Source organism: Carassius gibelio, chromosome A3, assembly GCF_023724105.1.
Source record: "Carassius gibelio isolate Cgi1373 ecotype wild population from Czech Republic chromosome A3, carGib1.2-hapl.c, whole genome shotgun sequence".
Taxonomy (NCBI): domain Eukaryota; kingdom Metazoa; phylum Chordata; class Actinopteri; order Cypriniformes; family Cyprinidae; genus Carassius; species Carassius gibelio.
Genome location: NC_068373.1, coordinates 8,261,779 through 8,317,459, shown reverse-complemented (window position 1 = coordinate 8,317,459; position 55,681 = coordinate 8,261,779). Strand labels below are relative to the sequence as shown.

General features: G+C 37.4%; 4 protein-coding genes across 4 annotated transcripts; 1 reads left to right on the top strand and 3 right to left on the bottom strand.

Moving 5' to 3' along the window:
* Positions 1-18,928: 18,928 nt before the first annotated feature.
* On the bottom strand, positions 18,929-26,562 carry LOC127940806 (immunoglobulin lambda-1 light chain). Its single transcript, XM_052536164.1, has 4 exons — positions 26,412-26,562; positions 26,013-26,335; positions 20,320-20,353; positions 18,929-19,460 (listed from the first exon to the last, which is right to left on the bottom strand). The coding sequence occupies exons 1-4, from the start codon at positions 26,449-26,451 to the stop codon at positions 19,138-19,140; spliced, it is 720 nt and encodes a 239-aa protein (XP_052392124.1). The 5' UTR covers positions 26,452-26,562; the 3' UTR covers positions 18,929-19,137.
* A 3,261-nt stretch (positions 26,563-29,823) lies between these two features.
* LOC127940764 (protein SCO1 homolog, mitochondrial) lies at positions 29,824-34,497 on the bottom strand. Its single transcript, XM_052536161.1, has 7 exons — positions 34,182-34,497; positions 31,688-31,801; positions 31,235-31,325; positions 30,925-31,122; positions 30,738-30,830; positions 30,534-30,649; positions 29,824-30,183 (listed from the first exon to the last, which is right to left on the bottom strand). The coding sequence occupies exons 1-7, from the start codon at positions 34,350-34,352 to the stop codon at positions 30,049-30,051; spliced, it is 918 nt and encodes a 305-aa protein (XP_052392121.1). The 5' UTR covers positions 34,353-34,497; the 3' UTR covers positions 29,824-30,048.
* Positions 34,498-34,881: 384 nt separating this feature from the next.
* LOC127940583 (transducin beta-like protein 3) lies at positions 34,882-50,442 on the top strand. The gene is made up of 23 exons (XM_052536149.1): positions 34,882-35,064; positions 35,210-35,261; positions 35,358-35,453; positions 36,092-36,139; positions 36,213-36,354; positions 36,675-36,759; positions 36,851-37,021; positions 37,099-37,174; positions 37,327-37,423; positions 38,272-38,483; positions 38,554-38,695; positions 39,918-39,976; positions 40,093-40,199; positions 41,903-42,038; positions 42,883-43,113; positions 45,125-45,195; positions 45,368-45,524; positions 46,717-46,775; positions 47,635-47,738; positions 48,190-48,261; positions 48,343-48,501; positions 48,605-48,698; positions 49,824-50,442. Exons 1-23 carry the CDS (start codon positions 35,033-35,035, stop codon positions 50,143-50,145), a joined length of 2,724 nt encoding a protein of 907 aa, XP_052392109.1. The 5' UTR covers positions 34,882-35,032; the 3' UTR covers positions 50,146-50,442.
* Positions 50,443-51,165: 723 nt separating this feature from the next.
* LOC127940699 (NADPH oxidase organizer 1-like) lies at positions 51,166-54,447 on the bottom strand. The gene is made up of 8 exons (XM_052536157.1): positions 54,312-54,447; positions 53,848-53,928; positions 53,622-53,694; positions 53,328-53,511; positions 53,035-53,219; positions 52,830-52,940; positions 52,495-52,612; positions 51,166-52,226 (listed from the first exon to the last, which is right to left on the bottom strand). Exons 1-8 carry the CDS (start codon positions 54,375-54,377, stop codon positions 51,659-51,661), a joined length of 1,386 nt encoding a protein of 461 aa, XP_052392117.1. The 5' UTR covers positions 54,378-54,447; the 3' UTR covers positions 51,166-51,658.
* Between the last annotated feature and the right edge of the window lie 1,234 nt (positions 54,448-55,681).

Here is a 55,681-nt window from a genome sequence, read left to right as displayed (position 1 = left end):
CTACTGTGCAAAAGTCTTAGACACTTTAGTATTTTCACTTAAAAGAATGGTGTTCGGACAGTTATTTATATATTTTGCTGTAGTGTGTCAGTATAAAATATCAGTTTACATTTCCAAACATTAATTTTCCCGTTGTCAGACTGCTTGTGCATTCAAAATCGCACTAGATTATTATTAAAATTAATGGCAAACTGATATTTCCTATTGACACACTACAGCAAAAGATATAAATAACTGTCTTAAAACCCTTTTTGGGGAGAAAATACTAATTTTTCCATAAGACTTTTGCACAGTACTGTATTTTAAAAACGACACTGTTGCTACTTTATAAAGACTGAGCATACAGTAATTCACAGAACTGATTTAAGACAGTGACAGACAGCACTCATGTTAACTTTTATATCAGAGTGAGTGACAGAGATACAGTAGAAAAACTATGTGTGGTTTTGTATTAAATAATGACCCAGATTGTGAAATACATTTATTAGCCTTCGATTAAGGGAAGCACAATTTGCACAACAAGCTATGGATTTATTTTAAATATTTGTAATGTTCTTTAAAGTTGTCCATAGTTTTTTTTTGTGGTTCTTTTTTTTAAAGTATTGGTTCAGGCACCGTTTAGGAGCCGGTACCGTTTTAAAAGTATTGAAAAGGCACTGGACCCTACTTAAAAGTTATTATTTCTCACTACTGGCTCATTTACCAAATGAGTGCTTTTTCTTCGTCCTCCACAAATTAAGCTACTGTAGGTAGTTCGGTAGCGAGACGTTTTAATAAATTAGCGTTTTCGATTGACGATGCGATTGACAATGTTGTGATAAGTAGGCTATACCAACTTTGAAACTCGTTACCCCCCGAACACTGGACATAGCAGACGTATGTACCGAATACAAGAAGCTATCAATCAAGAAGGTATCAGGATTATGATTTCTTTTTCAGTTTTAGTTTTTGATTAATCACTTGGATTAATCATTCATTTTGACAGCACTATAATGTTTACTGTAAATAGACAACCATAACAGTGTAATTGTTACTAAGCCTGCACCAATGTTCTTGTCCATTGCCCTCACAGATTTCTGCAGCTAAGCTTGGATGTACATTTACATTCCATTAAAGGTTATTGATGACATGCCTCTGAAGTTTGACTTTTTGCACCATAACAATACTTACTGGCAACTAGTCATCATATCTCTAGTCCTTTAATGTATTTGCATTGTACTAAAGTGCGTTCATTTTAAATGGGCATATATGCGGCTGAGGAAGACCTGAAGGTCGAAACGTTGCTTGATTAAATTCCTCTGGAGCAGAAGTTTTCAGTGTTCAGACTTCACTTCTTTATTTGTCTATATCATTTAGTTGTCTTGCACCTGCGTCCTAATTGGATGTTTGGGATGTGCACACCATTTTTGTATTTTCATATATGCGGATGAAACAGGAAGCCTAGTGCATCCCAAATTTTTCAACATGAAAATTTTAATATAACATTATAGTCATTATGGCCTATTGCCTTTAGAAAAATGTTTTTTGAGGCGGTGGGGTAGTACACAATAGGCCCTTGTGGTGCGGCCTAAGCTTTTGTTCTTAATGGCATTTTTTTCCCCTTACATTACTTTTACTTTTATACTTTAAGTAGTTTTTTAAACCAGTACTTTTACACTTTTACTTGAGTAAAAAGCTTGAGTTGATACTTCAACTTCTACAAAAGTCTTTTTAAACCCTAGTATCTATACTTCTACTTGAGTAATGAATGCCAGTACTTTTGACACCACTGGCAATTAGTCACACACAAACATCAATAATCAGAATATGAACCTCAACAATGGTGACAAAAACAAAAAACATGGTGCAATGCATGCTGGGTATTATTATAGTACAAAACTAATCTATGGCTTCCAGCATGCTCTGCTGCATTTTATTTTTATTATGGTGACCATTGTTGAGGTTCATATGCTGATTATTGATGTCCGTGTGTGACTAATTGACACCATAGAAGACCAAACTGTTAGGAAAGTCCTTTATATTAATTATCATAGAACCACTGCTTCTTAGAATCAATTTTACTATATTATCTAACTAATTACACAACACCCAATTCATCAGACGTCACACTCTGAACAGTTCAACAAATGATGATTATCATCAATGGGTTAAGTAAAAATGCTAATGGAATTTCTTCTGGGCTTTTGAGATACAACAAACATGTTTCAGAAACATGTGATTATAACAGCCAGAGAAAACCCAAAGACTGAAGTCAAGGGTCAAGAGCCCAACTAAAGCAAACAGTGATCTCTAACATGGTTTTATATATATATATATATATATATATATATATATATATATATATATATATATATGAGCAATATCTCATAGTCGTGTGATATCGCACTATATTATAATGTTTGTGTTTCTAGGCAGAGTGCTGTCGTTAATAACAGCCATGATGATATAGAGCAATATCACACAGCCATAAGTGTGATATTACAATTATACAACAGTTTGACAGCACAAGTTTGTAAATAAATAAGAAACAACCACAGAGAATCTTAAAAAACTATTTCCTTCCTTTAGTGAAAGTTTAACAGCTGGGCCCAAGTCACTTTAATACTATAGTTACAAAGGATTGTTGAGTTATTAGATGAAAGCTTATTGTGTCACTGTATTAAAAGCTCACTGTATTATGTAATTATGTAAATTAATGAAAGCCTTTTGTAGCGAATCAATGTGTTTGTGTAAGAAAAATATCTATATTAAAAACTTTTATTATTATTATTATTATTTTTTAATTATCTAATTTGTCAAAGTGTGTTTTTTTGCTGTTTGCATCTGAAGCAATTGCTCGATGATGCCTTCATGTTGTGTCCTGAAACAATTCATAGTGCCAGATGTAATGCTAAAACCAGAGTGGTTGGAGACAGCTGGGGCTGTGATGAATCAACTGGCCATCTTTAAGCACAGAGCAGAACACCAAATCATGGAATAAAGGCAAAAAGACATCAAGGGCTATAAAGCGAATAGCTCAGCCGATCATGTGTTTGAAAGCAGGACTCAGTGAGGACCACTGTGAACTGATCCCTCTATTGATGCAAAGCATGAAAGAGACTCTACACCCACTCTCTCCACCCTCCATATTTCTCTCTGTTTGAACCTCTCTCCTTACAGTGCATCCGTCCCTCCATCCATCTGCCTCATACTACATCTGTGAAGAAAGCATGGAAAGTGGAGGTTTCTCTCCATAAAGCAACCTCTGTTCTGTGCCTGTCTGTCACAAGTTAAGCAAAAGATTTTTCTACCTAACAGTGATTTAAGGATGCCAAATGAGAAAATTACTTTAGACAAAGTCTTTCTTCAACTTTGTAACAAAATGTCATGGTTGTTTATGCAGGGTTTTTTATTTAATTTTTTGATGACAAAGCATAAAGAATAAGCTATAGTGATGCTTAAAAACCCATGTATACAGTGAAGTGCTATTTTACATTATTTATACATTATTAAAATTATACATTTCAGTTTTCATTTTAGTTTTAGTTTAATGTGCTGTCATTTTGTCATTTGACGTGTCATTTGTCAATATATTTTTTCTTTTTTTTGTGGGAAGGTAGGCTGTTGTCTCTTTGTAAATATTAATGTATTTAACATTTAAATAAATTTTTATGAATATTAAATAATATCATTTATTAATAATTTACTAATTAAAAAATAAATATATATAAAATATAATAGAAATTATTATAAAAATAATTATAATTTCAGTTCAGTGTCATTTTTATTAATTTACAGTTAATGTGCTTATACACAAATTTATTTCAGTTAGTAAGTGAATTCATTTTAATTTATTTGACATTTTATAATATTTTATTTCAGTTTTATTCCCATTAACAAATGGATAATAACCCTGATGCAGTGTGACTATAAGATATTGAAGAGTCAACATTTTTAATATATATAATAAATTTACAGATATAAATAAGATTTTACTAAATTAAGCTTTTCAAATATTTACATTACAGTATCTGTAATTTATACAAAAAAAATTTCCTATAAACAAATGGGCCAATAGTATATTGTATATAGTATAATTTGCAAAACTCAAAGAGTTTTGCACTGGAGAAAGCAGAATGAATAACTTTGGTGAATGTGAATATTACATGGATTTTTGGATATTCACATGGATATTATTTTATTACATTATAAATAATAATAATAACAATCACACATTAAACATATTTTATTAATGTGTTAAGTGTTAAGTATTAACTTAGTATAAAAGTCATATAAAAAAATATGTTTTATAAAATATTTTAAAATGTCAAATTATGTGTGGTGAAAAGATTATGTTTCCTTTCAAAGTTAAAGTCAGAACAATATTCCAAAATTGGCACACAGATTTGCTAATTATGTTTGAATGGGTGCGTGTACTGATTATGTTCGGTTTCTGCAAGGGACGGCGTTTCCAAAATCAACAAATAGTGCAATTTTATCCACATCCTAGCGTTGTGGTTTCAAGTGATCGACAGGCACTAAGCCAAACACTTTATTAAAGCACCAGTCATAATATGATGTTGCCACTGATATATGACCTCAATTGACCAACTGGTTTTTAAGATCTGGAGTCAATGGCATTTAAATGAAACCAGTTTTTAAAAAGATTATCTAAATTCATAAGCTGAGCTCTATTCATTAGGGGCTACTTACTGAACATACGAGAGAATTTGCCTTGGCTCAAATCCTAACATCTGAAGAGTCCTGCTAGTCCAGAAAGCTAATGAACAGGACTTTAAACAAACCAGACTCGTTTGACATGTGGTCTCCTTCAAGACAAGAGAGGGATTTAAATAGACAAGGGGGAAGGTCGACAGCAGGGGCTTGAGAATAAAAACACAGAGACGTAATGGCCAGGTCTGATATTTGAAACATTTATTCTGTGTTTTGACGACACTTCATTAAAGAACGTGCAGAAATGACTTCCACGTTCTATTTGTGTTGTTTTAGCACCCAATTCACTAAACGATTTATGTAAATTAGGCTAAGCTGAAAAAATACAAACCCAATTACGTGATATTTAGCCCCTCGATTGCTAATTTTACTGGGGGACCCCCCCGAAACGTGGTTAGTTTGGGATAGTTTTGAGTAGCAATTGGGCAGGTTTTGTTGTGTGAAACCTGGCAACCCTGTCTGTCAAGCATGTGCCGTCCTGTTATTACTGCTAACATAGTGGACTTATAAATAAGAATACATTAGCATAATCTTTATTAAAGATAAAATAATCACTTCATCCGATGTTTAAGTGAATAAAATAGCCTTGGCAGCTTACTTACTGGAGATCCATAACTATTGACTTTGTTCTCTCTCACAGGACTTGTGTGTGTGTGTGTGTGGAGATGTAAAAGAGGAAAGCAGGCATTTGGAGTCGGCCCAAAGCACTGTGAGGCAAGGGAGGGGGCGTCTTAAAACGTTTGTCCTGTTTGCGTTACTTACACAATTAATAATGTATAAAGCATTGTTATTGACAATGCACAGCATTGTTTTTAATTATATTTTTAGGGGGAAAACCCCATTATATGGACTTCCAATGTTGATTTGATACTAGTTTAGTATATGTATGCTACCGTTTAGAGCTGCTAATGAAGCTTCAGGAGCTGAAACCTGATTACAGTAAGGGGCGCTAAATATTTCGGACACTATAAGTGGTAGGTTACAACAGACTGTGCCAGCTGACCAATCAGAGCAGCCTGAGCTTTTTGGAAAGGGAGCAATTACATGACACCATTTTCAAATTAAAGCGGAAAACATTTTATGCAGTTTGGCCGTTCATTTACAGGACAACCATGTTTCGGGGATCTGAAAATGCTAACATTTGCAGATGGGTTTCAAAGTGCAAGTTTCTGAAAACAGTACTATTATTGCCTATAAAAATGTACATTTGCAAAGACAGCTGGCAATATACAGCATTTTCATTTTGACAATGTTGTTGTCTGTTTGCGAGAAACACAAACTTTACATTTAAATTCCACTTTAACTTTAAATCACGAAAATGTATTCTAGCAGACGCTACAAAATAAAATTATGAACTCATAAATGAGCATATCATTGGCACTTTAAAATCTTCACTCTTCACCATTAAATGTAAATTAAATGCATGTTAACATAATGTTTTGAGTGAGAGTTATTTTTGTCTATATCTAATTTGTCATGACAATGCAACATCTAAAACCCTAAAACAATTGTACCAAAGACAATAATTCATTCTACAGTATATTATAAATGCATCACTGAAACCTCGATTTTAACTCTAATCAAATAGTCAAAAGCTCTCACCATATCAAGCATTTCCCAGAGATACGAAAATAAGTCCCCGTAATTAAGAAAACACAGTCCTGTGCGCATCTTAGCTCAGTTCAAGTGACTCAGGAGAAGCAGCCAAACTTCTCACACATGCAACTTCTCACTCCTTCATGCTTCAGATGACCCATATATCACAGGGTCAGACATGGAAAGAGTGAACTATCATGTCGCACATCTATTTTCACATTTCCCAAAATGGGGTCAGATGAAAAATGCCTTGCCCTGCTTTCTGGGAGTTCCAGATGCAAGAGACCTAAAAGAGCCTAGTGCGGTGATTTGGCTGTTTTCTGAGGGTTGAGCAGCACTTTCTTAAGCAACAAGGCCTGTTTTGTACTGTTAAACTCTCCTTTTCTACTGAATCAAATTGACCCTTGTGTGCAGTGCCTGCTGCCCATGTGGTCCCTCACTTCCTGCTTTAATGACACTCTCAGACCGAGCTAGAAGTGCTCTACTGTTCTTGTGACTGACAAGACGGATCACTAAAAGCGGAGGAAGAGATGGAGACAGAATGCTGTCTTGAGACTGCAGCCTAAATGGGGAATTTTGAAGTACAGTTTTCCTGTACAATCTCAAGTCCACGGGCTGGCAGGAAATCAGACACATCTTTGGATGTAAAAGAAGTCTAGAGGAAATAAATGTAACAACTATCTTTGTAATAAGGTGACCACAAACCACTAAAAAGAACTTTCTCATGCTTCCTTCCTGAAATAACATGTTGGAGCAGGCCACACAACTAAGTTAAGACAAATATGCTGTGCAATTGAAGACCAAGTATTTCTTACAAGTTGTTACTTCTAACAATCTTAAATCTAGAGGTTTTCCTCCCTGAATGCATAGTGCATGTGAATCAAAATGACTAAAGGCCTATCGTTTCCTCTACTTGCTCTATAAATACTTGATTTGTTACAGTAATGAATATAAATGTTAAAGACCATTAAGATGACGATAAAAACCTCTTTTTGAGGACATCCAGAGAAGGTCTTGTTTGGAAGAATTATTCATACAGAAAATAAATATTTTCATTTTTGGTGTAGGATTATGATTTGGGTTTATAGTTAGTATAATTAGCTTTATGCAAAAACAATGGAAGATGCCTATGGTATGTGTTCATTTAAAGTGTGTGTGTATGTGTGTGTGTGTGTGTTATCGCTCCAGGCAGGCTGTTACTGTGAAAGGTTTACTGGAAACCACATCTGTTAAATGTTTGCTATTTACTTTCTATCTACACTAAATATAAAACCAAACGGTATATGGACATGATATATAACACTGCCTAATGATAGATGTAGATAACAGAAAATTTAAAATATATTCTTACCCACATATGAAAGATTGTTCTTAATACACTCCGTTGCAATTGTAAATGTGAAAAGCATTAATGAAAAATTATTTAAACAAATGTTTTTTTCAAAAACTTGATTCCCTGCAATTTTATGCATGCAGTGTTATTTTAGTATTTATTATATACTATTATAGCACTATTATAGTACATTTTTTAAATATTATATAATTATTATATGACATTATATGATTTTAGAAATTTCTAAAATATTTTTATATTTAGATTTTTAAGTTAAAATATTCAATTGTAGTTTAAGATTTAATAATCATGCTCTGTGTTTTGTCGTTGTTTTTCTTCTATTTCTAGTTTATTTGTATCACTTTTTTCATTTTAGTTTTAGTAAATTTAGTTCATCAGTACTTTTAAAATTATTACAGTATGTTAATTTATGCCAAGGCAACATTTCACATTTTTATTTTAGCTAATATTTTTCAACTAATATTTGTATTTTATCTTATTTCAGTTTTACTGTAATTTAAATATGATTCATTTAAATATTTTTTAATAATGCGCAGCATGATTAGCTCGCATTCTTCCTCTTCTATTTTTGAGTTTAGTGCCTACATCTTAAAAGCCAATCAATACCCAATGTACAAAACCAAATCTTCAAATCTAATTCAAAATGTGTTGCTATTTCTGTTTCATGACTACTTTAATAACCCTCTAAAAATTGGACACCAGTAAAACATCTGCTATAATGAACTACCTTTGATTTATATGTTGCATGCAGCAAATACATTTTTTGTGTGTGAGTACATAGATATTTCTGAACTGGGATCAATGGAGAAAGATGGTATTCGCTGCCAGATGGTGAAGTTACGACATCGACCAGCAGGGACTCACTGGCCCATACTAACCAGTCAAACCTTGACCCTTGGTGTGCTCACAATGCATTCACATTAATTCCTGGTCTTAATGGAGATGAAGGATAGCTGCAAAAACCTTTGGTGCATGACACATCAGCAACTTCTCTTTAGTTAAACAAACCTATCTGTGAGCAGAAGACACCCACTGACTGTGTGGGCACTGTGCACTGTAAACCACATCATTAAAGACTAAGAGCAGTGTCAACAAACACTGTACAGACACTGTACAGATCAGCCACACATATGCAGAATTACAGCAGTGCCCTTATAATACAAACACTGTGTAGGGTTCAAACAGCAGCTGTGAAGACTGAAGACACATGCAGTTTATGAGGAGACAGGAGAAGCACGTGCAGTGATCAAAAAGTTCACTTTCACAAAGCAGGGCATGTTGTCACAACTTGGTGTTTACTAACACTGATTTGAAAATCCATTTCTGGGAACCAAATAAGAACTTTAAAAAGAAACGTTAAAGAAACGTTAGGGCAACGTTCTCCAAACCTCCCAAATAACGGATGATTCGCTTATGTTGTTAAACTTACTGACTGAGCATCTGGAGCTATACTATAAAATGCGAGACTGTTGTTCATTGACTTCATTTCTGCTTTTAACACTATACAACGTCATATTCTAGCCAGAGGATTGCTGGAGTATTACAAGGACTTTTTAACTAACAGAAGGGTAAAAGCAAAAGTGAATGGTAGCTTCTACCACATGTAGCTACTCATATAAAGGCAACATTTGGGATGCATAAAGGTAACATTTGAAACTATATGGTAAGCTAATATTCTACATTCTTGAGGTTTTATGAGCATTATTTATCCTACATTTTGTTATATGTCTAAAGGAGTTAAGGAAAATAACACAAAACAGTTAGTAATATTTAACTCATCTACAGTAATACTGACATTTTTTCTTTTTATTCTGTGCAGAAGATGTGTACTAGCGCCCTCTACCGTATAATAATGAAAACACAGATTCTAGGAGTATAGCTCAAAAAAGTAAACTAAAAGCATACTTTCCTATTTTTAGTTTAAAAGAAGCACACTTGAATAAACTTCTTTTTCGGAAGGGTTTACATCAACACAAGCAACACAAAGGCCAAGGGAAGGAGTACTTGTGATAATTGAAGACAATTATGATTGTTTGCTAGGTGTTTCAGTTGCTTTTATAATAATTTGTAAGTCATGATGTACATTAAGTATGAGGGATTAGGTATTATGGACTCTGAATATTAAGGTTATGCTGTATGTCTAGTGGACTTGCATGCATTTTAAGTAATCAAATTGATCAAATAATCCCCAGAAGTTAATTATTAAATAAACATCATGCAAATAGTTTTCCAGAGACAGGTGTGTCAGTTTAAAACATAAAATAATTTTTAAATATAAAATAATGAAAGTGGGTTAAAATGATTGTGTAAAAGCATTAGATTGTGTTCATTTTTGTGATCGTAACAAGCTGTTTTGAAATAAAGGTCCTAAAAGAGGGTTTTTGAGGTGAAAACCACTTTTGGTTCCACAAAGAACCTTTTAGTGAACGGTTCTTCAAATATATATTATTTTTCTTAGTGTGAAGAACATTTAAATAATCTAAAAAATTAAAGAACTTCACTGTCACTTGCCACCCTGTTGTAGGCCAAAGTGGGTGTAAACAAATAATGATAAATAATAATTTCAATATATATTTTTTATCTAAATGTTTAGCAGAAGTGCTTTTTATTAATGATATTTCAAACGCATGCAAAAATAACATTTACTACGTTAAGTAATGCATTTACTTAAAAGATAAAAGGAGAAAAAAAAGCTCTGTCAGTTGCGCCCTCTAGCGAGAAGTCAGTGGACATCAATGGAGAAGCAAACCTAAAGGCACAAATGCATACAAATCTATTTAAAATATATATTTTTAATTCATGAATCTGAAATACTGCTCATCCCTGAGCACATATATTTATTATTGTTTAATTTATGATATTTAATGAATCCTCATGAATCAGTTATTAAATCACAAATAAATAAATAAACCTTGTGAATTACTATTAATGAAACAATATATTCTGCTTCTTATATGAGGTGAATGATGGTAAAAAGAAAAATCTTAATATTCAGTTCATACTTTTCAAATATGGAAATTTGGTATACCTTGTGACATAAGAGACATGTGATTAAATTATGTAGCTAAAGATCACAGACAGTATGTGGTGGTTTGAATGTAAAATGTCTTATTCTATTGTAGTGGGCACCATGCATTAGGTGCTTAAACATATTTGCATTGTATATTTCATGTCCTTTCTAATGTATGTGACAAGAATGTGCATTGATTTATTTCTTTGTTTATATTTTAGGTTTGGTTGTTCATATGGCAACAGTAAGCTTCTCTTTCAGTTACATTGTAATGAATGTGTTCCTGTGGATGCAACAAATCCTGTAAATCTTGGCACTGACAAATGGTCACGGCAAGTCTGAGAATACACGCCTGTCATGAGAAGTCAAGCGATTAATTAGCCTGAAACAAAAGCCTTACTGTATCCGTTTCTTCCACCAAGATTCGTCAAAGCAGCCCCTGCTGCAAAATCATCTTACTGAGACATTACTCTGAAGTAAACGCTGCCACGGTTTTAATTAACACTTTCATAATTAACGGTGAGAACAGCCACACCACTGATTAAAGCTGTGTGAATTAGACGATGATGGCAGAAAGCTGCTCTCAAGCACTATCGTCTTCTCATGAGCTCCATTTCAGTGCAGAAAGGGTAAAACAGTCACGTCAAAGAGGGGATTCTGTGAAGACACAGCAAACAATCCTCTGTCACTCATCAGTTTAGGGTTTCAGTGTGTGGGCAGTCTGCTGCAGTTGGGTCATTTGCTTCAATTGTGTGTGTCAAGTGAGTCAGCTTAAAGCTGATTGGTTGCTATTGTTCATATTACATATTTTGTTCAGTCAGGATTTTCATAAAAGCAGTGGTCCTCAGCCGGGGCCTCATCTTACTTCCAAAATGTCTTAAAAACAAGATCGTGATATTTATTTTTTTAATTGGCCCACTCAATGTTTAATGGTCTTTAAAATAATAATAATAATAATAAATCCCACCCATTCACTCCAGAAGATCTATTATAATTTTTTCCAAATTTATTCCCATAAAGAAATGAACTCTTCTACATCTTGGATGGCCTGAGGGTGAGCACATGTTCAACAAATGTTCATGTTTTGGGGTGAATGCCTTAAAAAAGGAAGAACTTCTAAAACCTGAACAACTTTAGTCAGCTGAAACAGAAGCAAATCTTAGTTCATGTGCAAATTATGTTTGAAATGTAATATTTCACACCCAGAATTATTCAAAAGCCATTAAATATTCTTTAGCTTTGTAATGTATCGCTCATATCAATAATCAAAAAATGAGCGTGACAAAGAATAAATGGTGAAACCTCTAAAAATCTTAATTTTCTGTGACTGTTCATGTTTATTAACTTTACATTCCTATACTGTATAAGCTAATGTATTTGTAAAAGTTGAAAAAGAGGCACTCAAATGGTTATTTTATGTTTACATGTCAGTTACATGGGTCCTTGTCTAAGTTGGCGTTTCTTTGCCTGACGTGAACAAGATGCAGTGTTTTTCAGACTTTATACCCAGCGAATACTCTTTGTGACTATCTGCTCTCTTTACCCTGTGATATACCTGATGTATTCATTCCCTTTCATCCATCAATACATATGCATCTGCAAAACACCATGAAACATTTGTTATTCTTATTCACATGAAAACCAGAACAAGTTGGTGTCGAACAGACGATCATGTTTACAGTAGTTGGTTATTTTTATTATTCTAATTTATGATAAGAAAAAAAGCTGTAGAGAAGTTGCTTCTTTTTGGACACTTCATACAAGTTGGGACACATATAAAGGCAACATTTGGGATGCATAAAGGTAACATGTTAAACTATATGGTAAGCTAATATTCTACATTCTTGAGATTTTATGAGGAAGCAATGTATCCTACATTTGTGTTATAGGCCTAAAGGAGTTAAGGAAAATAACACAAAACAGTTGTAGTAATATTTAACTCATCTACAGTAATACTGACATTTAGTTTTTTCCTGGTCAGAACATTTCTAAGGTATTCCAAAGAGAAAGCTCGTACAGAAACACATCAGCAGCTGTTTCTTTTACAACAAAATGTAAAATGTTTTGCTGCTAGTATCCATTGAAGCTGTGTGTACGGTATACTGTCCATGTCCAGAAAGGTAATAAAAACATCATCAAAGTAGCCCATGTGACATCACAGGGTCCGTTAGAATTTCTTGAAGCATCGAAAATACATTTTGGTCCAAAAATAACAAAAATTACGACTTTATTCAGCATTGTCTTCTCTTCCGGTTCTGGTCTCAGCCTGATTGAAAACGTCTCAGGTTACTTGTGCAACCATGGTTCCCTGAGTAGGGAACGAGACACTGCATCCTCTAGGGGTCGCTATGGGGAATGTGACAGGCCAAGTCTTAGTATGATGCTATTCTCTTGGTCGTATCCCTTTAAAGGAATCTATTGTTGATTCCAAGCCTTGAGCTCTAACCCTAAGCCTTTGACCATAAGGGATGATGTCACAGACAGCCGTCTAACATCCCAGGGGAAACTGCCATGGAAATGCTAGAGTTGGTTCTTAGTGCTCATCATGGTTCTGGCCTGCACTCCCCTCAGCATCATGGCGTGGGTATACCATTCCCCATAGCGCCCCCTAGAGGACGCAGTTCTCAGGTTACTTATGTAACCATGATTCCCTGAGTAGGGAACGAGACACTGCGTCTTCTAGCTTCCTGCCGTGCTTCGGATGCCAGCTTCAGATGAAGAAGTGGATGACATGTTCTCCAGCCGCCTATTTATACTATAGTCGCACTGGCAGTGACGTCATGGGCTGTCGCCGGCCAACATGTTGTGTGTGTTTTTCAGTGTATGCTTCAGACACGGGTCACGACGAGGCATTCCCCATAGCGGCCCCTAGAGGATGCAGTTTGAAGTTCCCTTGAAATGGAACAAACTCTAGAGCGGTTTGGTTATAGTGAGTAATAAGTCTGACCGAGCAGACCTATGAACCAAGCTGTATCATGATTCATAATGGAAAAACTTTCATGTAAAAAGCAACAGTGCCTGATTCTGCGGGTGAACATTAGTTATTGCAGTTGAAAAACAAGAGGACCTCTTTTTCTTTTAGCAGTATAGCAGTTAGAATAATTAGTCATCTACATGCTGTATATAAGTTATTGTTTTCTTATAGCCCTTTCCTCAGCATTCCTTGGCTCCTTAGCGGAGTAACACTTTACCCTGGAGCTGGGAAATGTCAGCCTCAAACTTTGTCTTGGTGTGTGTAGAAGGCTGGAGTTCTGGAAAAAAATGGAGGTAGACGGTACTTTTTAAAAGACTTGTGTACTTTTGTTTTTAAAGCTATGATTCTAAACTGCGGTTCCTAACCTTGGCATAATGGATGAATTATTTTAGTTTTACCTCTAATGTTTCTAAATGTTTTACCTGCTTCTGCAGAGGCAAAGTAATCATACAGGTGAGCCAACAGCTTGAATGATGACTTCTGGAACAACTGAACAACAGACTCATTTAATGGGTCCTTGTTTTTGGTGCCAGCATATAGTGCACTATGGAGAAGTACAGTGTAGCCTCAGTCTTTCCTTTGGCTGGCTTGGGCTTTTGGAAAGCATTGTTCTTGCCCAGGTGCTGATAATGCAGCTAGTTCTTGAAGGAGGTGTCAGTTGTCTGTGGAAACATACAATCCTCTTCAAGGATGGAAAAGATTCCCATTGGCTGGTAGTCATGAGACCGCTATTCAGTCATTTATGAGGTAACTAAGTTTACAACTTCCAAGAAGTTCAATGTTTCAAACTGATGGAAACCAGAGAAGTTGAAACAATCATCTTTTAAAAAAATGTATATATAACTTGTTTCTCTGTGATGCTGCATTCATGTTAATAGATGTGTGTGTGTGTGTGTGTGTGTGTGTGTGTGTGTGTGTGTACATTTGCAATTGTAAAAACTAAACATTTGATGGTACCCATTGACTTCCCTAGTATGAAACAACATATTATGGAAGTCACTGGCTACCGTCAACTGTGTGGTTCCAGACATTCTTCAAAAGTGGAGGGTGGAGGGGGAGTAAATGATGACAGAATTTAGATTATTGGGTTTAACTATCCATTTAAGGCTTGTAAAGTAAATAAACAAAACTTTAATTCTACATATTACATTTATACATTTAAACTGCATTTTGGTGATATTTATGTAACCATTTGAGTTGAAGAAGGCCAACCTCAGCAGATTAGTCCTAAAAAATGACGGGTTTATTTTTTACACTCAGATAAATGATCAGTATTTAGTTGGTCATGTGATCTTAACCAACCACCATGAGTGGGAGCATAATTATATAGAATATATAATGTATGTTTTTAAAGGCTACTGACTTGGCTGAGTGCTATTCTCTGCTTTTTCCATGATGATGGCCTACCTTCTCAATAAACTCAGTACAGACAGCCAGATCCATTCCAAAGTCAATGAACTCCCGGTCTATTTTCTCCTTCTTGTACTTTTTCAAACATTAAACCTGTTGGTTGAAGAACTGTTGTAATTGTATCACTGGAGAAGTTGATGCACAACTGCTCCTGGCTATTGAACTAATTCAGATTATAATAATTTTTTATAATCAAAGCTTCCCACAGCTGAGACAGTCTGAGTCATTAATTACCAAATTCAGTACGTGTTGCTCACATCGAAGATTTCAGATCCATTCATGTCAAGGACTCCAATGAAGACAACGAGGCTGCTTGGCATCTAACATCTGGTTGATTCAGATGACCATCCACAAGAACATCTTCTAGTAGGCAGACATCGCTAAGTCCATCAATGAATTCACAGACTATGAATGCAGCTGTGGCATGCAGTAGACATCTGGTTCCTCACTAAAGCTAAGCAGACCGTTTGTGAAAATGTAGCATGCTGCTCCAGCTAGTTTTAGTTCAGCCAGCAGGCGGTGACCATTCCCTGGCTTGTATTTGTGCAAAAGTCCTAGTGTAATGACCATAGACTGTGTAAACACAGTAATATAATGATGCAGACTTTAGACTATAACAAAGGAGCATTCTTTAGATGAGACCTCAAACTGGCCTTCTGATATTCTGTCATGAATTCCTCACCTCAATTACGAGTCTGACTTTGTTTTCGTTTTAAAGCTGTTAGCACATTCTGATGGCTGGTAGGCCGTTGCACACAATTAGCTTGCTGCTGGAGCTAGTTTTAGTCCGGCCAGCATGAGGAGCTCATTCCCTGGTTTGACCCTGTTGGAATTTGCAACTTAAGTTCAAAAAGTGCTAATTAATTTCTTAAACAAAACACAAAAATATGACATCATTGCACCACTTCATAATGTGTGAATGCTATGATTCGATCAAGCATATAGGAATATCATCCGGTCAGAATGGTGTTTACATTTATCCACATCAAGAACCTTCTGTAGACAGATGATGGATCTGCTCTATTTCCCACATGCAGTGTTTAAATAAAAGATTAAAATCTGACAAACTGAGGATCACAAGCAGCACATGAACACAATGGCTATTCAGAGGCGTTTAAATTAGTCCCTGGCCAGTGCTGAATAATTCAGTTTAAAGCACCAATGAAATGTAAATTTGCTGTGCAGTGTAGACAGACAGATTTATTTATTGTTAACAACAATATAAAACTTAAATTCACCAGGAAAATCAGCTTATAAAGGTTTTCCTTGATTATGAACATTTCCCTAATGGTGTTCTGATGAACTAGACCCACCTGCAAGCATATTCTGATGCATTTTAATCATTTATGACACACAATGTCAGACACAGAGAAAATATGAACACAGAGATTCATTGAAATGATCTTAATAGCTCTGGTCTGACCATTTTTCAGAACTGAGGCATTACTAATATAAATCATCCATGCTGTGAAACGATCTTTGAGGTTAAACAGCACCGAGGGCTCGTTGAGGTGGGTCATCATGGCCATGTCCTCAACTTTATCATACTTGGGTGAATTCATTAGGTGACATTCATCAACCTTCGCTATCACAGTCTGCAGACTTCAAATGTCACTGAATTCTCCAGCGGTCACTACAGTTTCACTATGACTTCTTGTGTTTTGAATGAATGTTTAAAGACTCTTCGATCTAAACTGATGTCACGGTGCCTCACCTCGCCAGCCTCAGTCTGGACTGGAGTCTTGCCTCCTTCTCTATTTTGAATAACGCCTTTAATATACAGCTCTTTGGCATCAGGAACAAAACAGACTGTCTTGGCATCAAAAGGCCGATTCTGAGCCTTAATCTGCTCCTTCTCGGGTTTGCAGTGATAGAGTGCAAATATTTAATAAAAAGATTTTTATTAACCAACAACAAATTATATACAGAATGAAAGAAATGGTATAACTGAGATGCAGAAACCTCATCACTGTTTGTCAAGGTGAATAAATCTCTTGAAATATCAAATTTGACCTTTTACGACAGGTTACTTCAGCTTGTAAACTGTTTTGTGGTTTGCCTCATCTGTAGCGTCAAAGCCATGAAATTTGTTAGAAAAATATTTATGTATGTATGCATGTATGAGTGAACTGAAGTGACGTGAAGTAACATGTGGCCAAGTATGGTGACCCATAGAAATTGTGCTCTGCATTTAACCCATCCAAGTGCACACACACAGCAGTGAACACACACACACACACACACACACTGGGAACACACACCCAGAGGAGAGAAGGTGGATGAGAGTGCTAGTAATTCACTCCCCACACCGACAATTCCTGACGGACCTGAAACCCACAACCTTCAGGTTACAAGTCAGACTCTCTAACCACTAGACCTGTAAAATAAAATAAAGTCAAGGCTGCCATCTGCTGGTGAACTGTAGTCATTACAAACTTGACGGTCTGGAATAGGTCAACCTTGGAAAACCAAATTAGGGTTCTTTGGAACAACAGCAGAACCGTATATATATATATATATATGTAATATTCCATAATGAACCATGCTTAAAGGTGCTATACAGAATATGGAGCTCAAATTAAAAGAGGAAAAATTTTATTCAGAGGCCCTAACTTTGCAAAAATGTTGTGCTGTCAGTGTTGTTTATATGTTCAAAAAGTGAGATTCTGGTGGCTTGTAATGAACATCAGTAAAATCTTTAAAACAGTAAAACAGACTACTTGTATAAAATACATATAAGATTTGTAGATTTGTAGTTTGTAGATGTAGATTGTAGATTGTGTGTGTGTGTGTGTGTGTGTGTGTGTGTGTGTGTGTGTGTGTGTGTGTGTGTGTGTGTGTGTGTGTGTGTGTGTGAAATGCAATGCAGTGATGACTGAGAGATGAACTAATAAATGTTCCACAAAAGCTTGATGTATCAGATACGAAACATTTTAACATGATTTTTATAAACATTTTATGGATTATATAGATAATTAGAGATGATACAGTAGGTTTTATTAGGTTAATCATCCATAAAGAGCACAGGGAAAATACATGGCTATACACAGTGTATACTTTAAAACATGTCACATCGAAATAAAATAAAATATATTATTTAAATAAAAATTCTTTACGATTTTAATTAAAATTATATTTCTCTATACACCATGTCTATGTTAATGGTTTTGCAAAGCATAGTAACATATTATGAAAGAACTTTCTTATGGTGCTGAAAACACATGCATGCTTAAAACGCAGCACTCAGTTTACTGAATACAATAAGATGTTTCTGCTCTGTCTCTCCATCCACAAAGAGTTCTTGATCTGAAAGGAATTAAAGAGCCCTGATGTTGTTTAAGAAGAAATGGAAAAGGTTGTTTTTGTCTATGGACACTGAGCAGCTGTGTGAATCATTATCATGAAAAGATCAAATAATGTTCAGAATTACACCACTGGAATTATATGATGATCTTTGTCTCACATTTTCATTTGAATATTTGAATCAAAACTGGATCTGAAACTGACCATCATCATATATTTTTAGAACTGAAATTAAGCATCTGTTAGAACTCATTTACATCAAGCTGATTATGAGAGCAGGTGTTTCCTGTGTGTCAGGACTGAACTTCCTGTCCTGGAGAAAATCTCCACAGATCACTGCATCAGATAAAAGACATACCCCAGTAAACCTTTCTGATTCACATGATGCCAAGTGATTCATACTACATTCATCTCTTCTGTATTCTTCAGAAATAATCTTTACTTGCATTAAATTTTCTGCTTTCGTTGTTCATTCTTTCATTGATTGTATAAATGAAAATTCCCTTCATTTTGAAAGTAACTATAAAATGGTTTCATGCTTCATTTCTTTTCAAAATCAATAAGAAAACTGTTTTTAACATGCAGTTTATTAAGCAGGTTGTAAATCATTTTGCATTAGCATTAAAGCCAAAACATTTTGTGCAAAAATGACACAGTACTAGCTACTAAGCTGCATTCTGCTATTTTTAATAGTTTCATGATTTCTTTTACCCCACGCCAGGAAATATTCTTCCACGCTAACATAGAAAATCAAACAGCACATCAAATTCTTTGCGTTCAGTCGCTGCAGTCAGATTTCTTGATGCTTTTTCTGGTGGTTTTGGAGGCAGCAGATGCTTCACATGTCAGCTGTGTGTCTTTGTCCCACTCTGAGCTCTCAAGGGTTAAATAACTGCTCATCTTGAATTTCTTATCAGGCTGCTGTTCAGCAGATCCAGTGAAGACGCCTTCAGTAACTGAGTTCCCGTTCACAAGCCAGCGCACATCAGCAAAAGCCCCAGACATGTGATTGATCAGACACACCAGAGTGAGTTTACTGGAGCTCAGCTCTTCTCTGAACGGACGGAGGATGTTCAGCACAGGAGCAGCAGCAGCAGCATCTAAACACAAATCATCATCAACATCTGCAAACACACCTTCATCTCAGCCAGACCTCTCAAATATTAAAGTCTGACTGTACATTTCATACGCGCTAAAATTTCACACATCAGCATGTACACAACTGATCTTCTCTTTACATAATTAATTGACATAATTATTTGTTCAAAGGCAGAAAATGATTGTAATTTTAATATGCACATCTCAACGTCTTTGACAAAAAGATGCATGTTGTATTTTTGTTTTAGGTTAAAATGTTCATGAATATATCTGGCACTGTGTATATTTTAGCTGACTCTTTTTATGCCATTTTAAACATTGCTGTCTTCACTAGCTCATTTTAAATATTCCTGCTGTTTGGCTAATGTTTTTATGTTTAATAAGCAAGTTTAATAATTCTAATATAATTAACAAAACCATTTGAGATGTAATACAGCATTTCACAAAACAGGTCAACTTCTCACATGCTGTTTCACTAATACAGAAATTATTTTAAAAAGCTTTTTTTTTTTAAAGCTATCAAATTAAACACAAAGCTGATGCTCTTTAAATCACATCTGGAGAAGAATCTGCTCACTACTACTACTATGAATAATAATAATAATAATAATAATAGCTGAATATAACATACAACTAGAAAACAGATGAAAGTTAAAGCTGTAGTGAAAGTCTTTCCACTATATTTCAAGATTATGTGGTTACTGGAGGTTCTGGATAACACTATCTGTGACTGAATTCCCACATTTAATTGTAAATGAACTACAGTGTAAACAAAAAAAGATATATTTATATAACTACAAGAAGTATACTTAATGTAATACAGTAAGAAAAAAATGGAATAACATTGGAAAGATGACTTACCATTCACAATGAGTTTTGTTCCTTGTCCGAATACCACAGTGATACATTTCATATGTTCAGCCGAACAAAAACCTCCTCAGTCTGTGAAGAGACACAAACAGAAGTGAAACACTCACTGTGTGCTTTACACATTTCATTCATGGCGAGATGATACCGATTCAAACACAAACACTGTTTTAGTCTGCATGCTTGTTGTGTTTGACTTCTGTGTATTAAAGAGTTAAAGGAAACGTTCCTTACAAACCCACAGGAATTTCTGTCTTCTGAGGAGCACAAAAGGAGAAATTTAGCAGAATATCCAAGCTGCTCTTTTGACTATGTGACCATGGACCACAAAACCAGTCTTAAGTGTACATTTTTTGAAATTAATGAAATAAATAAGCTTTCGATTGATGTATGATTTGTTAGTATTGGACAATGTTTGGCAGAGATACCACTATTTGAAAATCTGGAATCTGAGGGTGCAAAAAATCTAAATATTGAGAAAATCGCCTTTAAAGATGTCCAAATGAAGTTCTTAGTGACGCATATTACTAATTAAAAAATAAGTTTTGATATATTTAGAGTATGAAATTTACTAAATATCTTCTTGGAACATGATCTTTACCTAATACAATAAAGATTTTTGGCATAAAAGAAAAATCTCTCATTTTGACCCATACAATGCTTTTTTGACTATTGCTAAAAGAATACACCAAGACATTTTGTGCTCCAGGGTCACATATCTGTGAGTGGCAAAAATATGTGAATCTCTAGGATTGGGAGTTAATTTGAAGGTGAAATTAGAGTCCTGTTTTTCAGTTGTTTTCAATCAGTGAAATTGTTATCAAGTGTCAGTGTGTGTCCAGTTTTATTTAAAGAACAGGGATTTATCAAAGTCTGATCGTGTTTGTGGAAGTGTATCGTGGCATGAACAAACGAGATCTCTGAGAGTTAGTGTTACTCATCAGGCTAGAAAAGGTTACAAAACTATGTCTAAAGAGTTTGGACTCCGCAAATCCACAGTCAGATAAATTGTGTTCAAATGGAGGAAATTCGAGATCACCCTTCCCAGGGGTGACTGACCAACAAAGATCACTCCAAAAGCAAGATGTGTAATAGTCTGGAAGGTCGCAAAGAAACCCAGGGTAACTTCCAAACAACTAAAACTCTGTCACATCACCATCAGGAGCACACTGATCAACACTAGTGTGCATGGCAGAGCTGCAAGGAGAAAGCCACTGCTCTCCAAAAAGAACATTGCTGCAAACTGCAGTTTGCTAAAGATCTTGTGGACAAGCCGGAGGGCTATGGAGAAATGTTTTGTGGACAGATGAGAACAAAATAGAACATTTTGGTTTAAATGAGAAACGTTATGTTTGAAGAAAAGAACACACTGCATTCTAGTTTAAGAAACTTATCCCATCTGTGAAACATGGTGGTGGTAGTATCATGATTTGGGCATGTTTTGGTGAACAGTTTGCCATTATTGATGGAACAATGAATTATAATTATGTCAGGACATCTGTCAGTGAACTAATTCTCAAAAGAAAGTGGCTCATGCAGCAAGACAATGACCCCAAACACACAAGTTGTACCACCAAAGAATGGTTAAAGAAGAACAAAGCAAATCTTTTGTAATGTTCAAGTCAAAGTCTTAATCTAATTGTGGAAGGATCTGAAGCAAGCAGTTCAAGGGAGGAAACCCGCCACCATCGCAGAGTTGAAGCGGTTCTGTACTGAGAAATGGTCTAAACCTCCTTCAAGATGTTGTGCAGGACTGATCAGCAGTTACAAGAAATGTTACCTGCAGGTATTGCTGCAAAAGGGGGTTGCACCAAATAATGAAAGCAAAAATTCACATACTTTGCCACTCACAAATATGTAACACTGGATAATTTTTCTCAATAAAATATATATATATATATATATATATATATATATATATATATATATATATTGTCACGGGAGGAGCACAAGACAGACACAGTGGGCGTGGCGTCAGGCCTCGGAGAGGCTTTTATTAACAGAAATCATAAAACAAAGGGAATAAAAGTGGCCAAAGGGGGAAAGTGTCCAAAATAACAGGGAATCTGGTGTCCTCGTTGTGCTGCGGGGTTTGTGTGGGTCGGGCAGTGTTCACCGAGGAAGGGTCCAGGCAAGGGGCGGAGTCCGGCGGCCGCACGCGATCCCCTCCTAGGTCCGGGGCGCGAGGGGCGGCGGCTTCTCCTACTGGCCGCGTCTCTCTCGTTGGCCGCGGCGCTGGTAGGGGATGGACGGCCCGGCATCCTGGCCCGTCGGCCGTGTAAACGGGTGCGGTTCTCCTCCGGATCGCGGGTCCGGCAGCTCACGTCTTGGTGGCGCGGGAGTCCCTCAACGCTCCCTTCCTGGACCCACGAGGACACCAGCGTGCATGCACGGGGAAGAGACCGGTCTCCTGAGGAGAGGCGCGTTGGGCTTTTAAACAGCGGCGGTAATGAGGCTCCACTTCCTTCAGGTGTGCCCCATCACACGCCGCCAGCCCTGACTCGTCCAGCGCCCCTCCTCTCACACACCCACTCCAGTCGGGAGCCTGGTGAAGGGCGGCGATTTAGGACGGGGTGCCGGTGATAATCAGGGAGGAGGCAGCTGACTCGTCACATTCCCCCTCCCAAGCGACATCCCCGTCACCAGGGCGCCACCCACACGGGAGTGCTACCATCCTCAACCAGACTCCAAACGGTCGGAGTGGGCAGGGATTCCTCTCCGGGCGGTCCTCCCTCTCGCAGCGCGCCGGAACAGGGACAGAGAAACCGGGTTTTAGTGACAGCCTCAACCAACCACAGGGCAAAATGACGATAACAGAAGTCACTTACCCTTTTGTGGCTGGGAGGCTGTCCCCGGTTTTCCTCCGTCCCAGTCCGGGTTCTCATGAACGTTTGCAAGCGAGAGGGAGTGACGTCACCAGACGTTTCCCAACTGCGCTGTCTAGGCTCCGCCTTGCCCGCATTCTCCACCAGTGTCACGGGAGGAGCACAAGACAGACACAGTGGGCGTGGCGTCAGGCCTCGGAGAGGCTTTTATTAACAGAAATCATAAAACACAGGGAATAAAAGTGGCCAAAAGGGGAAAGTGTCCAAAATAACAGGGAATCTGGTGTCCTCGTTGTGCTGCGGGGTTCGTGTGGGTCGGGCAGTGTTCATGGAGGAAGGGTCCAGGTAAGGGGCGGAGTCCGGCGGCCGCACGCGCTCCCCTCCTTGGTCCGGGGCGCGAGGGGCGGCGGCTTCCTCTAGCGGCCGCATCTCTCTCGTCGGCCGCGGCGCTGGTAGGGGATGGACGGCCCGGCATCCTGGCCCGTCGGCCGTGTAAACGGGTGCGGTTCTCCTCCGGATCGCGGGTCCGGCAGCTCACGTCTTGGTGGCGCGGGAGTCCCTCAACGCACCCTTCCTGGACCCACGAGGACACCAGCGTGCATGCACGGGGAAGAGACCGGTCTCCCGAGGAGAGGCGCGTTGGGCTTTTAAACAGCGGCGGGGATGAGGCTCCATTCACATCAGGTGTGCCCCATCACACGCCGCCAGCCCTGACTCGTCCAGCGCCCCTCCTCTCACACACCCACTCCAGTCGGGAGCCTGGTGAAGGGCGGCGATTTAGGACGGGGTGCCGGTGATAATCAGGGAGGAGGCAGCTGACTCGTCACAATATATATATATATATATATACTCACCGGCCACTTTATACATACACCTGTTCAATTGCTTGGTAACACAAATTGCTAATCAGCTAATCACATGGCAGCAACTCAATGCATGAAGACGACTTGCTGAAGTTCAAACCGAGCATCAGAAAAGAGAAGGAAAGGGGATTTAAGTGACTTTAAACGTGGATTGGTTGTTGGTGACAGATGGGCTGGTCTGAGTATTTACAAAAACTGCTGATCTACTGGGATTTTCACACACAACCATCTCTAGAGTTTACAGAGAATGCTCCGAAAAGAGAAACTATCCAGTGAGCGGCAGATGTGTGGAAGAAAATGCCTTGGTGAAGTCAGAGGTCAGAGGAGAATGGACAGACTGGTTCGAGATGATGATAGAAAGGCAACAGTAACTCAAATAACAACTTGTTACAACCGAGATAAACAGAATACCATCTCTGAACACACAACACGTCAAACCCTGAAGCAGATGAGCTACAGCAGCAGAAGAAGAACACATCTAGTGTCGCTCCTGTCAGATAAGAACAGGAAACAGAGGATATAATTCACACAGGATCACCAGAATTGGACAATAGAAGATTGGAGAAACATTGTCTGGTCTGATGAGTCTTGATTTCAGACATTCAGATGTTAGGGTCAGAATTTGGTGTAAATAACATGAAAGCATGGATCCATCCTGCCTTGTCTCAATGGTTCAGGCTGGTGCTGGTGTAATGGTGTGGGGGATATTTTCTCGGCACACTTTGGGTCCCTTAGTATCAATTGAGAATCGTTTAAACACCACAGTCTACCTGAGTATTGTTTCAGACCATCTCCATCCCTTTATAACTACAGTGAACCCATCTTCTGATGACTACTTCCAGCAGGATAATGCACCATGTCACAGAGCTCAAATCATCTCAGACTGGTTTCTTGAACATGACAGAGTTCACTTTACTCAGATGGCCTCACAGGCACCAAGCATTCCTGCTATATGACAATGACAAATCTGCAATAAGTCATGAATGAATTATTTTCAAAGCATGAAGTCCTGAATATGTATTGGCACATATAAAAATATACAGAAATGAAGACAAAAACTGAACTACATTTTTACTTAGTTTACTGAAACATTTCACATTCGTGAGTTAATATATGGTTTAACATAAACCACATATTCATAAATGTTTTACTCACTATTGTTGTTACACGTTTCATGTTTTAAAAAAAAAAAATATATGTGTGATGGTATATAAGAGATTATGCTAATGAATTTTGGACAGTTGGCAGTCTTGTTTAAGTTGTGGCAAAATGGTGGGTGCTGACATTTTGAAAATATAAAAATAAATAAAACAAACAGGAGTGTGCCTCCTTTGAGGACAGGAAGATAAATTAGTTTACCATTAACTACTGAGACTGGATGGGCCGACCAAATTGTGAAAAGAGAGTCATCATGGAGAAGAGCTTTGATCTAATGATAGGATGTAACACATGAAAAGGAAGATTGTGTACACCTAATAGTTAAAATACATTTTCAAAAATAGTGCAGAATGTCATATTTGTCATGCTCATGTAAGATAATGTCATCTACACTCAAATCTCATTACACATTTTCCATTGCTGCATTATCCTTTAAATTGCTTACCCACTGTTTTTGCTTTTTATTTTTTATTCTATAGCTCTGGTTGGTTCACAGTAAGACTTGATAAATTGGTGAAGTGATCTGTATTTCAAAATATAATCAACACTTTGATATAACGTCTGTCAGCCAATCAGAGTCAAGCATTTAACAATGCTGTGCTATAATATACAATACACGATGAATAAATCCACATTGTGAAAACAGCATGTTATGATTTACTAGAAACAGAAATCTATTAAATAATCATTACTTAATTTCAGCACTACTCACTTTCATAACTGCTGGAAATACCTGAAATGTGACGCTGAAAACGCTTCATGTTTTTCATCTGTGGTCTAGAAGCAGAAGTGAATGTGAGCAGTGAGGAGGTTTTTGTCATGCTGTGAATCACTGTGATACGTACTCACTAACAGAGTCGTCCCATGTGTTACAGTAATAGACTGCAGAATCATCCACATCCACATTACTGATGATCAGACTATAATCTGATTTAGATGAATGTGTTGATGTGAATTTAGGAGCAGAGAAACCAGATCCATATTCAACTGACCTCCAGCTATGATAAAATCTTAACATATACTGAGGAATTCCTGCTGGAGTCTGTTTGTACCATCTAGCAGCAGAACCAGTTACTGTCCCCAGATTACAGTCCAGTTTAGCCGTCTCTCCTTTACTGACTGTGATTACTGGACTCTGAGTCACTACAGTCACTCCACTGACACCTGCAGAATAAACACAACCTTTACATGAGATTGTGTGTCAGAACACTTTAAATCATCAGATCTGATGAACACTTACAGGTCAGAAGAGTGAAGAAAGCGCAGAATATTGAGATCATCTTGATTTGGTGGATGTGACGTGTGAAGATGAGCAGTGCTGAAGAATAATGCTGAGATCAGACCAGAGAGAGAGACTTTAAGAGAGTAAAGAGAAAGACCCGCCCCCCTCACACAACACACACTCAACACATCTGACACACACACACACACTCACTCACTCACTTCAGAATCTATTCATCTTGCTAAAGTGGATCTTTCTACGTGCAATGATAATATAAATTAATTTATTCACGTTGAATAGGAAATATTTTACTAAATATCACTGTAATCATCTTTTAACTGTTCTTGTCTTGTCATATTTTGTGAAGCTTTGTTGTAAATGAGTATAAATCATTAGATGTTTTTGATATCTGTCTGCTCTGTGAAGCAAAGGGAAACCTCAAAATTTACATACAGCTTTTTCCAAATCATTTACATAAAACAATTTTGGGTCAACAGGTGTCTCCTGTGTAAGAAAGAATTGGTGCTCTGAGTGTCTTCTTCATAATGAATTTGATTTACATCATTTACAAAAATAAATCATGAATGTATGTGCTGAATGATGTAAAGTTGATGTGATTTGTAATGAGATATGATGGTACGACACACAATTCATTAAAAAGTATTACAGAAAAAAAACATACTTTCTTATTTTATAAAGTAATTTTATAAAGCAGATTTCTTCTTTAGTCCAAAATACTCAAGAAACTCAGGTCCCACAAGGTACGATACTTATGATGGTGTGATCTACATGTGATTACAGGAAAATACACATTCGCTGTGAGATATTTTAATATCTCAGTCACGTTCAAAGCCACTGTGCACTGCATTACTCTACAAACTGTAAGGTCCACTCGGCCCAAGGAAGGTATCCGGTGCTGGATGAAGGTTTCCTGCGTGTTCTGTCTTTCAGCGCGTAGAGTTATTCATTTTAGGTTAAACTCAAATCTGACTCCATTTTATTATTTAATCTGACTCCATTTTAGTATGATCTCGAAGTTAGGTTGAAATGTAAATTGGTTGTATGCCTTTTTAATTCATATTCTTCTGACATTTGATTATTCTAGTTAACTCTATTTTTATATTAACTCATTCATTCAGGTGCTCATGTTGCTAACAAGGATACAACGTAATCTACTAGTCAATAATTACAGAGTAAGACAGAATAGAATCAAAATGTAACAATTTATTAACAGTCAGGTAGATATGTATTTTGCCAATTACATATCCAATTGAAACACATCAAATCCTATCAATACAAAACATCAAATTCTCAAAGATGAATCTAAAAGTAAAATATGCATACCTGACCTTAGAAAATACATAGTATGAAGTGAAGAGACACACAACACACTACGGGCTTTCTGGCTACAGAAATCACCCTGATCTTCTTGCTGCAATCGTTTAAATACCTCAGACCAAGACAAACATCCCCCGAGATGGAGAGAGGAACTAACAATTGGAATTTGCATTACCTCAGGTCCCAAGCCTGGGTGGTTTTACAACTCAATGGGAATAGCGGGTAATTTACATGGAGGACCCTAGGTAAGGGCACTCCCATCACAGTAATCAAGATATCTCCTGACTCTTCAGATCTGTATTATCTTCTAATCTACTTTTGTGAGAATGAGACCATTGTACCAGTTGCACTGAGACATTTCCAATGTTACTATACATGAGTGTTAGATCACTTGCATTGATATTTTCATGTAATCATTTTGAGCAGACTGAGTAGAAGGAAGAATGGGTGAAGGGATTTAAAATGAAACAAATGGCCAGAAGCGGAGGAGGTCTCCTGCTCCTCCACTCTGTGGGGTGTCTCGAAGATCCCCGTGTATGTTTGTATTGTCTGTTTCTCAGGAGATCAAAGTATCTCAGGTTCTTTTGTCCTTACAAAACATACACCAGTTATCTCTTTACATCAGTATTACTGCCCCACTGCATCTGTGATGATTGGCAACCATACGGTATTGTACTGCGCCAAAGAAATTGCTTCAAACTGTCAATTTTGACTTAATGGGTAAGCTTAGCATGGATGGTGGAAAGAGATGGACGGGATAAAAACAAAGCAGATATTTTGAAATGAATGAGAGAAACTGAAGAGCTGGAAAAGTCAAGAAATGAAACTGGGACTGTTAAACCGTCTATGTCAGTGATCCTCAAATCTGGCTCGCGAGATCCACTTTCCTGCGAAGTTTAGCTCTAACCCTAATCAAACACGCATGAGTTTCCTAATCAGTGTCTTCAGGATCATTATAAAATCACAGGCAGGTGTGTTTAATTAGAGTCGGAGCTAAACTCTGCAGGAAACTGGATCTTGCGAGCCAGATTTGAGGATCACTGGTCTATGTGGTCTGTTCACCTTGAGAGCCCATGAGGGTGAACTTCCTTGGCTCTGTTAAAGCAGCTAGCACTCAGATAACACCAACTGCTTGAACCAATTTATGCATAAGTCAGTATAAATGTGTGTAACAATAAAATCTCCATATTCATCGGGAAGAAGGAGGCGGGAACCAGCCGACAATCAAACAAAGACTTTAATTCAGAATAAACACAAAACAGCGCACCAGCCCCTCACGGACGACTGGTGCGCGCAAATAAAAATCACAACTAAGACCCAGGCCTGGTCCTCTCTCGTCCTTCACTATCGTCGCTCCAGTTTTATATCCTTCCATCTCCTCTGTGGGACTCGAGACCGGCGGTGGGGCGCAGGTGTCGCGGATTTCCCAATCACTCTACCGGCCCTGCCCCACTCTTCACAATGTGTTATTGCAATTAATAATGGCACAATAATTTTGGCACTGAGCATTAATGACTTGTTTAAGACTTGAAGTTAAAGAATTGAGACTTGTACATGTACAGCTTTGTTAACTAATTTGATCAATGCTTCTGCAATGCACCCCCTTGGACTAATAAGGATCTATCTGCATTCTGAGCAGTTTTGAGATATTGAACTTCAAAGTTTTTGAATTGCATATAGCAAAAATGAAATGGGGAACAAGTTTGAGGTCCAAAACATATTCTAAATGTACAATATCAAAACCCTTTTAAATGGGGATTTTTGGAACAAGTCGAATGCAGTTGTTTGTCCTTCATTGTTTGTGATTGATGGAAGACTTGTTGACTTCAGTCACACTTCAGTCTAGTGTTGACTAGTGTAAAACAATGGTGAAACATGCTTTTGTGTGGTAAAAAGATGCAGTGAAAGTGAATGGTCTGTCAATCATCGGTCAGATGCAAACATTTTGCCTGCAAATGGTTCATTTGAAGCCTTCACCCAGGTAATAAATGTAAATTATAAAATGTATATACCTTTTTTCAATTTATTTAATGATATAATTTGTGATGCAACATGTAATACACTATTCATCAACACAGTGCATTACAAAATATCAATCAAAACATACTTTATTGAAGTTGAATCCTTTGAATTTCATTATTGTATTTGGAAATGAATAACAAAGATCAATAAAAGTTACTGTGTTGGGAAAATGGGGAATGCTTAGAAAAAATTAATAAGAGTTGCACCTCATAAATAAACCCCATTTCACAGAGCAATGACGATGCTGTGAGACAGAAATAAGCACTCGGTCGTTGTTGAAGCAGTGCCCTTTGACTTATTTCCCATGTTTGTACTTCCTCATGTGGGATGCAATGGATGATGAGATCTCAGCAGATTTCTTGTTCTGTCCAAAATACTCAAGAAACTGGCCATCAGGTCCCACCAGGTACATTATGATGGTGTGATCAACCTGCAATTACAGGACAGTTCTATACATGCATGTGGAGAACAGGCTTGTGAGATTATTAGAAATTAATTAAACGTATAGTTCACACAAAAAAGAAAAAATCTGTCATTATTTACTTTGGTATATGTTGGTAACCGAACAGCTGAAAGTACTCATTGGCTTCCATGGTGTTTTTTTTTCCCATACTATGGACTTCAATGGCTACCATCAGCTGTTTGGTTACAAACATCCTTTAAAATATCTTTTGGGTGAGTAAAAGATGACAGAATTTTTCTTTTTGGGTAAACTATCCCAAAAACAACCTTCTTCTGTCAGGTTGTTACATTACTTTACATTCTGTGGAATATGCTCACAATGTAGTCGTTGTCTTCATCTTTAGGGCCCTGGCTGTAGTACACTCTGTAGGCTCTGGACACTTGCTCAATCTGGGCAGTTGTGCCCGTCAGACCGATCAGCTTGGGGGAAAACTCTGCACATGAGATGTTGAAACTGTAAATGACGAGGAATCATATCACAGCATTCGGTGAGTGTAGAGTGATAAAGATGACCGCGCTCACCTTTGACATATTCTGCCAGTGCTTCTGGTGTGTCTCTATCAGGATCAATGGTGATGAGAATCGGTGTTATGTCTGGAAGAGTTTTAATTCTATCTGTGACGGAAAAGTAACAGGTTTTTAATCTGATGTTATAATAATTATATTAACATTAATAAATAATTTAAAAGAAAATGAAATGCCACATTACCAATCTCATCAACAGCCTCAATCATTTTCTCCAGTTCATCAGGACAAATGTCTGGACAGTGTGTGAACCCGAAATAGATCAGCAGCCACTGGCCGAGGAAATCCTCACTCTTTGTGGGTTTTTTGTTGTGGTTAATGAGTGAGAATGGACCTCCAAGAGACGCTTTCCCCATCGACTTTGTTCTTTCTTTCTCAATCACTACAACACCAAAAACACTTTCATGATAATAACTCCTTCTTTATGACGTGGAGCGTTTGCATATGATAAGTGTGCCCAAACAATCACTTATGCATGCTGTTCATGTCCTTACTTTCCTCTTTTTCTCTCTTGAAGTATTTCATCCCTAGAAGAAGACCTCCTCCCAACGCAAATGTGATCGCAAGAGATTTCCATGTAACTGGCTGTGGAACAGAGAAATGTGGAACAAATTTGTGAAACGCCTAATTTACTGAGCATCAAATCAGTGTATCAGAATGATTTCTGAAGGATCATGTGACACTGAAGTCTGGAAGTCTGGAATGATGCTCAAAATTCAGGTTTGCATCACAGGAATAAATTACACTTTAAAATGTATTCAAATATATGAAATCACAACACTATTGGCAATATTTGACATGCATAATGCTGCATTTGTTTGATTACACTAATTTATTATTTTTATGGACTCTTTTATCTAAACCCCTGGGGAACCAATAACCTTTCAGTCATCAATCCTGATCTTCCAGCAGAGAGTTGCAGTGCTAGTGCTGTAAATGAAGCTTACACCGCTCTTCTTGTTGCTGGATTGGTCTCTTTTAGATGAGGGTGGTGGAGGCAGAGTGGACAGTGTCCGAATGTTCAGAAGGGACACACGTGGTGCTGTCCTACACGTCCTAAACTGAAGAAGAAGGTCACACAGAATCAATGGAGACGCTGGAGGAGCAGACACAGCTACATATAAACATCATTTATAAAAGGGACACACTTTTGACCAATGGTTTTCAAATGAGGGCCCACTAGGGGGCCTCATCACACTTTTAAGGGGCCTACAGGATGATGTTAAATGGTTGAATTTAATAAAAAAATAAAATTAACATAGAAAACAAAAAGCTTTCCTTGGAATTATAGCAGAACATACCAATGGAAAAAAACAGGAGGTCCTGAAGTCAAAAAGGTTTAGGACCACTGATTTAGACAATTACAGGTGCATCTCAAATTAGAAATGTCATGGGAAAGTTCATTTATTTCAGTAATTCAACTCAAATTGTGAAACTCCTGTATTAAATAAATTCAATGCACACAGACTGAAGTAATTTAAGTCTTTGGTTCTTTTAGTTGTGATGATTTTGGCTCAACCAATTAGAATACTTCATTAGACCAATAAAAAAACATTTTTAGTCAATTGTTGGCCTTCTGGGAAGTATGTTAATTTACTGTACATGTACTCAGTACTTGGTAGGGGCTCCTTTTGCTTTAATTACTGCCTCAGTTCAGCGTGGCATGGAGGTGATCAGATTGTGACACTGCTGAGTACATTAAATACTCCACAGAGGTCAGAGGTCGAACAGTCCATTGTCCAGTATAGGACCAATGATGATAGCTTACTGTACAACCGCAGCTGCACGGAGGTGTTGATGTCGTCTGAAGGCATCTCCACAACATAATAAAAAATAGCACTCTATTTGAAGGATAGAACGAGGAGAAAACAGTAAGATTGCACGTTTTCTTTTTAAAATACTTTGTCTGTGACTTGCAGAGTCAAGACAGTTGAGTTTACACTGCAATAAATATGGGCCTGTCTGTTTCCACTTAAAATAGCTAAACGATGTTCATCAGCAAAACTGCATACATTTAATTTGATTTGAATCGTTTAAAACAATTGAAATACTATCTGGCCAGTGTAAAAGAATGAGATCAACTCTATTATAAAATATATCTGAGAACCTTATGGATAGTTTCATATATTTATTATTAAACATAAGGATCCTAGATAATATTAGCGATAAAAAATTAATGTGTATGCCACAAATGGCAATATAGTCCCCATCTCTGTGATCTGTGTTAAACATGGTGTCACGTGCATGTAAATACGCATGTAAATGATATGCAGATGAGGTTATGCATAGTAAAACAAGGCGTTGTGAGCTCTATATATGGTGATTTCGGGGAGGAGACCAGGTGGAGGTGCATGTACGCACTGACTGAGATTTATTGCGCAGGTTCTGTTCAAAATCTAGCTTTTGAGCCTATGTACACTTTTAGGATTAAATCTATGGAGAGTTTTATAAATGAGACCCCAGGTTTCTTTGACAGTGGCCTTCAGCTCATCTGCATTGTTTGGTTTCTTGTTTCTCCTCTTCCTCTTGACAATACTCCATAGATTCTCTCTGGGGTTCAGGTCTGGTGAGTTTGCTGGTCAGTCAAGTACACCAACACCATGGTCATTTTACCAACTTTTGGTGCTTTTGGCAGTGTGGACAGGTGCCAAATCCTGCTGGAAAATTAAATCAGCATCTTCAAAAAGCTGGTCAGCAGAAGGAAGCATAAAGTGCTCCAAAATTTCTTGGTAAATGGGTGCAGTGAATTTTCAGTGGGTTATCAACAAACACAAAAGGACCAACATCACCAGATGACACTGACCCCAAATCATCACAGACTGTGGACACTTAACACTGGACTTCAAGCAACTTGGGCTAGGAGTTTATCCACCCTTCCTCCAGACTCTAGGACCTTGGTTTCCAAATGAAATACAAAACTTGCTATACTCTGAAAAGAGGACTTTGGACCACTGGCTTTACCCCAGCCTCAGTGCTTTCCTTGTGAAGTTCATTCAAATTCTTGAATCGATTTTACTTGACAATCCTCATAAGGCTGTGGTTCTCTCGGTTGGTTGTGCGTTACTTCCTGTTAACATGCTTGGATACAGCACTAATGTGTTTTTTTTTTTTTTTTTTTTTTTTTTTTTTGTTAAACGTGAACCAAAATCATCACAATTAAAAGAACCAAAGACTTGTGCATTTGATTTATTTAATAAGTTTCACAATTTTAGCTGAATTACTGAAATAAATTAACTTTTCCACGACATTCTAATTTATTGAGATGCACCTGTATGTGGCAGTGACCTTCCATTTAAAGATGTTATAACAATTAACAAATTTAAATGAATATTAAAAAAATGCTTTAAATTAAACAGACAACACTTTAGTCACACTGCTTACGTTACACATAAAACCTTAGATATATATGTGTTATTATTTATGAAACAGCCAGTGACCTACCAGTGTGTTGGTGTGTGACAGCACTGCACGTGCGTGCGCTGATCTCGACACACTGCAGGGACTTCGGCCATTATAACATTGACTGACACATATCGACCTGAACGTCTGGCATCTTAAACTTTTTAAACTTAATGCTCCTGCTAAACCCGCGGTGCTGAGAGCTAACATCATGCGTCCTCAACGCGGAAGTACGTGACTGTCGGTTTACACAACCCAACGCTGCACAGAAGTCGCATACAAACTACTGACCCCGAGTCAGCTGTTAAGACTCGAGAAGCGAACTCAACGGCGATCAGACTGACACGAACTGATCTGAGGTCAGCTATGAAAGAAGGGAAACAGAAGGCGGATATCACGTGTGGTCACCTCACTTCTTCGCTTCCTATTTGCGTGCTTGGAGAATATTGGTGACATCTAGCGCTTTAAAACAAAAACAACAAATTGAAGGGGGAAAAACGAACTGCATTTAAAAAAATTTTTTTTTTTAAACATTTGCGCTTATGGACGTAAAATTTGAATAGACAGTATGCTTAAAAACACTTTCTCCGGTACCAAACAATAATAGTGTAATGATATTAACTATTTCATGTAATTATAGCTTAATTATATTATTATTATTATTATTATTATTATTATTATTATTATTATTTTTATTATTATTATACTAATATATTTCTGGTTTGTCACTAGATGTCACTGGAGCCTGCGTTTTAGTGTTACGTCATATTCGTGCGACACTTGCATGAACACATGCACCATGTGTGTAAAATATAGCGGTATGTGAAATAATACTAATGCTTTTAATAATAACTATAGTCGTTCACGGGAAGGTACACACATTGTAGGTTGTCATGGCTGGGAACACGCTGCTGTTTAAGTCAAAGTAAGTGTGGTTTTCTTCGTTTCTGGCCTTTCTCGGTAGGAAAGGTTGTTTTTTTAAAAGAGAAGAACTTCCAGTGACGAGTTGAGATTACTGTTAACTATCATATTTAATTACAAGTTAAAGATCATCTCATCTGTTTGTGTAGTTATGCAGTCTCCAGCAAAATTGAGCCGTTCTATAAGGGAGGAAAAGTGCAGGTAAGTTCATCATTTAGTACTTGAAAACATATTATCATGTCTGTGAATTACAGCTGTTATATCTGCATATTGTACCTGTTTTGTTCCTCCGTCCAGATAAGTCACGATGAGCTGTACATATTTTGCACATGTGGTCCAAAAGTCAACATTTTACAGATCGATACAGGAAAAATCATCCATAGCATTGAGCAGGTCAGTGTCTTGCAGTTTCTTCATCTGTGGGCAAACACTTAATAAACACTTTAGTTTGTCTAAAAATCATTAAATGAACACTCATCACATGATCACTTTTGTCTAATAAATACATGATTTAATTAATTAATAAGTTGGCAGTATTGCAATATTGAAATGGTTTAGGAGTGTTTAGATCTTTTTTCTTTTTTCTTCTGTTTTTCAGTTTTGCTTCCATAAAACTTCTTCTATCAGACTAGTGGAAATACACATTTAGGTGTTTATTTTATTACACTTTATCCATTTGCTCCTGCAGATTTAAAAGCCATTAATGAACTAAAAGGCCATTTAAGTGCACTTAAAGAAAGACACTTTCGTGACTATGTTACTTGTAGCTAGTAGAATGTCTAAATTGAATTTAAAGTGTAATTATAAAATCATCAACCCTATAAACAGGGTGGGTTTTGTAATAACTGCATATTGTTGTTGCATACTGTGTGTACTGACTAAGTATGTGCATATTACATGTTTTCTCCTATTGAATTCTGTGGTGTTATGTTAATTGTTTTCCTGCAATTTCTGCATGTGCTGTGGTGATGTGACAATGAAAGTGACTTGACTTGTTGCCTGTATTTCTCTCTTGTGTTTTCTCTGAGCAGGATGATCAAGAGGACATCACCTCGTTCTCTCTCAGTCCTGATGATGAGGTGAGGTCCTTCACCGCTTCATTTCCCCGTCCGATGTTTCTAGACTGATGTGTTTTCTGCTGTTTCTCTGCAGATGCTGGTGACGGCCAGCAGGGCTCTGCTCCTGAAGCAGTGGGACTGGAAGCAGGGGAAGTGCACTCGCTCGTGGAGGGCCATCCACAATGTGCCTGTGGCCAGCATGACCTTTGACTGCACCTCCACCCTGCTGGCTACAGGTCAGACTCAGGCATATCTTAATAACACAGCAAAGCATGATACTAGGATATGTTGATTTGAGTTCTTGATTTTAATTACTTTACTCAGCACTACCCTTGTGGAAAAGAATGCTTTAGAAAACCTTACAAAGAGTAATTATTATGCAAACAAGAAAGTATGATAAAAGTGCACTTCATGGCTTTTTATTTCAATAATATTACATTATCTGTAAGGACTTTTTTTGTTCTAGTACTGTTCAGATTGGAAGTAGAATGCAAGTGCACATTCAATGCAGTTTAGCGCGCTTCTTTTTCCTGAGCATCTGTTTTTGCGTTCGAAGGTGGTTGTGATGGCACCATCAAGCTGTGGGACGTTGTGAAGCAGTACTGCACACACAACCTGAAAGGATCGTCTGGTGTTGTACAGTAAGAGCCTTCAGAAACCTTCTGTCAGTTTGTAACACTGGCTCAGCTGGTTGTTAAGCCGTCTATGAAGGCTGTAACGTCTCTCTTCTAGTTTGGTTGAGTTTCATCCAGACATCAGCAGGCTGCAGCTCTTCTCTTCCTCCGTGGACTGCGGGATCCGTATCTGGGACCTGCGGACCAGCAAGTGCATCTGTGTTTTGGAGAGCCACTACAGTGCGGTCACAGCGCTGGCCTTCTCTCCTGATGGTCAAACTCTGATCAGGTAAAAAAGGCCAATCCTTTGAAGAATTCAGCCATATAACGGTCCGATTTTAAGAGATTCGCTGACTTCGTTTTCAGTTCTGGCCGAGACAAAATCTGTTCAGTTTGGGACCTGAAGAAGAAGGAGGTGAAGAGGACTGTACCTGTGTATGAGGTGAGACGATGACTGTGACTCAAGAGCTCAGCATTTATCTTGATTTCACCTCAGCTGTGTTATATGTGTATCATGCCTTGAAAACAAGCAGATTACTCTGGAAGTACAGCATTGTAATGTTACATGGCGTTCTCTTATTTGTCGATGTTCAGGCTGTGGAAGGAGTTGTTCTTCTCCCTGAGACGAGCGATTACTCTCAGATGGGTGTGAAGGGTGAAGGTGTACACTTTGTCACAGCTGGCAGTAAAGGTAAACACTAGCTCACATCACAATCCACTTTAATAGAAAATGCCATAATATAAATCCATAAAAGCAGTACCGACTAGAGGTGCAACTACAGTATCAGTGTTTATTTAGTATTATTGATGTACTATTGTTATATTGCTTTCGTCATATATATATATATATATATATATATATATTTATATAATTTGAACTTTTATGAGCATGAAAACTTTTTTTTTTGCCCAAATTGCATCAACACACATGCCCCTCCCCCAATACATGTTATCAATAACATATTGATATTATTATTCTTTATTTAAATTTACATTAATATTGGATATTAATTTTTTATGCACATTTCCCATATTTAAAATTAAGACGTTTGTCATCATCTAAAGCTAGTAATTTAATAACTCTTTTACATATAATCTTTATCCAATCTCAAAATGATTAATATTCACATTACAACATTTTGATGCCTAAATTTACTAGTAGTAATTAAAATGTAATTTTAGGATTAATGGCTGCATGTAAAGCAGTCGAATAGCTTTTCTTAAAAAAATACAAATAAAATAATATTACTGATTCAATCTAAACAATGAGACCATTTATATCTTATTTGAAATAAAGTTGCTGCATCTTGTTGAAATAAAAAATGCATGCAGACCCTTTTAATGGATGAACAAAAATAGTATTCATTATTAAATGCAATTGTTTAAAAATGTCCAATTTGGTTATTTCTAGGCTTCTTTTTTTTTTGCACATTCATAAAAAAAAAAAATCCGATAATCTGGGCGCTGTATGGTGCCTCAGTGCACTGTATATGTCGAAAACTCTCTGTCTGGCCCTTAGTTGATGTTCTGTTTCGGCAGGTGTTCTCCGAGTGTGGGACTCCAGCTCGGCGCGCTGTGTGTTCACTCAGGTGCTGCCTGATGCTCCAGCTCTCAAAACAGAGGAGGGAGACTTAGACCCGCGCAGTCTGATGCACCTTCTGCCCATGCCACGGTCCAACAGACTGGCCACCGTCACCGCAGAGCACAACATCCTCATCTATCAGATGCCCGCTCTCACTGTGCAGCAGCAGGTACGCCTTACCATCCACATTAATCACTCCAGATATAGCCACAACTGACTGTTCTTCTCTCCTTATAAAGTTTGTCGGCTACAATGATGATATCCTGGATGTGAAGTTCCTGGGGAAGGATGACACACACCTAGTCGTGGCCACTAACAGCTCTCAGCTGAAGGTGTTTGAGTTGGCCACTAACAGCTGTCAGATTCTGTACGGACACACAGGTGAGTGAGCCACTAGAGAGCAGTGTATACTGTGTGCGTTTAGCTCAGAACTGTAAGCATTAGTACTGATATCACATGACCGCACTGTTAGACCGGCAAGGGGTAATCAAGAAAAAAAGTTTTCTTTGCACAGGAACCTGTATCAGTAATTTAATTTGACACTAATGAAAACGCATTTCTATGCAAAAAACACATTTGAGCGATAGAAAACACATGACTCTAAGCTAACCAAAGCTAAAACAGAACCAGGGGCATTATAATTAACTAAAACTAGAACTGAAATAAAATAAAAATAACAACTAATACAAAAAAATAAAAATTAAAAAGCAAAAAAACAGTACAACATTACTAAAACTTTCAAATTTGCGATAGAAAAATATTAAATAATAAACTAATTTAAAGTAGTAATAAAAGTATCTAAAATAAATAACACTTTGATTGGAACAATAAAAAGATTAGTAGTATAAAGTTTTGTCTGGGCAGGTTGAGAGGTGTGTGTGTGTGTGTGTGTGTGTGTGCTGTTAATGCACTTCCTTGTGGTTTTCCCAAAGCGGAAATTACCATTAGATTCAAATATGTAAATTAGATTAATTTGAACGCCAAAACTTTGATTGAGTGCGACAGCCTTCATGCTTCGGAGAAAGACAACACACCAGATTAGACGAAATATTCATTTTGATCAAATAGTTGTTCTTCGGCGAGGTTTAAGAGGAAGTAATGTTGTTGTCAGCTAAAGTGATTGGAAAAAAAGCAGAAATGAAAAAGGACTATAATACTAAAACTATTACAGAAATACAAGTCAATTAAATGTTTATTTCGAAAAGTACATAAGTTATTAAATCTATTTAAACTCATGTTAAGTATTATGATAATTGAATAAAAAATGCAGCTAGGCCGTTGTGTGTTTGTATGTTTTCGCTCAGTTTCGCACATTGTTTGAGGTATTCATAATAAGGCAGGAAGTAATATAAATAGTGTTCTTTATGAGCAGTGTCAGTGGGGAGCTTAATGTGTGTCAGGGTGTTTTGACAGGTCTGTGCTTTTCTTGTTGTCTTTTAATGAAAGATCCATTGTTAGTTGCATCCCGACATCCCAGGATTGTGAAACGCATTCATCTTCTCTCTTCGAGAAAACAACAGCTGGCTTTAAACTTTAAACAGTCTGCATTGTCCACACTGTCCATGCACAGTAATCTTTAAATCATCTGACAATCTTTCTGCAGATACCATATTATCTATCGATGTCTTCCGCAGAGGCTCCATGTTTGCAAGCTGTGCAAAGGTGATCCTTTTACTTTTTTGAGGAAAAAGCTGCACTGGTGGCTTGGCACGCCACTCAAAGCCTCAGGTTCTGATTGTACACTTGAAAAGATGACCTTTATGTGACCTTTCACACAGGACAACTGGTTGAGGCTGTGGAAGATGGATGTGAAGAGCGGTCAGGTGCGCTGCGTGGCTCAGGGCAGCGGTCACTCCAATGCTGTGGGCTCCATCGCCTGCTCCAGGTCTGATCTCCATTAGACAAGCAATATGAGTTCAGAAACACCTGCAGTGTGTGATCATGCTGTAGGTCTGTCCTGAAACTCTTTGAAACGTTTTGCTGAACTGATAGCACAGTCTGTCGTATTTAATCAATGGTTGCGACAGGCCTGATCATAATAATCTATTCTAATATCGTTCATGAAGTTTCTACTAGCTTTTTTACTTTACTTTTGAACATGACCTGTCTAATCAGATTAAAGAAACCAGGACTAGGACCCTATGAACGTGGACTGAATCACGGAATCCAGTCATAAAAATGGAATTCACGGAATTTATCAAATTATGAATGAATTAATCAAAAGTAGGTCATTACACTTAAATCAGATTAGGAAGTGGACTAGTATCTGTAAATATTAAGCAGCGAAAGTCTATTTAAATATGAATCCTGAATGTTCTTCATGTCTGTGTTAATGAATGGAGCAGACGCGAGGTTGCATTTATTACACACACGGAAGCACGCGTGATGCTGGCGGTGATTTCAGCATCTGCCGTCTTACTAAAAGAGGATGGAAACGCATGAAGAACATCTTCAGAACTGCTCTGAGAGTCACTTCATGAGCATTTGAGCGTTTGATTTGAGGAAAACTAGCGTCACATCACATACACAGAACTGTAAAGAGATTCACAGCAACCCGTCAAAATAAAAGTTCGGTTTGATTTGAAGACATTGTGCTTCTTACTATTTTTCAGCAGAATGTACATAGCATACTAATATTACTAAAATGAAGCAAACTATTTTTTTAAACGAATAATCACACAACATTTCTCCAATGTTTTAATTTTAATAGTAAATCCCCTTTGTTTGACAAAAATAATTAATTTTCAATAATTAAAAGATAAATGAATGTTTTATGCCTTCATTTGATAACCAGGAAACTGTAAAAACACAATACAGAATTTCTGAGGGAATTTACTTTAAGAAATAAATTAATACATTTCATTGTTTTATGCATTTAAATAAATAAACATGCTAAAACAATTTAAAAAAAATGGTGAGAAAAATTAAACATTTTATAGGGCCCTAAATATGTAATTTGTTACACATTTTCACATCTATTTATTAAAAGTTAAGTTTCATCATTTTAATTAATTAGACATTCTTTTTGATAAATACAGTTTAATTTAACTAATAAAAGAGAGTCGAGAAAAATTAAAATGGAAAAAATATAATTAGAAAAATTAAAACAAATAATGGAATTTGGAAAAAAAATCTAACGGAATTTAGGAAAAATTAAAACTGATTTCATAGGACCCTACAGAACTATCCATGTTATAACGGTATACTGGTTTCTAATGTTTCTTACCATTATTACTTTTATTTATTTACATTTTAAATTTCAAGTGTATTTTTTTATTTTTAGGGCATAAAGTTAAAAATGAGAAATGTTGCATTGCCGTAAAGTATTCAGATTTAAAACATTTCCGTTTGACTTTAACATTGAGCTCAATTAGATGTTTTTGAACTGATTTATTTATATAATTATTTCCTTTAAATATCACAAATATACAAAATGTACACGATCAATGCCTCGAATATGAATGGTAAAAACCGTGACTAACAGCAGCTTCTAAATTGTATTATTTTACATATTAAATAAGTATTTAAGTAGGTTTTTTTTCTGTTTTTAGTTGTAGTTGATTATAATAACCCTGTGGCTGTATGCAGGTTAAAAAAAGGCTTCCTGGTGTCGGGCAGTCAGGACTGTACTATTAAGGTTTGGGATCTGCCTGACCCTCTGCCTGATGTGGGATGTGAACCGCTCTTGATGACAGCACGACTCACAGAGAAAGCTCACGACAAGGTGGGTCACTGCCCCGTCACGTTCAGAAAATCTCTGTTCAACAAATGTCACCATGCTCTAGAGTATGTCATCCTCCAGTGTTGTGAAGGATTTTAAGCTTTTTAAATATATGTAAAATAATATAAATGAATTTTCATTAGAGTTTTATTCATCAGACACAAAAAAGAGGTCTCAATTAGGTGTTTTTAAATTACACACTAATTACCAATTATAAAAAAATGGTAACGTGGCAACTGACAGCAGTATTTACATTTATATTATTTTGTGAACTGTTCATAATAAATGTTATTATTTTAATAAACAGGCCTAATTTACAAAGTACAGTATTCTGCACATACATTTTAATTGTTTTATTATGTCTGTATACCATTCAAATGTTTGGGATTGGTAAGATTTGTTCAATGCTTTTGAAAGAAGTCTCTTATGCTCACCGAGGCTGCCATTATTTGATCAAAATACAGTAAGACAGAAATATTGTGAAATATTATTGCTATTTAAAATAATTGCTTACTATTATGATATATTTCAAAATGTAATTTATTCCTTTGATATTAAACCTGAATTTTCAGCATCATTCCTCCAGTCTTCAGTGTCACATGATCTTCAGAAATCTGAAAGATCCCCCCAAAATCAGCATTTAATTAAAATAGAAATCTGTATTTACATCATACTTGTCTTTACTTTAACTTTTGATAAATGTAATGTATCCTTGCTGAATAAAAGTTAATCTTTAAAAGTATAAATATAGTGTTGCTGCTTTTAATCCATTACTCCCCAGTTTGTTGTTTTATTTCTCGTCTTCTTCTCTTCTGTGGTCCTGTCTCGTCCTCATGTGATCCTGCAGGATGTGAACAGTGTGACCATCTCTCCCAATGACAAGCTGCTGGCCTCTGGCTCTCAGGATCGCACGGCCAAACTCTGGTCGCTGGCTGATTTGAGTCTGTTAGGCGTCTTCAGAGGTCATAGTCGAGGGGTCTGGTGTGTTCAGTTCTCTCCTGTGGACCAGGTCCTGGCCACGGTCTCAGCGGACGGCTCCATCAAAATCTGGAGCATTCAAGACTTCAGCTGCCTCAAGGTGAGTCACACAAAAACTTGTCTAAAGAGCTGTTCAGGCAAGTCTGATATGTGGATTCTAGAAAATAGTTTTCCAGTTAGGATTAAAAAAATATCTATATTAAATAGCTACAAGACATGAAACAAGCCAAGCAGGTGAATCATGTGATCACTAACTTTAATTTAAAGCAAAAAAACAAACAATTCTGACAAAAAGGTATTGGACTGTGTACTTAAAGCTTTAATGAGGGAAAGAACTATAGTACCATGTAGCATTGTGACTGTCAACTTTAAAATAATGAGGAAATATTGTTTTAACAGTGTTGATTATGTGAATGGGGGAAAAAAACCATTTTAAGTTTATTGCAAAGTATGCACATATATATAAATACATAAAGAACACTCCAAGGTTTTTTTAGCTAATTTTCCAACTCCCATAGAGTTGAACAGTTGAGTTTTACCATTTTCAAATTCAATTCAATTTAAGTTTATTTGTATAGCACTTTTTACGATACAAATCATTACAAAGCAACTTTACAGAAAATTAAGTTTCTACAATATTTAGTAGTAGCTCATAAGTGGTGACTCAGTTTGTGTGCATATGACGGGATTTTTCTGAAAAATTAATGCGAGACAGAGTCAACCAGTCGATTAACATTATTAACAGTTATTATTAACTGATGCAATCAAACTTGTAGCAATATTTGTTAGTTCTGTTTGTTGTTTCCATTCAGTCGATATCCGGGTCTGGCTGTAGCACCTTTAGCTTAGCATAGATCATTGAATCGGATTAGACCGTTAGCATCTCGCTCAAAAATGACTGGGACTATTTTCAGGTGCTCCATAATATCACTGTGCGTGCTGCACCGGTGGTATGGTAGCAGAGTTTCCTGATTATTACGCCGGGATGAGAGTATAGTTCACAGCGTTATCGGCCTAGAAAATCACATCTTTTCATTTTCTGTCGGTCTTCGTACACGATGTAACTACAGAAGAGTCAAGTTTTAAAGATGAAAAATATAGAAACGTTTTGGTCATTTTTGAGCGAGATGCTAACGGTCTAATCCGATTCAATGATCTATGCTAAGCTAAGCTAAAAGTGCTACCGCCAGACCTAGAGATTGACTGAATGGGTTCGAAAATGGTGAAACTCAACTGTTTAAATCAGGAAAAGGGACTCCACTGTTTAACTCAGTAGGAAAATGAGCCTATTTTCAAATAAAGTTGAGTGTTCGTTTAAGTAGTTTGAGAGTGTAGGGAAACTGACTGCAGTGCTTCATGCTAGTGGTCAGGTCCTAAAGAGTTTTGCTGTGATTTCAGTTCTCTGATTGGTGGAGATGTCTGCAGAATTATGGGTAATGTAGTGTTTCACCAGGAATTCTGCTGTTAAACATGATAATTTAAAAATGGGTTGAAATACTACAGACAGATGGCTTTAACAAAAGCATATACCATCGATTCACAACCTCGTAGCTCACAGTAGGTCTGCCTTTAAAGTTTCATAAGTTATCATTAAAAAACAGTTCCCTTATGGAGATTATTAATGGGATTTTTATTTGCAAAACCAGACTGCTGTGCTATGTAGTTTTATCTGGAGAACATAATATGGCTTGGCAACCTCTCACAATATCTTCACATCGTAGTGATGAGTGTTGCATGGGCAAATCTGATTTAGTTAAACATGAAACTGCATTTGCTGTCCATTTATATTTCAACAGTTTCGTGTATTTCCAACAAAATGCGAAGATGGGATTTAACTGTATCTGATTTAGTGATAAAATGAGTGCTAAATACTGTAATGGTCCCAAAAAGTAACGAGGCTTAGTGGTATTATTTAAAAGCAAATGGTTTTTTCACATGCACTGATGAATCAATGGAGACCAGGAACATGTATTACTTATTATGTATTAGTGATTTTGTGTTGACTTCGCTGTGAGAAACCGTACTGTATTTTAATCGCTGTAAGTAAACGTTTGCATTCTGTTCAAAGCGATGAAGTAGATTGAGAGGATTTCCGTGTTTTATCTCCGCAGACGTTCGAGGGACATGATGCCTCTGTGCTAAAGATCATCTTTGTGAGTCGAGGAACTCAACTCGTGTCTAGGTAGACTATGTGCTTCCTTATACATTTTCTGACAGCGATCCAAATGCACTAATAAACTTTCACTTTTATTAGTATGAGTGTTTTTTATGATGTGTACAGTCTTTTACAGCGCACTAGTTCAACCAAACATTGGCTCTAGTAACCCCGAATCTCTTTCTCTGTCATTCTTCAGTGGTTCTGATGGACTTGTGAAGTTGTGGACCATAAAAACAAACGAGTGTGTGAAAACGTTCGATGCTCACCAGGACAAAGTGTGGGCTCTGCACGGCAGCAGCAGAGACGAGCTGATGGTGACGGGGTCAGCGGACTCCACCATCTCTCTGTGGAAGGTCAGTCTCCTGATGCAGTCAGTTTCAGCTCAGACTCAGATGTGCTGGAGCACAAGTGCAACAGTGCAAACTCTTGGTATTTGCTGTATGTTTGCGCATCTGATCTGAGACGGCCAATCATCAGTGCACCCCTCGCCAGGAGAAAAGGCTCATTGTTTTACACTGTGGCACTGTTCATTAAGATGATTATGTTCTACTTCCTCATATCTGGATTCTTATGCACTGCCTTTCATAACCGTTCGAAATGTTGGGGTCTGTAAGATTTTCTTTTTAGTTTTTGGTAAAGAAATCAATACTTCTATTCAGAAAGGATGTATTAATTTGATCAAAAATAGAGACATGTATAATGTTACAAAATATTTTTTTCAAATAGACGTCTTTTGTTTTTTAACTCTTTATTAATCAAAGAATCCTGGGGAAAACTCGTTTAGGAGGTTTTTGATTGGGCCTGCAATATAATTATATCTTCAGACACATCAAGAGAGAGAAAGATAATGGTTTTCTTTTTAATAATGTGCTATGCAAATTGTGTGCGATTAACTTCGCAACACAAACAAAACAAAAACAATGTTTGGGCTGTGTTAATGATTTACAAATTCTGACTAATTACATTATATTGTCTGATTGACTCACATAAAAGTTTGTGTACATGGCCAAGTAGGTCAGAAGGTTACAGTGATCTATCCATGTTGAATACACATGCATGCACAATCTAATGCTCTCTTTACGTGTCGATTCCAGTCCTGATGATGTTGGCAGATGTGAAATTAAAACAGTTGTCTAATGAGTGCAGGTGCTCACAACAGCAGTCTGTGTTACTTAACGCTGCTTCTTTTACTATTGCATATAGAACAAATGATTGCAATCTCACAACTGGATGTTCATTTAATACATCCTTAGATAATGCACATTACATAACCAAAACTATGAACACGCCTTCTCCTAATTATCAAGCTATTTTCACTACACCCATTACTGTGTGAAACCGGATACTGATCTATAGTATCATTCTCCCAAAGTGAAAAGAATAGATGTCCATAGTGCGCAAATAATACTTTTCACTTCAGCAAAAAAAACATTTCTGTTCATTGCTTATGGTTGCTGTGTTTTTGTTTTCATTGTGCATCCATGCTCCACAGTTTCAGTGCATTCGTTTGTTTCTGTTTCTCATTATCTTTCTCTTTCTTGTAAGGATGTGACTGAAGTGGAGCTGGCAGAAGAGCAGGCCAAACAAGAAGACCAGGTCCTTAAGTAAGTCGCTGCCAACATCGCAATCTGTAGCAATCAAATCCAGTGAGCCGTGTAGACATTTGATTGAAGACTGACCAGACTGGATGCCAAAACATTTTGCCAAGTTAAGCAAACTAGTAGCCAAGTTCTGTCTCTTAAATCTTTATCTCTTTGACAACTGAATCCTGATGTTGACACATTGTGTGTTGAACCGTTAAAGCAATTTACTTTCACCTGATCTGATTCCGTCTCTCCTGGTCGTGATGAATCATGGCTTAAACATGAACATTTTCAGGACTTGTTATGGTCATATTCATTAAAAGTGTCCTTTTCTAATATATTAAAGGCATAATTCACCCCAAAATGAAAATTCACCGTCATGTAGCTCCAAACACAAATGCACAAAGATATTGAATGACATCTTGAGCGAGTTCATTAAAAGTCCATGAAAACTTTTCACGGAGTTCAAAAAGACGTCATTAAAAGAAATCCACATGGGTTGAGCGGTTTAATCCAAGTCTCATGAAGAGGCACGTTCACTTTATACGATGAAAGCTTGTATCCACATATAAACATTGATCAACACACATGCAAAGAGCTCATCAAATATGCTGGATAGAAACACAACTGTACATGCAGAAGCTAAATCTGGAGTGGATGAAGCCACTCAGTTCATGTGGATTACATTTATGACGTTTTTATAAACAGGTTTGAAGGTTTTATGTTTTTAAATGATGCTTGGATTTGTATTTTTGAGTGAACCTTCCCTTTTATATAATCATTTTTGAAAGCATCGTCTCGTACTGTTGTCTGTCGTTCTGAAATAAAGTGTCAGAAGCATGTCGTGTGAGCGTTTCTGGGTTTTGTGGTGTATTCACAGGCAGCAGGAGCTGTTCAATTTACTTCATGAGAAGAAGTACGTGAAGGCTCTGGGTATCGCGATCTCTCTGGACCAGCCGCACACTGCATTACGAGTCATCAGAGGTGCTCTCTTTCATTCCTCTGCTTTACTTTCCAACCACAGTGATTTTAAATGGGCACTTTTGTTTTCTGTTTTTTTTTTTTTCACGGAATAGAATGTCGTAACTCAAACTCTTGCTAATTCCAGATGGTGACTTGTGATTGTGTAAGAGGATGTCTGGGGAGTTTGTCTTGTATTTGAATAAGGTTATTTGAACCACAGCCGTGTGTAAACAGAGTATGACAGGTGTAATCAACAGCACTCCTTCAGAAATTCCAGCGTTGCTCTACCTGTCAAACCCTTAAAAATGACAAATCTACAATAAAAAAAAAAAAGTGTTTTTGCTGTAAATGATTTCAGATCATTTCCAAACACATGTAGATCACCTGTCATGATTAATACCCCCCTAAAATATATATAATAATTTAGGAATCTGTCAAAAAGTCTGTCAAATGACACTTGAACCCTCAACAGAGATCCGCCAGCAGGAGGACGGGATGCAGGAGCTAGAGAAGACCCTCCTGAAACTCCGTCAGGATCAGAAAGGTAGCCGTCGTTCATGTGCCGGTGCTAGGCGTTCGCTCGCAGGTTGTTATAGTTTGTGTGACTGATGTGTGTTGTGTCCAGCGTCGGTGCTGCGCTACTCTGTGGTGTGGAACACTAACTCCCGCAGCTGTCTGGACGCCCAGGCCGTCCTCCAGGTGCTGCTCACACACCTGAGCCCAGACCAAATCCTGCAGTACCAGGGCACTCGTGCTCATCTCGAGGGACTCATTCCCTACACAGGTGCAGGTTCATTTCTATTACAGTTGAGCCATGATGAACTTAAGAAATGACGATTGCATTCAAATGTAGTGTAATAAATGTGATCGTTTCTCACCTCCTGCAGAGAGACACATGCAGCGGATCGGCCGTCTCCTGCAGGCCTCAATGTTTCTCGATTATATGTGGCAGAAGATGCGTGTTACAGGTGGTGTTGACAGGTACAGTATTAACGTCCTGGTATTGTATTCATTCATTTCTGTTAAGGGAAGCATCTGTATCACTATTGTTCAGGGTTAATGATCTGAACAAACTCCTAACTATGAATATTAAACTAAAATATTAAACCGTTTGAGCCATAAAAACGGCAACGTACAACATTCAGTTATTTGAAAAGTTATTTCCTCGGTTGAGAATTACACGAGTCACCGCTTAATTACGGTCTTTCAGGAAGTGGGTTTAAATAAATAGAGTGCACCCAGATTTCCTTTTAAGAAATGTTAAACATTTCTTTCACCTATTAAAGATTCAGTCAGTAAACATCTTATTGAGTTTGTCTTATTAAACATCGGCAAACTTTCCTTTGCTGTTGTTGACATTGGCTAGCTCTCTTTGGAGTGCGCACGATACAAGAGCTGTGTGACGCTGCTCGCAAAAAAAAGAGTTTCTCCAATTGTTGGTTTTTCATTAACATGGACATGCTCAAAGATAAAATACGGATTGAGTTGAACTCGGCTCAAAGCCTGCAGCATCTGTTTGAAGTCTGGATGAAACGCACGTATATGTAAATAAAATGATTTCTGCACTAGATCAGCAGAAACTCTTTTACGTTGCTGGAGATGTTTGAACGGTCAGAACGGACGTCATTACTCGTGCCTCACAGTATGTTTGGTGATGTTTGGTATCAGCAGACACGCACTATTAGTAATAATAAAACCCTTTGGACGTAAATAACCCGAAAGTGTTGAAACACCCGGGTTATTGTGAAAAAAATTAAAATTAGTTTCATGCCAGAACAAATATGGGGTATGTTCACAAAGTTTTAAATGTGCACTACCATTCAGAAGTTTGGGGTCAGTCAAGATGCATTCAATTGACTTTAAAGACATTTATAATGTTAAAAAAGTTGTCTGTTTCAATAAATGCCATTCTTTTGAACACTACAAAAAATATAAAGCACGTGGCCCTGAAGACTGGATCAGTGATGCTGAAAATTCAGCTTTGCATCACAGGAATAAATTACTTTTTTAAATAAATTCAAATCTAAAACAGTTTATGTTTTTATTTTAATAATATGATGCAGTTTTTACGTGCCGGTCACCTGTTGGTCTGCTGGTTTTCTCTAGTGTGAACTTGAATGATGATGATGATGAGATGGACACCAGCCCTCAATCCATCTTCATCATAGACAAGCAACCAGTGAGAGTATCTCAGCGGCAAGCAGAGGAAGAGGAAGAGGAAGATCTGGAGGAGGATTCAGAGGAAATCGAGGAGCTCCTCGATGAAGATGACAGTGTGAGCACATCTAAAAGCGCTCATGTGAGCAGCAAGAAACCGAATGGAGTGAACCGTGTCGAAGATGGAGGTCAGGTGTCCAGTGAGGAGAGCGAAGATGAGGACGAGGTCATGGAGATGACTGACCCCTCCAAAACAGCAACTGTAAGGTGATTGGCTGCTGTAGCTGTCAGTCAGGAGTCAATCGCTTTGATATAAACAGAGGTGTCTGTTTGTATCTCCACACCAACTGCAGAATAATCTGAAGTGTTGTGTTATGTACTTGTTTTGTATTTCTTCAAATTAGACCGTGTTCATATCTAGTGAAGATTTTATACTCGTTCATGTGTTTGAAATCATGAAGATTATGAAAAAGCAAGAAAATTGTATTTATAGTAATTTTGCAATTATTTGTAAGTCAATGGGCAACGTTTATAAATCTGAATAAATGTTCAAATTAAACAACTAAAAGGATGATTTGTTTTTTTTTTTTACATTTTAAATACTATACATTTTAGTGAATGATGGTTTATATTAAAACAAATAAAAAACTGTTTTCATTCTGTTCTCAGTGATACTTGTATTTTTTAATTTATTTTGACTTCTGTTTCTTAATAAAAGTGTTTTCTGTGGTATTCAAGAAAGGCACCGTCCACAGGACTTGTGCTGAACCCTTTATCATCTCAATCCTAGAATATCACTGAACTTCTAGCACCATCCAACAACAGTTCCCAAAAACTCTCTTCATGCTCTTAGTATTACAGTGTGCATTCAGTCCTGTTTTTAATACGGTTGCTTTTTTACCAGCTTCGGTTCTCCTGAAACCTTTAGTATCTTCTGCAAGCGTTGAGTCATGTGTGCTTGAAACAGTATTGAATGTTGGACATCTCACAGTGCCGTGAGCGTTACATACACCAAGCTCATCTGTGATGAAAGAGAGCTGCGTCTATACAATTCACTCTCCTTTTTGACCGATAATATCTAAACCAGATGCTCTTGAGGTGTGTATAGTATTGTGTCCTAAACCCAGTCATGTTTAGACCGACAAACAGGGCTACAGGACACCAGAAACACTTGGTGCAGTCACATCTGGTTACACAAAAACTGATTTTGTTTTAGTGATTACAGCACTCTGTACATTTTAACAATCCGTTTGCAGAAATTAACACTCCAGTGATGCCATTTTTAGGGTTAAATATTTTATTTCATATTTACAGGCAACCAACATGGGGAAAACAGACAACAAATCAACTCTGAAGAGTGTACAGTGTTCAAGTATATGTCAGGATATACAATGCATATAAGGCACAACTAATATTTTCCACTATGGAAAAACATTTTTTCTTCAAAGAGGGAAAACGATAAAAGAAAGATACAAGTATTATGTATCCGATTTCTAAAAACATTTCTAGGCTGTGTTGATCATTATATATATATATATATATATATATATTTGTTTTGTTAGTAAAAGAACATTAATCTATTAGAGTAAGAGCGGTTTCTTTAGAAACATGTCGATCAATCATTTGTAACATACGCAATATTCTGTTCCAAGAATAAGATCTAGACGTAGTTCTACTACAATAAATGCGCATTAGCCCATCAAATAATCACGTCATTGGCATCAAGCAAGTGTCCTGGCTGGACAATAGTGTGTTATGTAACGTAAAGTGCGTGAGACATTGTCCTAACTGGTTCTCTGCAGGTTTTTGCGTGTGACGGTGGTGCAGCGTTTGAGGATCTCCTGAGCTTGGGGTCTGGGTGGGATCTTAGGGGTGGAGGGCATCTTGTGGAGTCTGGAGTCTGATCTGCTGCTAATCATCTTGTCTTCTCCGGCACTTTCAGGACTCAGGCTGCCCGAGGAGTCAGGCGTAGGGGTGCGACTCGGGCATAAATGATCTTCTGAATCCAAGCAATTTAGCGAATCGCTGCCGGAAAAGCTGCTTTCGTCACTGAACGCTTCGCTGTCGTCGCTCAGACTGCTTTGAGGACCGTTCTTGGCAAACTGCACTCGGGTTGACGGCAACCCACTCGCCGAACGTGAGACCGAGGTGCTTCCCAGAGGTCCCACGTCGCCCTGGGATCTGCTAAGCTCTCGGCCGGAGATCTGCAGGGAATATTCTCCGGGGCGCTGAAGCTGTGCCAAGTCAAAAGTGGAGCTGGCCATCTCCCTCTTAGTGGGCATCAGGCGAATCCGGGGGTTACTGTACGGTTGCAGGTACATAGATGGGACAAATCCTGCCTTTCGATTGTACCTGAAGGAGAAACAAAGACAGCTGTCAGTCGTTGAGGAATGATCTAGATTTAGCATTATGTAAAATCATTGGGTAAGTTGGTTTCCTTTACTGAAAAGTAAACGAGGAAGAGGCAAAGTGGCAAAACTAGTCCACACAAATGAGGATGTAAAGCAAGTGCCAAGTAAGTTTCCAGACTCTTCTGCATGTCAAGTGAGCAGGTAAAGCATTCCTGCCCGTTCGGTAACAGGTCCGCTCATTGCTCTCAGTAAACATTAGGGAGATTTACCTCACTATCCACCAGCCGTTGTCAGACTTCTGTAACACCTCCACCACAGACCCGATCTCCACTGACAGCTCATCACTGTTCGTGGCTTTGTAACTTTTGGCAGCAACATAGAAAACACCTGACGGGTGGAAAAATAAGATCTGGTTAAGTCTTGTGACAAGTGACCAGAATGAATTAATTCTCAAAGTTTGTGGGATAAGCATAAAGCAGGTTGATTTCCAAATTGGTTTCCAAAGGAAGGCTGATTCAGAACACAAGAATGAGCAGCCAAACCGGTTTTATTTTATAAATAAATACTTGCGGGATACATTATAAACTGCTAAACCGGTACGTACTTCCGCCATCCATCACATCAGGACCATCATCATCATCCATCTCAGCTCTCTGTAGATACGGAGCAGGAAACCAAGCCAGGCATTTGGCTTCATTTTCCACCAGCCACCATCCTGATGAGAACAAAGTACAGCAAGAGCATTTTTAGAGACTCTGTTCTCTGTGTAGACTCGCAAACACTTCAAAGCCCACATGAGGAGTTCTCACCTTTTCGGTCCTTGATGAGCACATCCACAGTCTCATCCACCTCAACATTGAAGGGTAGATTCTTGGTGTCCTTGGTCTCATAAGTAGCTATGCACCGGTATGTTTCAGCAACAAAGGGTTGAGTAACATTATTCATTCCAGGATTACTGCTGCCCAGAGAGGTCTCTGATGGCATGATCACGATACTGCCGAACAAAACACAACCTTTAATTTAGTTCTGTTTCTATTACTTTGTATTGTTTCGCATGTATTTATTATTTTAGACTCCGCTTGTTTTTGCAGCAGCCGCTTACCTGTTTTTTGCAAAGTCAGAATCGAGGTCCTGGGATTTGGGAAGCAGGAACTGGAGGAGCTCTGAGCTCTGGCAGATACGAGGATCGCTCTTCAGCAGTTCACCGCAGTATTCATCCAGAGCCTTCAGTCTGAGCACTGACTTACTGGGGCTCCACTTCTGCATGCTCTTCTGCACTCTTGCAGCTGTAAACAATATATATATATATTAAAATCTATATGTATATATGTATATTACTTAATGATGAGGGTTGTACTTTGCACATTGTCTAATGAACAGCTGGCAAAGTATTTACCTTTAAATTTGGGAATAATCCTTCCGGACCTTCTAATGGGGTTTGATGGAGGGAATTTCTTCTTGAGTTGTCTCTACAGAAATAAGCATGTAGATATTATTCTAATTGACCATAGAAAGATAGATAGATAGATAGATAGATAGATAGATAGATAGATAGATAGATAGATAGACAGACAGATAGATAGACAGATAGATAGATAATTTAAGTGAAATAAGGGACTTACATGGAGGTTTTTGAAGTCTTCAAGCGATCTGTACACAGTAATCTCATTTTGATCTGACCAGAGTACAGTGGTCATGTACAGCTGGGAAGGGAAAAATATATTAGACATTTAAAAATAATAATAATGTTAATATTCTGCTATATTTTTTTGAAAACATTAAGAACTTTTACTAAATTAAGCATAGGCTATTTAGGTTATCTGTTTTTTATTATTTTTTTACAGTAGTACTTTTAAAAAATGATGCGGTTACATTATTATATAATTATTAGACTATTATCATAGTATTTATATATAATAATAAATTAATTTGACTAATGCTGATAAATTAGAATAATGTGTGTTGTGTGTAGTAATACATTGATGCACTGACATAAAAAAAAACATCATTAATAATCTTATTCCAAACAACAGTAATGTAGCTATATTGAAATTTGAACAAATGCATAAAATAAAAAGTGTCTTACTTTAACTACTTCTTTCTGCATCACTCCAACAAGCTGGATTTCGACGGGGTATCTTTGCTCGCTCATGCTGACCAGGTTGTGCTGCAGTAGATGTGTTCGTGCTGTCTGGTGTTTGACTGACTGACTGACGGTCTGATGCGCGCTTTATATTTATTATGCCTCCAGCCTGAGGCGTGAACCGGTGCGCGCGCACACTCGCTCCCGCTACAATTTCATAAACCGGAGAGTCCGCTCTTACGTCACTAATATTCCTCGAAGAAGTCTGGATGGAATATTATACAACGATCGATCAGTCGTTGTTTTACGAAGTAAAATACAGTATTTTAAGTACGTTGTTTTACAAATAAATATTTTTCTCTCTCAATTTTAATACGCAAATAAAAGTATGGTTCTAAACAAAAACTTTTTTTTTTTTTTAAATAAGCCAACTAGTCAACATGTAACATGATCTCTCTTATGTCAAAGAACCACTGCAGAACAACTTTTCCAAAGTAGGGGGGGGGGGGGGGGTTCAATGGAAGTCAATGGCTGCCAAAAACTCTTTGGTGACCAAAATTCTTCCAAATATCTTTGTGTTCAGCAGAATAAAAGCTCATACAGTTTGAGTAACTTGGTAAATGATGCCACGATTTGGTGAAATATCCCCTTTATGAATGAAACCTTACACTTTAGAGACGGCTACCAAACAGCAGCAAAATCGTAATGTTTCAAGTGGAAATGGGCCCATTATTGATGGAGACTGATTTTTTTTATTTTTAAGAGTAATAAGTACATCAGGAAAAATGAAAATACGTAACTGACATGATACGTCGCAATCAGTATTAGCGGGAAATGGCGGTAACGTTACTGTATGCTAAAACTAGTGCATCATAATGATTTGGTAGCCTACTCAGCCCTTTACATTATGTGTCATAATACTGATGACATATAGACTATTTATAAATCAGTAAGTGATGTGCAGATGTTCACGTAGGCTATAGTCATAAACCTTCAAGGAAATATGCTAAAAAAAGAGAAAGAGAAAAGATTCCCGCTGGGTTATAAGAAGCTTCAAGGAAATATAGTTAGGATTTCCTCTAAGATGCTTGCCCAACCTACATTTGAAACAGACACCTTTGTTTATTGTAACACGTTTTTACTGCTTATTGTGTTAAACAACACTGAATCACTGAAAAACCCTGTCATTAAAATACCATCTGTTTAAGTTAACATATATGCATATAGGTTTCTCTGTGCTGCTAACTGTAAATTTCATTATTGGTGGTATTTTGGTAATTATTGATCATATGGTGAGCGAGATGTAGACTAATATTTACCTACTTAATGTACGACCAGATTTGTTGTTTTTCCATCTCAAAAGTAGCTATGTG

What these genes read in the sequence shown, in the direction of transcription:
- LOC127940806 (XM_052536164.1), bottom strand. Translation starts at nt 26,451, where the DNA reads ATGATCTCAATATTCTGCGCTTTCTTCACTCTTCTGACCT. An exon ending in ACGACTCTGTTAGTGAGTAC is followed by an intron (nt 20,354 to 26,012) that starts GTATCACAGTGA and finishes TGTATCACTGTG; the next exon opens with GTATTCGGACAAGGAACAAA. An exon ending in AACAAAACTCATTGTGAATG is followed by an intron (nt 19,461 to 20,319) that starts GTAAGTCATCTT and finishes ATTTGTGTTTAG; the next exon opens with ATGCTGCTGCTGCTGCTCCT.
- LOC127940764 (XM_052536161.1), bottom strand. Translation starts at nt 34,352, where the DNA reads ATGATGTTAGCTCTCAGCACCGCGGGTTTAGCAGGAGCATTAAGTTTA. An exon ending in TGTCACACACCAACACACTG is followed by an intron (nt 31,802 to 34,181) that starts GTAGGTCACTGG and finishes CTTCTTCTTCAG; the next exon opens with TTTAGGACGTGTAGGACAGC. An exon ending in TGAGGCTGTTGATGAGATTG is followed by an intron (nt 30,831 to 30,924) that starts GTAATGTGGCAT and finishes TTTCCGTCACAG; the next exon opens with ATAGAATTAAAACTCTTCCA.
- LOC127940583 (XM_052536149.1), top strand. Translation starts at nt 35,033, where the DNA reads ATGGCTGGGAACACGCTGCTGTTTAAGTCAAA. An exon ending in GGATCGTCTGGTGTTGTACA is followed by an intron (nt 36,760 to 36,850) that starts GTAAGAGCCTTC and finishes TCTCTCTTCTAG; the next exon opens with TTTGGTTGAGTTTCATCCAG. An exon ending in GTTACAGGTGGTGTTGACAG is followed by an intron (nt 48,699 to 49,823) that starts GTACAGTATTAA and finishes GGTTTTCTCTAG; the next exon opens with TGTGAACTTGAATGATGATG.
- LOC127940699 (XM_052536157.1), bottom strand. Translation starts at nt 54,377, where the DNA reads ATGAGCGAGCAAAGATACCCCGTCGAAATCCAGCTTGTTGGAGTGATG. An exon ending in TGCAGAAAGAAGTAGTTAAA is followed by an intron (nt 53,929 to 54,311) that starts GTAAGACACTTT and finishes TTCCCTTCCCAG; the next exon opens with CTGTACATGACCACTGTACT. An exon ending in GCTCATCAAGGACCGAAAAG is followed by an intron (nt 52,941 to 53,034) that starts GTGAGAACTCCT and finishes TGTTCTCATCAG; the next exon opens with GATGGTGGCTGGTGGAAAAT.